The following is a 72,089-nucleotide window of genomic DNA, read 5'->3' as shown; positions in this document are numbered from 1 at the left end:
GATAAAAATGAAATGTTAGTCATTTCCCCAAAAAGAATTAAAGCAAAGTCAGTCAAGCATTGGGTAACAATGAATAATGCAAATATCAAGAAAATTCATGAAAGGGAAGACTTCTGAGGTGTGAAACAAGAATGATAATATGGAACTGAACCACATAAATAGAATATTTTGAGGCAGTCATTTCACAATGGACTAAAATTGCCTGTGATATGTTTTTCCTTTTTTTACAAAAATTTGGAGTGAAAAAGTTATCATTGCTATTATTCCTTCCTTAATCACACTAAAATTACATAGGGAATTCACATAGACTGAAATAGATAAGCATGAGAGAGCCTGATCTTAAAGGTTGATAGATCCACCATCATTTAGCTGTGTGGATATAAGCAGGTCATTTAACCCCCAGAGACTAGTTATATAGTCTGTAAATAAAAGTGAAATTAACTACCTTTCAAGGTTTTATTAAGGATAAATTGTTTTGCATATAGAAGATGCCAAAATACGATGCAAGCACAGAGTGTTATAATAATTTTAAGCTGCCATTCTCCTGTATTAAGATATCCATACCCAATCTAATTCTGTATGATGGTTTTTCTGTCCTTTTGTTTTGTTGTTTTTTTGAACATTTCAAGGCATTTTGTAATAGACCAGAATTTTCCATTTTGCTCTCAAACTGTTGCCAGTATCTTTAAGTTAACACCACCCATCTAGAAAGAAAGGAAAGTATTGTCACAGTAAACAAATTGACATTGCTTGCTTTTCAAGAAAATAGAAAGCTAAGAAGACATTTTAAGAGAATAAAAATATTCTCTATATCCTGAATATAGTAAAAATGTATGTGTTATAAAATAATCTGTGGTTAATTTTAAACAATCACCAAAGGCTGAAACTTTGAATTTCATTGACCAAATATAGTAATTATATCCATTTCAGTTATGAAGTTTTGACCAATTTTGAAAACTTTTCTAGCTTTTTTGTATGGGGAAGTTAGCGATGTGCATAGTACAAAAGAAGGGTAGTTCTAAACTTGTCTCTCACATCTCTCTGAGAATCTAAATATCAAACAACAAATGGAAAAATTAAATCACTCTAACACAAATTCATGAGGTGTCATGTAAGGATGTATAATTATATTAGGTCAAGTGATGAGAGGAGATGCTTTCCAATTAAATATAACCAAACTCAAAGAAAATAAATCTTAACTTGAGGAGGTTTTATTTCATTTTGTTTTAGAAATTAACTGAATCAAAAATGAGATAAAATTACTTATCCATTAATAGCAACAATAATGAATTCAAAATTCATTCTTAGTGAGAGCTTCAGGATTACTGACAGTAGTAGATAGTGCCAAAAAGGGACACCGGATCCGAACAAGAAGGTAATCCCAAACTTCTGCTCCAATTCTGTCCCAAGACAGTACACCTTTCAATGTAAAAAAGTAGTCTGAAGAAAAAATCAGTTACAATTTTTCCAAAATTTTAATAGATTATGCCACCAAAATCTATTAGTTCCTTCTCCGCCATTCAGTGTTGTTCATTCTCCCACTGACAAAGTTGGTCAATGATTCTAACAATCTTTTAAACAGAATTAAAGTGGATTTGAGACTTTTACCAATAATATATCAAGAGAAGTCTTGATCCATCTTGCATATGATAGCTGAACTATATATATTTTATTGTCATGGCAGTAAAAACTCAAAAAAAAGAAAGATGAATGAAAGAAAAGGTTTTATAAGTCTTATTTATGAATTAAATATTGGTTAAATTATAGAGATTGCCATAAAAAGATAGTAAGATGAAGAAAAATCTCTAAAAATAAAATATTTATTCATGTGTCTCTAATCCCATCACTGAAATACAGTTAAAAAATTTTGATGAAATAAACTAATTTGAAACAACTTTTTCAGGCTTTGGTCTACAGGTTTTGTATAAAGCACCTATTCTACATTAGTGAGAAATCAAGCAAAAGTCTGAGTTCCCTGACTGTTATTGGAGGCAAGATGAGTGCAATTATTTGTTTGGCAAAATATGTGTGGTTACTAATACATAAAAGCAAGAACAACTTCATTAGACTTGATTATGAATAATTCTGTAAAATTCTCAACCAATAAGCCTATAGTTCCTAAAATTAGATCCTTCTGTATATTACACCCTGATTTTAATAGAGCAAGAAAAAGAATTTTAAAAAACCTGTTTCAAAAGGCCTATGTTTATGCTTCATTTCTGATTTTACTAAAGTATTTATCCTTTACAGATTTGAAACAGGCACTGTGGAGAGGTAACAGAAGATATCAAAGAGCTTTTAGTCAAAATAGGAAAAAAAAGAAAAACAGATATAGACACCAGAAACATGTTGGTAACAAAGTCATTTTAGTAAACTGCAACATTTATGAGTGTGTGTTTGACCTGTCAAAGAATAGTCAATAAATCAGAGATGGACATGGAATTTATAATGATGACATGAGAACTTGATAAGAATCACTCTTACTAGTATTTTAACCAGACTCAAAAGATAAGAATCAAAATACTTTGACATAGACATTTCACAACTTTTAAATTCAGTGTTATGTTTGAGAACATTAAATCTTGTCATTTTGCACATGGAGATAACTCTGTGCTGGAATGTGACTTAACCATTAAAAGTACAGAAAATGGAAGCAGGCTGCCTGCATTCTAGGCTTGCTTTGCCATTTAAAAGTGTGAACTTAAGAAACTTAATCTCTCTTTGCTTCAATTTAGTAGCCATAATAATAATGGCTTACTTACTTCATAAGGTTTCTCTGAGGAGTACATAATTTTAGAGTTGGAAATTGTACAACTGTCCATAATAAACTTTGAAATAATGTTAGCTATTATCACTCTCTATATAGCAATATATGTAATATAATTATTTATATCTAAATCAAACTTTGCATTCTTTTTCTACCTTTATTTTATTGTTAAATATATCAGTCCATGTTATAGAAAACAAATATTCAGATTAACAAAGCATGATAAAGCAAACATCTGTGTAACTTTCCCTGTAAATTAAGTTAAATAATGTTGCCATCACTTCCAGAAATCCAGGTAGCAGTGCAGATTATAACAGCCCCTTCCTCTGGAGGTTACTGGGTTGCTATTTTTATTAAGATTTGCTTAACATGTTTTTCATTATATGCGTGTGTGTCAGTATGTTCATTCATAAGCAATATAAGTTGGTTTTTCCAATCTTCTAATATGTTATAAATGGAAAAACATAGCATGTGTTCTTACATGCCTACCTAATTTTTCACGTTATGGTTTTAAGATTAATCTCTGTAGCATTCATTTCTGTTGCTCTCTGTATTGTATTGTGTGAAATTACAAATTTGGTTATAATATCTACTTCTGTGGACATTTGAGTTGTTTCTAATTTGATGCTTCCATTAATATTTCTGCTATGAACATTTTGTACACACATCTTCTGATCCATGTAAGAGTTCTTAAAATTCAGTCTTATTTCTAAAACCTTACAGATTATTTTTCTAGTCCTAGGATGTATCATCAGGAGTGGAATTCCTTGTTCATGAAATATTGTCATTTTCCTTATATTTTGTCCAAACAATTTCCAAAGCAGTACCCACCAGCGGAGTATGAGCCCACCTGTTGCACTTTCTCCTCTGCAACACTTTTTATTGTCAGATTATTTTTGCTGATCAAGTTGAGTGGGTTTCAGTGTAATTTTAATTTTAATTTTCAGGGATATATTGGGCATTTGGATATTCACTTTGTGAGTGGATTTTTCTTATCAATTTAAAGTAAATCTTCATATTTTTACATGAATGTTCTTTATCCATTATAAAGTTGCAAATACTTACCACTAAGTGGCTTGTCTTTTTCTTTGCTTAATATTATCTTTTGATTACTGCAAGTTCTTAATTTTAAAATAGTTAAATTTGTTAATTTATTCTTCCCAGGTTGTGCTTTTTATGTCTTACTTACAAAGTCTTTCTCTATTTCAAAATCATGAAGATATTCTCTTCAGATATTATCTTCTAAAAGTTTCATTTTACTTCTTTTCACAACAAAAAAACAAATCCAACAACATTTTAATTATACACTTTGACCCAGTAGAATTTATCCCTGCTATGAAAGGTTGGTTCAAGATAAGAAAATCAATTAATGTAATCACCACATTAATAGAATGATGGAACAAAATTGCATGATCATCTCAGTTGATGCATAAAAGGCATTTGACAAAATGCAGCATCCCTGCTTGATAAAAACACTTAGAACACTAGGAACAGAAGGAAACTTCCTCAACATGTTAAAGGGAGTATATGAAAACACACAGCTAATATCATGCTTAATGGTGAAAGACTGAAACTTTCCCTCTAAGATCAGCATGAGACAAGGATGCCCACTTTCACCGCTGTTATTCAGCATTTTACTGGAAGTTTTAGTTAGAGAAATTAGGCAAGAATGAAAAGCATCCAAATTAAAAGGAAGAAGTAAATCTTCCCTTATTTGCAGATGGCATGATCCTATATACAGAAAATTCAGACAAATCCACAACAAAATCTTAATGCTAATAAATGAATTCAGCAATGTGGTGGGATACAAGATCAATACCCTAAAATCAGTAGTGCTTCTATACACAGGTAATGAACAATAGGAAGAAGAAATCAAGAAAAAAATTCCATTCACAATAGCAAATAAAAGAATCAAATATCTAAGAATAACTCTAACCAAGAATGTACACAGAAAACTACAAAACAATACTATAATAAATTAAGGAAGACCTAAATAAATGGAAGCATATTGTGTTCATGGACTGGAAGATATCAATCCTACCCAAAGCAATTTATAAATTCAGTGCAATCCCAATCAAAATTCTAACAACCTTCTTTGCAGAAATGGGAAAGTCAAGCATCAAATTTATGTAAAAGTGTAAGGAGTCCTGAACAATATGAACCATCTTGGAAAAGAAGAATTAAGTTGGAGGTCCCACACTTACCTATCTTAAGACTTATTACAAAGCCATGGTAATCAAAATGAATGGTACTGGCACAAAGACAGATTTAGAGACCGATGGAATACAATTAAGAGCCCAAAACTCAGCCCTCTTTTTTTATGGCCAACTGATTTTTGAAAAGGTGACAGAGACTGTTCAGTTGGGAAAGAATAGTTTCTTCAACAAACAGTGCTGGGAAAACTAGATCTCCATTTTCATAAAAAGAAGAACACTTCACACCATATACAAAAATCAACACAAAATTGATCAAAAACCTAGAGGGAGGAGCTAAGATGGTGGCATAGGGAGGAGTGGAAGACTGTTAGTCCCCTGGAACAATTTATAAATGACCAAAAAACTAGTAAATAACCTGGAATAACAGCAAGGAGACAAACATAACTGTCCACTCATCATCCACCAACCTGAATTGGGAGGAATGCCTGAGATCACAGCCTAAAATCTGTAAGTAAAACTGCAGATCCGTGCTGAGAGCTGAGAGCCGAGAGCCCCTCCCTCATGGAAGCCATGTGGTGCACTCTGTCAGCCCAGCTCCAAGTGGGATTTTAATGTTAACTGCTCAAAACAGACAGGGAATCCTCAACAAGCAGACAGAGGCTTTTGGTGACAACTGACTTTGGGAGAGTCGGGGAACGTATCTGTCTCAGGACAGGGAGCCCAGAGGATTGGGTGCTATCTCTGGCTGATGGATGAACCTGGGAGTTTTTCTGTCCCTTTCTCTCTCTGTGGAGAAAACCTCAGCTGTGCTCAGCCTGCAGCACTTTGCAGTAAAGACAGCCTCAGCCATTTTAAAATCAAAACACTTTGATCAGCAGAGTCACAGAAACAAAGACCTTATTGATATGCAGTTGACATCTCTGGAGGGGGCATAGCTTCCCAAGAGGAAAGGGAGAGGCCCAGCTCTACTGACCTTCTTTCAGTCTTTCTGGAACCAGACCCCAAAGCCTGGGGGAGGAGAGCCAAAGGCCACACACTGTTACACAGGCAGTGACAGACTGACAGGTGCATCTGCCGGGCAGAAAAGCACAGATGCCTCAATCCTCTAAGAAAAGCCATCAGGGAAACCAGATACTGAAATATTACCTCCTTCTGTGACCTGAGCCTGTTCTCATCTGGGAAAACTTGATTGGGGTGGCCTGGGAGGTCAGATGCCTAGACAACAGAAAACCACAACCTACACTAAGAAATATGAATCTATGACCCAGTCAAGGGAACAAACATACACTTCAGTTGAGATACAGGAATTTAAACAACTAATGTTAAATCAATACAAAAAGTTTAGAGAATATTGCACAAAAGAGACCGAGGCTGTAAAGAAAACACTGGGCATATATACGGCAGAAATTGAAAGTTCAAAAAAACAACCAGTAGAATATATGGAAATGAAAGGCACAACACAAGAGATGAAAGATGCAATGGAAACATACAACAGCAGATCTCAAGAGGCAGAAGAAAACACTCAAGAACTGGAGAACAAAACACCTGAAAGCCTACATGCAAAGGAGCAGATGGAGAAAAGAATAAAAAAATATGAGCAATGTCTCCGGGAACTTAAAGATGAAACAAAGTACAAGAATCTACGTGTCATTGATGTCCCAGAAGGAGAAGACAAGCGAAAAGGGGCAGAGGTAATAATAGAGGAAATAATCAATGAAAACCTCCCATCTCTTATGAAAGACATAAAATTACAGATCCAAGAAGCACAGCGTACTCCAAACAGAATAGATCTGAATAGGCCTATGCCAAGACACTTAATAATCAGATTATCAAATGTCAAAGATGAAAACAATCCTGACAGCAGCAAGAGAAAAGCAATCTATCACATACAAAGGAAGCTTAATAAGACTATGTGTGGATCTCTCAGCAGAAACCATGGAGGCAAGAAGTAAAGTGGTGTGATTTATTTAAGATACTGAAAGAGAAAAACCTCCATCCAAGAATTCTATATCCAGCAAAGCTGTCCTTCAAATATGAGGGAGAGCCTCAAAATATTTTCTGACAAACAGACAATGAGAGACTTTGTGAACAAGACACCCGCCCTACGGGAGATACTAAAGGGAGCACTGCAGAGTGATAGGAGAAGATGGGAGTGCATGGTTTGGAACACAATTTTGGGAGATGGTAGCACCAGCAATGTAAGTATGCCTGAACAAAGATAGCTATGTATATGGTTGAGAGAGGAAGGTTGGGAGCATGTGAGACACCAGAATAAAGGAGGAAAGATAAAGACTGGGACTGTGTAACTTGGTGAAATCTAGAGTGTTCAACAATTGTGATAAAATGTACAAATATGTTCTTTTACAAGGGAGAACAAGCAAATGTCAACCTTGCAAGGTGTTAAAAATGGGGAGGCATTGGGGGACGGATGCAATCAATGTAAACTAGAGACTGTAACAGAACCATTGTATTATGCTTCCTTTAATGTAGCAAAGGTGATATACCAAGGTAAATGTAGATGAGAGGGGGGGATAGGGAAGGCATGTTAGACACTTGACATTGGTGGTGTTGTCTGACTCTTTACCCTACTTTGATTTAAGGTTACTTTTCCTTTTGCTACTTCCTAGCTGTCATTTTTCTCTTCTTTCTTTTCCCTCACTACCTTCTTTGACTCTCCCTCCTGCCTTGTGGAAGAAATGTAGATGCCCTTATATAGATAGTGGTGAAGGTGGTGAACACATAAATATGTGACCATGCAGAGAACCATCAATTGTTTACTTAGGATGGAATGTATGATGTGTGAACAAAACCATCTTTAAAAAAAAGGGTTGATGTCAAAACCTCAGGGGCAATATACTGAGTGAAATAAGCCAGCCGCATAAGGACAAATATTGCAGGGTCTCATTGATAAGAACTAATTATAATATGTAAACTCACAGACATGAAATATAAGGTACCAAGATATAGGATGAGGCTTAAGAATGGGGAGTGGTTGCTTAGTATGAACAGAATGTTCAACTAGGATGAACTTAAACGTTTGGAAATGAACAGAGGTGTCAGTAGCAAGATGTGAGAATAACTAACAGTGCCATATAGCACATGAATGAGGTGGAAATGGGAAGCTCAGAGTCATATATGTCACCAGAAGGAAAGTTGGAGGTCAAAAGATGGGAATGTATAAAACTGAATCCTATGGTGGGCAATGTCCGTGATTAACTGTACAAATATTAGAAAACTCTTCCATGAACCAGAACAAATGTATGATAATACAACTAGAAGTTAATAATAGAGGGGCATATAGGGAAGAAATATATACCTATTGCAAACTATATACTACAGTTTGTAGTATGTCAGCATTCTTTCATAAACAGTGACAAATGTACTATACCAACACTATGAGTCAACAAATGAGGGGGGGTGGTTAGGGATATGGGAGGATTCGAGTTTCCTTTTTCTTTCTTTTTTTTTTCTTTTTGTTCCATCTTTCACTTTATTTCTTGTCTGGAGTAATGAAAAGTTTCTAAAAATTGAACAGAAATTAAGTGTGGTAATGGATGCACAGCTATATGAGGGTACCAGGGGCAACTGATTGTGCACTTTGGATCTTTGGATAATTGTATGGTATCTGAACAATCCCAATAAAAATTTTAAAAAAAGGATCAAAAACCTAAATAGAAGAGCAAGAACTATCAAATTCCTATAAAAAAAACATAGGGGAGTACCTTCTGGACATTGTTTTAGGCAGTGGTTCTTAGACTTTGTACCCAAAGCACAAGCAACATAAGAAAATAAACCTCATCTAAATTAAAAACCTTTATGCTTCAAAGGATTTTATCATGAAAGTAAAACATCAGCCTACACAATGGGAGAGAATATTTGGAAACCATATATCCAGTAAATGTTTATTATCCAGAATATATAAAGAAATCCTTCAACTTAACCACAGAAAGACAAACAACCCATTTAAAAATGGGCAAAAGATGTGACTAGACGTCTCCCCAAGAAAGCTTTACAAATGACCAGAAAGCTCTTTAAAGGATGCTCAACTTCATTAGCCATCAGGAAAATGCAAAACGCAAACACTATATGATACCAAATCTCACAGATTAGAATGGCTGCTAAAAAAAAAATGAAAAATAACATGTTTTAGAGGATGTGGAGAAATAAGAACGCTCATTCATTGCTTGTGGCAATGTAAAATGGTGCAGCTGCTGTGAAAGACAGATCCTCAGAAAGTTAAGTATGGAACTACCATATGGCCTGGCAATCCCACTAAAAGGTATATACTGAAAAGAATTGAAAGCAGGGACTAGAAGTGAGATTTGCAAATTGATGTTAATAGCAGCTTTATTCACTATTGCCAAAAGTGTCCATCAACCAATGATTGGATAGATAAAATGTGTTAAATACATAAAATGGAATATTATTCAGTCATAGAAAGGAATGAAATCCTGATACATGCAACAACATGGATGGACCTTGAAAACATCGTTTTGAGTGAAATAAGCCAGACATAAAAGGTTATATACTATATGATCTCACTGATTTGAAATAATTAGAATAAGCAAACTTATAATATCAGAATCTGTAATATAGGTTACTAGGGAACAGGTAAGGATAGAGAATGGGAAGTTACAACTTAAAATGTACAAGGTTCCAGAATGATTGAAATATTTTAGTAATAGATGGTGGTGATGGTAGCACAATTTTGTGAACATTATTAATGGTACCGAAATATATATCTGAATGTGATTTAAAGGGGAAATGTTAGATTGTATATGTGGTATATGCTCCATCTGAAATGTATAGGGAGGATCCTTTCTTGCCTCTTCCTGGCTCCTGGTGGTTGCCACAGTCCTTGGCATTCCCCAGCTTCTATAGTGCATCACTCAAGTCTCCACTTCCATTTTTACATGGCCATCTGCCCTCTGTGTGTGTCTTTCTTTCTGCAAACTCTTTCCTTATAAAGACCTAGTCATTGGATTTAGGGCCCACCCTAATCCAGTATAACCTCATTTTAACTTGATTACATCTGCAAAGACCCTAATTCCAAATAAGCTCCATTCACAGATACCAAGGATGAGGACTAAAATCTGTCTTTTGGGTTGACACAATTAAACCCACAATAGCCATGTGAATTCTTCAACCCCACCCCAAGCACACTCACCCAGAAACTCTGGGGGTGAGGCCACCCAATCTGTTTTTACACCCTTTCTATGTAAGGCTAATGCATGCTGAAATGTGAGAACCACAGCTGCATGGCTCTGGGCAGCTCTCTTTATTTTCTTTGTAGATAAAACTATACTATAATTCAGAGATTCCTGCTTCTTTGATATTTTTGACTTTGTTGTTGAACTTTAGGTAGCCTCCTGACTCACCTGGTTAGAGCTAAGCTGTCCAATGCAGTAGCCAACAGCCAGCCAAAAGTGGCTAATGAGCACTTGAAATGTGGGTAATCTGAATTGAAATATGCTGTGATAGAAAAAAACACCAAACTTTGAAAAATAAGTATGAAGAAATGTAAAGTATCTTGTTAATATTTTCATATTGATTACTTGTTCAATTGATAATATTTTGGGTATAGTAGTTTAAGTAAATAAATTATTAAGATTGATTTCAGCTCCTCTTATTTTTTTAAATGTGGCATCTAGAAAATTTAAAATAACTTATGCAGCTTGCCCTTGTTACATTTCCCCTGGACAGTGCAGGGTTAAAATTCCATATCAATACAGATAAATAAATAGTTCACATGTGGAAAGGCATTTGTTTTTCATCATCAAGGGAATATGGAGCAGATAAGTCTCAGTTCTTCCCCTCACAGCTTAACTTTTATACACTATTGTGACTAAAAGGTTGACCAGATGCTCACTTGCCAATGTTATGCATTTATGTCTACTATGAACTAAGCAAGTGGGTTGGTGAGGACCATCTGCTAATGGGAACATAGCCTCATTGTCTTAAAACTGGTAGCTGCACACCGTTGTAGGTGGAAGGGATTCTTTCAGTTTGAAGGATTCAGCATCTAGAGTCCTAACAATCAAAATGCTCTTTAAAAAAAAAGTTTTTTGTTATGAAAGCAAAATTGGAAAACATTAAAGCCTACATGAAAATCAGTGGCATACTGGAAAGCAGAAATCTGTGGCCTTGAGACTGTACCTGTGGATTACAGTGTGAGAAAATAAATCACACTAAAATTTGAATACTGATTTCCCCAGTGCAGAATAAGGGACTATACTGAATCCAGTTGTCAGTTTTTATTTTATTTTATACTTTAATCTTTTAAGGTAAAAGCCTTCATTATTACCCAGCCAGAATGGCCTTCTGTTAAATAATGGGATAGCCCTGCCACTCTGCCATTCAACTGGATTACCATAGGGTATGCAGTATTTCTATAAGTTATTGCTAATATAGAGAATGACAATAACTTTGTCTTGTTTCCAATTTTCTGAAAAAGTGGTGTGACTATTTCATCCTAAGTTATATAAACAATTTTGAAGTAGGGAATCTGAATTTAATTCATCTTTCCAACTTAGGTGATGAACTTTTCTTGAAGAATATTACTTTTTACTATGAAAATGAAAATGTTCAAGGTACCACCTTAATACATATTACAATAATTAAAATTTCACCCAGAAGTAAACATACTAAAGGATTAAATACTTCAAAAACATTTCCCCATACTTCCAGCATATAAAAAAGCAATTTCTTCCAATATTTGTTTATATATGTATATAATTTTTATTTAATTGAAATCACTTAAGTTTTAAATCATGAATTTATTTTCATTTAATATTATTCCATAAGAAGTTTTGAAAAAATATGAAATTTGGTTGGTTGACATTTCTGTATAATTTTAACAGTGAATTTTTCATTTAAATGCATGCATAATATTTCTTCATAACATTTGGTCTAAAGTAGTCATTCTGACAGTATTATCTATTTATGATCATTTAATTTCTCTTCCAGAGATAAAGCTCCTTTACAATCTGTTGTATGTAATTTGGTTTTCTTTTTCCAATTATTGCCTTAGAATATATTTTCTAGTGTTTCTTGACAGTAACACACATACACACACTACTAAAAGGACTGTTAATGAGTGAGCATTACTGAAGCTTCTTTGACCTCTAAGAACTGGTTCCTTCCAATAGAAGCATTGGAATTAAGTAGCTACACATATATTTAGCAATACTGTACAAATTTTCTGTCTTCTCAAAAACCATAGTTTTTATTCAGTTTTATTGATTGCAAACTTATATGTGGTATAACATTTTTTGTTACCTTAAAGCATAATTAATATTCAGCATCTGTTCTTGTTAGTTAAGATAGTTATAATTTTAATGCTTTGTTATCAAATATGAAAACAAAATACACTTTTAAAATCTGCAATCACATGGTCAACACTAGTGGCTATTTTCATTTAGGTGCAATGGGGCAGTCACTGAAAATTTCACTGTTTGACAAGTATCTTGGAGCTCTATGAATTTGGTTAAAATATATGTTTCTGTAAATATATGAAGAATTTTCAATATTTAGTGTTTTTAATTGTTACATAGGCCTACATTTGAATTTGAGCAATGTCATTATGAAGGAATATGAACATCTCTGGAAACCGTGTCAAACTTGGTCAGAGTTTGATGTTGGAAAGTCATTTCCTCTCCAAACAATAGAACTTAATTTTCTTACAAACAGTCCATCACCAGTAAAAGGTAATAAATACTTAAATTAATTTGGAGTTAAAGCATCATTCCCCTGAATATGTTTTGAAAACACTATTAACTCAATTCTGCAAGTATAAACCATTTCCTGGCACCATGCATTTTAATAACAAAAATAAAATATCTTTATTGTCATATCTTTGAGATAGTATGTGATGACTCTGATTTTGAAGATTTATATGTTTCATTTGTAATTATGTTTTTGCCAATTAAAGAAAAGCCAGATATATATGACTTCCATTTCCAGCAAGAAGGCAGTAGAGATAAACTGAAAAATCTCTTTATACAAAACATTTGAAATGCTGAATAAAAGATACAAAACAATTTTTGTATAATTATAGTTAAGCTAAAAAATGTCAGAAAAATCTTAGGGGAGCAAAAATGAAAGGGGTGTGTGTGCTAGAAACCATCGTGGAAAGTCAACCCTGAAGCCATCACTGGCCTTGGGAACATTTGCTGGACACAGTGATCCAGAGGCTTGCAGTAGAACTGAGGACCCTGCACAAAGCCATGATCTCAGGAGTGTACTGAAAATGGTAGAGGCCCCAGTACTGCTTTTCAGCAAAGGGATTCCACAAGGCTTCACCAGGTCTTGTCTCTGGGTAGAACAAATGAATCAATCTGAATATTTGTAACCATAGACCCACCTTCCCAAGAATCTGGGGATAAATTTACACTACTGATAGGCACAAGACAACAATTAGCCAGAAAATTAAAATAAAGTGATCAAAGAAATCTGGCAAATTCTCTATAGCAGAACAGACAACTTCTCTATAGATACTTTCCAGAGATAAGACACTACCAAATGTGAGCTCAAATGCAAAATTATAAAACACTAGAGGATGTCAGCCACTAAGAAAAACAGTAAGCCACAGAACTAGAAATCCAAGTACTTCAAATTTTAGAATTATCACAAGCAGGGTATATTATGCATGTGTTTAAAAATGTTTAAAGAAATACAATATGAAATTTGAACTTTGGGAAAAGAAGAACTATAAAAAATTAATCACAGTTTAAAATAACAAAATAGAACTTTAAAAGTGAAAAATATTGCAAACACATAGGTTCAAAAGTTGCTTGGAGAATTCATGAACTAGGAATAGATCAAAAGAATTATTTAGTTTTATCACTCAGGGTTCTCCAGAGAAACAGAATCACAAGGATATTTATCTGTGTGTATATGTGTAAATTGTATATATAAAGAGATTTATTTTAAGGAATTGACTTGCAACTGTATGATTGGCATGTCCAAATTCCATAGGGCTGGTCAGAGGCCAGAAATTCTGGTAACAGTTGATGTTGGAATCTTTGGTCTAAAACCATAGAGGAGAAAACTCAGAGAGAAGTAGAGTGTGTAGTCTTCAGGCAGAATTTCTTATTTCTGGAATTCTCAGTTCTTTTCATTTAATGTCTCCTACTGATTGGATGAGACTCACCCACATTATTGAGGGTAATGTCCTTCATTTAAAGTCAGCTAATGGTAGATGCTAAACCCATTTACAGAATACCTCCACAGTTTCATCTAGGCCAGTGTTTGACCAAATAACTGGACACCATAACTTAGTCAATTTGATATGTAAAATTAACCATTACTGTAGTTAAAAGCAAAGATGAAACATATGAAAGAGATATTAAGAAACTTGGAGGATAGTAAGAGAAAGCTCAACTTTAACCATTTAGAGGTTTAGAAGGAGAGAACGGACTTGTGTGGGTTCAGCAATACTTGAAAAGATAATAGCTGAGCACTTTCTTGGATTAATGAAAGACAAGAATTTGCACATTCAGGAAATATTATGAGTCACAAATGGGATAAATTAAACACATGCCCATATACACTCACAAATAGACAAGCTAGACATGACATATTGAAATTGCAGAATACCCCACAAAAAAAATCTTAAAAGAGCCAGAGTTAACTTCAATGGAACAAAAATTAGTCTAATAACAGAATTCCCAATAAAAAAGATAGAAATCAAAATACAGTGAAATTACATATGATTCCTAAAATAAATTTAAGAGTGAAGAAGTAATTGTGGACAATTTCAGAAAAAAAACAAAAATTTATTTATCCATCAACACATCACTGAAGATATTTCTATATGATTAATTTCAGGTAGCAGGAGATGATCCTGGAGGGATATAAGAAGGAAAGCTCATGGGAGCTTAGGATGCTTTGACATAGGATATTTTTCAGAATATGGGGGAAGAACATACACCACTTTCCCCTTTGTCAGGATAGGTTCCATCAGAAAAAGAGCCTGGAGTGCAAGCCCTTTATTGATCCCAAGGAGCCCCAGTAGGAGAGTGCGGGGGTAAGATTAGGAAGGGAAGAAAATGAATGCAGGATGTGTTAATGAGTTAGGTTAGCACTGTGGGCAAACAGAGGTAAATTTCAGGTTGAATCTCTGGGAATGATAGCTATGGTATTAGTCCTCTGAAACCTGCCCAATCTTTAGCTGAGGGCTGTCCTCGGCACTTCTAGCAGACTTCACATGTGTTGCAAAAAGAAAAAGTGCAAGACAGAGAGCTGAGAGCTGCAGGGGCTCATAGTGGGTAGGCATCACGGCAACCAGGAACATGAGCACCAAGGGGATAGCAGGCAGGGAGGTAGCAGCTTCTACTATATTTAACTAGAATACAAAACAGAAACCAAGTAAAAAGTTATTCATTAGCCCATTGTGCTGTTTGGATTGTTATATACATGTATCTTTATATAATAGGATATATATGATATATTTATTTTACATGTAATATTCAAAAATATCAACATAGACATGTATTTGGAATGCAGTGTATACACACACACATTTATGTACACACACACACATAAATGAAATCAAGGATTGCCCAAGAGAATATGTAGTGGAATCAAGTAATTTCATTAATAAATGCGTTTTTCCCTACTTTTTAAATTTCATTTTCATAAAAGTGTGTGTGTGTGTGTGTGTGTGTGTGTGTGTACATAGGAGATCTCTAAATGAGACTTCCATCTTTGAGAATCTTATCTCATATAGGGAATTACAAAAGGAATAAACACTTTAAATAGGGAACTTAGGTAACTTTATTTCTCCCTTTCCTTTTCTACCTCTCTACCCGGCTACCTGAATGCTTAAATGTCATCTATACCTTTATACTCTGCTGTGTGCCAAAATGCTTTAATGTGAGAACTAGTTTTATGGGAAGGGCTGAAATTGATCTATGTAAATAAGAATAATACAAAATGTTTTCTAATGTGAATTTTAGTAAATAATGTGTAATATTTCTATATGAAAGTTTTATGTTTGACTTTGTCTGAATTTTTTATTTGCTTACAGAAAGCTCCAAGGAAAATATGCCTAATTGGGCTTTATTGCAAGGTCATCTAGCATGGTTAATACATTTGTGGGAGATATTTTGAAAGAGTTGCCTTTTTGAAAGGGGTATAGAACCAGAAGTATGCCTCATTAGATACTTGTGGAATTTGTTAATCTTTAATCAAAGAATATTTAAAATCAATACATTAAATCAGTGTATTAAATGGAATATGTGTTTAACACAAAATAAATTTAATATTAAATTTATCAATGTCCTTTAGTCATTGCTAGATAAAAATCTCTGTGGTCTTAAGTTTAGAGCAAAATCATTCCAGCCACATATTTTTAATGAATATTTGTTGATGTTGATGTTACACTTAGAGAAACAGAGAGGATTCTGGATTCTTAAACCTCTAATCAGCTAACCTTTGGATTCTATCATTCACATTGTATCACAGAAAGAGAAAACTGAGCTATGAATTTTTAAAGTACTATAAAGTTGAAATCTTTGTGTTGTATCTGGAGGCATGCAATTTATAACATGCATGCATTTCCTTTTGTCTCACAGTGATGATCCCATTGTTACTTCACTGGTTAAACACAAGGAATTTGATGAACTTGTACACTGGCATTCTCACAAGCACTTAGTGATGGTTATGAAAGGACAAAGTGTCAGTTTGATGGTAAGCTTTGTGACTCTGATTAAATACACTTAAATCAATTTCACTTTCTGCTTTTTATTGTATACCAAAAACTTATTGTATTATCAGGAAGGAAGTTAATGAAAATTTCCCACTTTGTTTACTGATGTGTGCATATAGTTAGGTATGCAGGTGTCTTAGGAGGAAGTGCACAAATATGACATCTGTCTCCTCAAATGTCAAAACTGTTTAAAGGAAGGATGGTCATTTAAAAAATCTGAGTATTCTTTGAAGACAAGCGTATTGAAGAACCGTAGACTTTCAAGTAATTTCAGCTGCTTTCACTCGGTCCAATTGATGGCAGGTAACAAGTGCAAGCATTTGATCTGTGTTCATGCTCAGGGGGGTTGAAACTGCAACAAGAGGTCTTTGGAACCACTCAGAGTGGGTCACCAGAGATTGAAAAAGGGGTTTTGTCTCTCTTGTTAATTCCTTGTCTTCATCCCATCTTTTTCTACTCCCAAATTCACCCGACCCTTTGGGCTGACAATTTCAGATGAGTATAAAAGTGTGCACAGTAAGCATGCTTTTATGGCATACTTACCATTCTTGCTAATATAACTAGGTACCAATAGTGTGCAAGATGTGAGGTGACATTATGGATTAGCCATTAACAACTGTTAATGTGGCTTGGTTTGATATGTGTAGATTCAGGCAAAGAAAATTTTAATCAACTAGATTTTTTCCCTTTAAGTGAGTTTTCTTTTGGTATGAGTTAATCATACCTGGATTCCTGGGATTTCCTGTCTCTGGATTTTACAATAGTGAATAAGATTTTTGCTTTTCTCATGTGCTAATCTCCTGACTCTATGGCTATTTTCCCCAGCAGGGATTTTCCTACATGGGATTGCAAGAAGCCGGAATGTCCTATATGATACCTTCTCACCTCTGCCTCTACTTTCTTCTCAACACCATTTTCAGGGCACATGGCAGAGGTAAAGTCCAGAATCTGTCATTTTTTGGTAGCACCCATATATTTGCTTTTGGAGATGGACCATGAAAGACTTTTTTGTCACCTCCCTATTATAATAAGACCAGGAATTATTTTACATGCAATAGAGAGCTGAACAAATTATTCATCTTTAGCAAAGGTAATCAGTTTAAATTATTGCTTCAAAACTAAAAGGTTCATGTGTGGGTTGGATGGTGTGAAGAATCAGTAATAATGTTAGTGAAAAATGTGGGAATGTTACATTGAAGTCTTTCTTTTTCTTCAGAAAAATCTAAGGATCCTAGTATTCTTAAATCTGTGCAAAAGTTTCATGTTTTCCAATGATTTTACGGGAATTCACTAAAATCAGTCTCATCAAAACTCACTGTAATTCAGGCTATGGACTCAAAGAAGGGTTTCAGTGAACCCAAGAGCAAAAAGGCACATATAGTTTTATAGGTTTAGCAAATTCTATCAAGTGTTTTCACTGTGCTTTGCTGTTTCTTAAGCTGATGTTTATTTACCTTCAGTGTTTCTTTTAATGCTATGCTTTTTCCTTTTATATATGATTGCTTAATACTTTACTTACTTGTTAAGAAAGTTAAGCCTGCATGTAAAAGGTTATGTATGGGTCCTATGCATAATAAAAATGTTTATTTAAAAAAGATTAGAAAGCATTAAATGAATAAAGGCATGGATTTAGAAATGTTGAAATAAGGTTAAAATATAGATGTTTACTAATTAGTGACAAAGAAACTTTTTATACATAGGTGGATAAAATGGATATAAAATACTTTTCTCCTTTTTTTGGCTTGAATTATAAAGTTTGTCTACACTTTTCCAAATATTTAAGTAATTAATCAGTCTACCACCTTGGTATAAGTGGAAAGTAAGAACTCTCAATTTCTTACCATCTGATCTTCCTTCTTAGGATGTCCTTCTTCAACCCCTTTCCCAGTTGTCGATTGTACTGGGAGTAAATAAGGAAAGTTTAAATGTATTCTTGAAACAGTGATACTGATAACTTGTGATGTGAAAAAATGATCAGCTAATAGTCCTGATAGTATTAATATATAAGTAAAGAAATTTTTATGTTAAAACTATACTTTGTGATTTTATGTTTTTAGGGTAATGATTTTGCTATCTATTTAATAAAAATGTACCTCTCTTTAGGCTGCTATATATATTTCTGCTGGTCTCAAAATTGGTAAAGACATCTGCACTGTTTACACTAAAAGCTCTTCTTAAGGTCAAAGGTTTTAAATATTAGTGAACACCCATTTAACTAAACCAATCATGAACAGAGGCATTGGCTGCACATCTGCCTTGCCAAGTCAGCATAGTAAAGTTATGGGAAATGAAACTAAAGTAAAATTGATCAGAATAAACTAGTTAAGTGGTGATAACTGTAACTGACTTTATTATAGGAAACATTTACATATAATTTCATGACTAAGTGGTATAATGGTAACTGTTGAAATTCTTTTGCTATTAGAACAGTTTTAATTGGTGGACTAATAAATCAATCTGTTAAACATAGTAAAAGTAGTTCCAATGGGCACTTTAAGTCAATCGTTAATAAATTTCTAGTTTCCTAAACAAATCAGTTGGATTTATATTCTTCTGTTAGCACCTTTTCTTCATTCCCTTCCCTTTCCTCATTCATTCATCAAACATTATGGATGAACTGTTTTGTACTTGGGACATTCAGATGAACATGGTTTATTCTCAACTTGAGAATCTCAGTGTAGAGAGGAAGAATGGTAAGTAAATCATGACTACAGGACATGTTGGTGAGTACTTTAATAGAGAGATGCTTGGGTTATAACAGAAAAGCAGGCTAGGGAGAGTCAGGAGGGGTTTAGGAAAGAAGATCTTCAAAGGTGAAGAGAGGTGAGAGAGGAGACTGGGGAGGAATGGAAGAGGAAAGGCGGTTCCAAGAAAGCAACAGTTACCGGTGCATGGAGATGTGAAAGAACCTCCATCTAGTGTCTCATTGATTTTATAACATTTACTCCTTTATATATAATCTATGGCACTGGAAATCTAGAACACGATCTTAACAGAGCCTTTATACTTACTAAATTGAAATTTCCTAAGGTTTCAATTAACAGAGGCTTTGATTATAAGAAACAGATCTGGAAACCAAAATTGTGCCTATTCAAGAATAAAATGATAGTAACAGTCATCAGTACAACCTTAAAAATACTGTCTCATGAGGAGGTGGGGCAAGATGGCAGCATAGAGAGGAGTGGAAGCTAAGTAGTCCCACTGGAACAACTACAAAAAACCAGAAACAACTAGTAAATAATCCAGAATAACTGCAGGGGGACAAATGAGACCATCCACTCATCATACACCAACCTGAATTGGGAGGAATGCCTGGGAACAGCATAAAATCTGTAAGTAAAACCTGCAGATCCAAGTCATGAGACCCCCTCCCCCATAGCCCAAGCTGCAAAGCCTCATGGTGCCAGAGAGAAGCTCACTCCCAGCAAGCAAATATAGCTCAGCTGAGCTCCAACTGGGGTTTTAAGTAGCGAGTGTGAACTGCTTACTACAGGTACGCATCGCCAAAAAACAGACAGAGGCTTTGGGTGACGACTGACCTTGGAGAGCCGGAGGGTCGCCTTGGACTGGGTCTGAAGGGGACTATCTGTTTCTTTTTTGGCTCAGTGGAGAAAGCCCCAGTCATTTTCAGTTTCCAGGGCTGTGACTCTGGGAAGGGTGGAGACAGCACAAGCAGAGAGCGAAACCATTGAAATGCTAATGACCTCCACCTAGGGGCTTTGTCTTCTCTAGGAGGAAAGGGGTGGGGCCCTTTCCATTCAGAACCAGACCCCAGAGCCTGGGGGAACACGGCCACACCTCCTCACATCAGTCAAGAATTATAGGCTAACAGGCATCACCTGCTGGGCAGAAAAGCACAGTGACCTGAGGCATCACAGGGTGGAGCAATTTTCTAAGACATACTCTCAGGGAAACCAGATACTGAATATTTCTTCCCTCTGGGACCTGAGCCTGTTCTGGTCTGGGAAAACCTGATTTGGATAACCAAGGAAACCATGCCTAGACAACAGAAAATTACAACCTACACTAAGAAAAACAAAGTTATGGCCCAAAGGAACAAACGTACACTTCAACTGAGATACAGGAATTTAAACTAATGCTAAATCAAATCAAAAAGTTTAGAGAAGATATTGCAAAAGAGATAGAGGCTGTAAAGGAAACACTGGGCATATATATGGCAGAAATCAAAAGTTCAAAAAAACAACTAGTAGAATCTATGGAAATGAAAGGCACAGCACAAGAGATGAAAGACACAATGGAAACATACAACAGCAGATCTCAAGAGGCAGAAGAAAACACTCAGGAACTGGAGAACAAAACACCCGAAAGCCTACACGCAAAGGAGCAGATGGCGAAAAGAATGAAAAAATATGAGCAACGTCTCCGGGAACTCAAGGATGAAACAAAGTACAATAATGTATGTATCATTGGTGTCCCAGAAGGAGAAGAGAAGGGAAAGGGGGCAGAAGGAATAATGGAGGAAATAATGAAAATTTCCCATCTCTTATGAAAGACATAAAATTACAGATCCAAGAAGCGCAGCGTACTCCAAACAGAAGAGATATGAATAGGCCTATGCCAAGACACTTAATAATCAGATTATCAAATGTCAAAAACAACGAGAGAATCCTGAAAGCAGCAAGAGAAAAGCGATCCATTACATACAAAGGAAGCTTAATAAGACTATGTGTGGATCTCTCAGCAGAAACCATGGAGGCAAGAAGGAAGTGGTGTGATATATTTAAGATACTGAAAGAGAAAAACCGCCAACCAAGAATCCTATATCCAGCAAAGCTGTCCTTCAAATATGAGGGAGAGCTCAAAATATTTTCTGACAAACAGACAATGAAAGACTTTGTGATCAAGACACCTGCCCTACAGGAAATACTAAAGGGAGCACTACAGGGTAATAGAAGACAGGAGTGCGTGGTTTGGAACACAATTTTGGGAGATGGTAGCACAACAATGTAAGTACACTGAACAAAGATAACTATGAATATGGATGAGAGAGGAAGGTGGGGAGCATGTGAGACACCACAAGAAAGGAGGAAATTTAAAGACTGGGACTTTGTAACTTGGTGAAATCTAGAGTATTCAACAATTGTGATAAAATGTACAAATATGTTCTTTTACGAGGGAGAACAAGCAAATGTCAACCTTGCAAGGTGTTAAAAATGGGGAGGTATTGGGGGAGGGATGCAATCAGCATAAACTAGAGACTGTAACTAATAGAATCATTGTATTATGCTTCCTTTAATGTAACAAAGGTGATATACCAAGGTAAATGCAGATAAGAGGGGGGGATAGGGAAGGCATGTTAGACACTTGACATTGGTAGTATTGTCTGATTCTTTATTCTACTTTGATTTAAGGTTATTTTTCCTTCTGCTGCTTCCTAGCTGTCATTTTTTTTTCCTCTTTCTTTTGCCTCTCTACCTTCTTTGACTCTCCCTCCTGCCTTGTGGAAGAAATATAGATGCCCTTATATAGATAGTGGTGAAGGTAGTGAACACATAAATGTATGACCATGCAGAGAACCATCGATTATTTACTTGGAATGGAATCTATGGTGAGTGAACAAAACCATATTAAAATAAATGGGTTGATGACAAAACCTTGAGGGCAATATACTGAGTGAAATAAGCCAGACACATAAGGACAATTATGGCAGGGTCTCACTGATAGGAATTAATTATAATATGTAAACTCATGGACATGAAATATAAGGTACCAAGATATAGGACAAGGTTTAAGGATGGGGAGTGGTTGCTTAGTATGAGCAGAATGTTCAACTAGGATGAACTTAAATGTTCAGAAATGAACAGGGGTGTTGGTAGCAAGATGTGAGAATAACTAACAGTGCTGAATGGTGTGTGAATGAGGTAGAAAGGGGAAGCTCAGAGTCATATATGTCACCAGAAGGAAAGTTGGAGGTCAAAAGATGGGAATGTATAAAACTGAATCCTGTGGTGGGCAATGTCCATGATCAACTGTACAAATACTAGAAATCGCTTCCATGAACCAGAACAAATGTATGACAATACAATTAGAAGTTAATAATAGAGGGGCATATAGGGAAGAACTATATATGTATTACAAACTATATACTACAGTTAGTAGTATTTCAACATTTTTTCATAAACAGTAACAAATGTACTATATCAATACTAGGAGTCAACAATTGAGGGGGGTTGGTTAGGGATAGGGGAGGATTAGAGTTTCCTTTTCTTTTTTCATCTTTTACTTTATTTCTTGTCTGGAGTAATGAAAAGTTTCTAAAAATTGAACAAAAAATAAGTGTGATGGATGCACGGCTGTATGAGGGTACCCAGGGGCAAGTGATTGTACACTTTGGATCTTTGGATAATTGTACGGTATCTGAACAATCTCAATAAAAATGAAAAAAAAAAAATACTGTCTCATTAATGAAATGTCACTTGGCGTACTTCCATTATGTTTCATGATATGTTTCTTTCCATTTTGGGCAGGAGATCAAAGCTGAAATAATTGCTAGAGAGAATAAGAAGAGGTTATTGCCAAAGAAGGACAGAAAGAAGAACAAAAATGTAATGCTCTCTCATTTTCTATTGAACAGAAAAGGAAAGAGAATTTAAACTGTGGAATAAAGAAGTTGGAAGATTTTTTGAAACCATGTAAAAGTAATTCAGTGAAATTTCAAGTTGAAATGGTAGGGTTAGCTGTGTGCTTGAAAGCATGGAAAGAATATTGCCAAGATAAAGGTATGCAGTTCTGTTTTTCTTGCTTCAGTGAATTGGAAAATTAATAAAAATATAATGATGATAGCTGGCATTTATTAACTGGAAATTTGCATGGAAGGTTTGCATACATAATCTGATTTTATCTTTACAAAAACCTCTGTGCCAGTTTGAATGTATTATGTCCCCCAGAAAAAGCCATATTCTTTGATGCAATCTTGCGTGGGCAGACCTATCAGTGTTAATTAGATTGTAATTCTTTGAATGTTTCCATGGAGATGAGCCCCACCCAATGGTGAGTGATGACTCTGATTGGATAATTTCCATGGAGATGTTGGCCTGCTCATTCAGGGTAGGTCTGAATTAAGTTACTGGAGCACTACATAAGATCAGACGGAAGGAGTGAGCTTGCTACAGCCAAGAGTGACACTGAAGAAAGCCCAGGAGCTGCAGATGAGAGACAGTTTGAAGATGGCCATTGAAAGCAGACTCTTGTTCTGGAGAAGCTGAGAGGACAAATATCCCAAGTGCAACTAAGAGTGACATTTTTGAGGAACTGCAGCCTAGAGAGGAACATCCTGGGAGAAAGCCATTTTGAAACCAGAACTTTGGAGCAGATGCCAGCCATGTGCCTTCCCAGCTGACAGAGGTTTACTGGACACCATTAGCCATCCTCCAGTGAAGATGCCCAATTGCTGATGTGTTATCTTGGACACTTTATGGCCTTAAGACTGTAACTGTATAACCAAATAAACCCCCTTTTATAAAAGCCAATCAATTTCTGGTGTTTTGCATTCCAGCACATTAGCAAACTAGAACACCCTCCAAGACAAGTATTTTGTTTTTGTTTTACCAATGAATAATGAAATCTCAGAGAGGGTCCTAGCATAAAATATTTTGTGTATTCAAAAGCAAAATCAGTGATAATGTTCTAAAAAGAACTATTTACAAAATTTGAGCATCACTAAAGGGACAAACAAAGATGGTGAGGCACTAAGGTAGAGTCTGTCACTCACCCTTGGGAGATCCAAACCATAATTTTTCCCCCTGTGTAAAACTAGGATCATGCCTACCTAGCACATAGGATTCTTCTGAAGGTTGCTGTGGCTTTCCATTTGCTGTGCTTTATCAATCCCTATAGCAGGTAGTAGAAAAGAAGACACAGCAAGAGAAAGATAAGGGGGAAATAGGGCTGGGTAGAGATGGGTAAATTGATAACAGTTGAAATGATCAGGTGTCAGAACACACTCAAACTGGCAAGTCTTCTAAATAAACCTCATTGGTCTCTTAGTCTGGAGCATCTCCACACTCAAATCCATTTTATACATCATCACCAAGTTCTTAGTTTTCATTTTTTATCCCAACTCTCATTGTATCCTGAATTCTGCCCTCAGTATAGCATGACAGTGAGAGGAATAAGCTTTAGCTTATGTATTTTGCCCCATCCAGGATGTTAGGATTTGCAGTTGGCTGCCTCTAAGAGAGATCAGAATTGACAGTGGCCAAAGAAGATAGATGTTTATTTCACTCACATTTAGAAGTAGTCCAGAGGCAACCAGTCCTGGGCTGCTAGGGCAGCTCCACAGGGCCATTAGTGACCAGTTTCTTCTATCTTTATACCCCATTATCCTTGGTGATTGGCTTCCATTCTTCAAACTGCCTCATGTTCCTGGATGGCTCCATTCTAGCAAATATTAGGAGAAAGGGAAGAAGACAAATTTTTTTTCATTCCAGTTTTATGTTTCCCTTTAAGGAGCTTTCCTAGAAATTTCATCACCTTTTACTTGGATATCATTAACCAGAACCTAGTCACAGGTCTACATCTAACTGTAAGGTATATTTGAAAATGTAGATTTTTTTAACCTGGACACATTGCAGATTGTGATGCTATAGGGATATGTAAGGAACATTGGGTGATATATATTGAATAGAGAGCTAGCAGTATTTTCTACAGATATTCTCCTTGTCTTTCATCTTCCTAAATTCTACCTGTCTTCCAAGTCCATTACATGGGACATCTTTCCATAAAGTCTTCCTAAAATATTCCATTTAGCATAAATTTCTATTGCTGCTAATGCTTTGTTTGGGGAGGTCAAGGGCTATGCATTGTCTCTATATGGACAGCAGGCAACTGGAGTGGAAGAGCTCAGCATTATGTTTCTTTTGTACCCACTTATAGCATTCAGTAGGAGTTCAGTAATGTTTGTTAACCATATAAAACATGGGGTTGTTAGAAGAAATGGGGCACCAAAACAGCCCCATCCTACTGAGTATGGAAGCATTGGCAGTGGCAGTGGAGTGAAGAGGATACACATGGTACAACTAAACATATGGTAATGGAGAGATTAGCAAAGTCTGTATTTGGAGGTTCAAATTGACTGACTGGGAGGGTTGAAGTGATTACTGCAAATAGTTATTCATAGTCAAGAGTAGGATTCAAAAAATGTTAAGGTTTTGACCAGATATTGGAAGTCATATACATATTTTATTTGAACATAGGAGAGAAGTAATATGAAAATAATAGGTGGAGGGAAGATTGTTTCCTAGAAACTTATACAAACCTGAGCTTTAATGATCTTATTTCTATCATAAACTATGAATGTTTTCTTTTTTATCTAAATACTTGCTCTGCTACTTCCCATTATCCATGGAGGTGATGAAGTGAGGATAGTTGCATTTTAAAGTTATAATAGTCATTAAGTTCAGTCCTCTCTCCTCTAAATAAATCTTCATTAATATCAAGTAAGATCATGAGTTTAAATAGTCTATCAATTAATTGATAGACTGAGTAATCTTAGGGAATGAAACACTTGTTAGTTCTGATCATCTTTATAAAGCAACTTTATTATTTACTCTCTACAAAGGCAAAACCTCAAAGGATCTAAGTATAGCCTTTCAAATGATGAAATGGATTCACTCCTTATTGGAAAAATATCCAGAACTTTTGCAAGAAGCAGATGATCAACTTATAGCCAGATGTCTTAAGTATTTAGGATTTGATGAATTCACAAGTTCTTTATATCCAAACCAGGTAATGTGTTTAAAATAGCTCCATTTTAATATACTAGAATAATTTTTGCATATACATAGTGTTTTGTAAATAGTCATCAATGCTAGAATTTTTTTACTGAAAATATTTGCTTTGTTCATAGTCATTATTAGTAATCAAGCTAACCAAACTTGAAGTAATCAAGAATTAGGAAGTTTGTATAAATGTTTACCTGGAAAAATAGATTAAATGCCAGATAATCTCTGGAGACGCTTAAAACAAACCATATACTTAATTCTAGCAAAATATCTCAAAACTAAAGTGTGATTATTCAACAGTCTTTAAATATATCTGGTTGAGGCTATAAATACAATGATGTGTTTAAAAATTTTGATGTCTGCTAATTTATTTATAGTAAAGGTAATTTCAGTGGCAAAGAAATTCTTCAATAAAAATGACAGTTTAAAATGTGTTAAAAATGTTTTTCTTATAGGAGGTAGTCAGTAAAATATAATTATTTAAATATTATGCTTAAAATCTCTTTCAAAATAAATAATAAAGATTGTAGGAGAAGACATAAAGGGGAAGAAAATGAATAAATATTCAACTGGCATTGGTCCAGTTCAGTTTCAACTACAATTCATGGACCATCATTTGATATGAGATGAGAGAAAAAGTCCAGATCCCTGAGTCCTGGATTTTATTCCTGACACTTGACAGGTAATGATGTGAAGTGAAACTAACATTCTGGTATTTTCTTCTTAAATTTGATCTCAAGAGTTTTTCATAATTGTGCCTCCACCTATTATATTTTGCATGAACTTCTTAGTATTGCATCATGACATGGTCATTTAAAATCATTCTGTCATTGAAAATGTGAAATGTAGACTTTTTCCATTTAAAGAAATTGAAATTTTTATATATAGACCATTTTCTTGGAGATTTCTTTATGGATTCACATATATGTTTTTAACTCCTTGCAATGTTGACATTAATTTTTTCTACCACATGTAAAAATGTATTTGTGTCTTTTATTATAATCATTCAGCATCCTAGGTTTCCCTGAGTTACACAGTCCCAGTCTTTATCGTTCATCTTTTGTTCTGGTGTCCCACATGAAGCCAGCCTTCCTCTTTCAACCATATTCACAGTCATCTTTGTTCTGTGTACTTACATTGCTGTGCTACTATCTCCCAAAATTGTTTTCCAAACCTCTCACTCCTGTCTTTTCCTTTCTGTTTGCAGTGCTTCCTTTAGTATTTCCTGTAGAGCAGGTATCTTGTTCACAAACTCTGTCATTGTCTGTTTGTCAGAGAATATTTTAAGCTTTCCCTCATATCTGGAGGATAGTTTTGCTGGATACAGGATTCTTAGTTGGTGGTTTTTCTCTTTTGGTATCTTCAATATGTCACCCCACTTCCTTCTTTCCTCCATGGTTTCTATTGAGAAATCCACACATAGTCTTATCAAGCTTCCTTTGTATGTGGTAGATTGCTTGTCTTTTGCTGCTTTCAGGATTCTCTCTTTATCTTTGATGTTTTATAATCTGATTATTTAAATATTATACTTAAAATCTCTTTCAAATGTCTTGGCATAGGTCTATTTAGATCTATTCTGTTTGGAGTATGCTGCGCTTCTTGGTTCCGTAATTTTATGTCTGTCATAAGATATGGGAAATTTTCATTGATTATTTCCTCTATTATTGTTTCTGCCCCTTTTCCCTTCTCTTCTCCTTCTGGGACACCAGTGACACATAAATTCTTGCTTTTCATTTTGTCTTTAAGTTCCTGGAGACATTGCTCATATTTTTCCATTTTCTCTATCTGTTCTTTTGTGTATAGGCTTTTAGATGCCTTGTTCTCCAGTTCCTGAGTGTTTTCTTCCACCTCTTGAGATCTGCTGTTGTATGTTTCCATTGTGTCTTTCATCTCTTGTGTTTTGCCTTTCATTTCCATAGATTCCACCAGTTGGTTTTTTGAACTTTCAATTTCTACCTTATGTACATCCTGTGTTTTCATTATATAGTTCAGCTCTTTCACCATATCTACCCTAAACTTTTTGAATTGACTTACTATTAGTTGTTTCAATTCCTGCACCACAGTTGAAGTGCAAATTTGTTCCCCTGACCATCCATAACCTCATTTTTCTTGGTGTAGGTTGTAGTTTTCTGTTGTCTAGGCATGGTTTCCTTGATTACCCCAGTCAGGCCTCTGAAGACCAGAATGGGCTAAGGTCCTAAAAGGAAGGAATATTCAGTATCTGGTTTCTCTGAGGGTGTGTCTTAGAAAATTGGTACACTCTCTGATGCCTCTGGTCACTGTGCTTTTCTGCCCAGCAGGTGGCGCCTGTTAGCCTGTAATTCTTGACTGGTGTAAGGAGGTGTGGCTCTTTTTCCCCAAGTTCTGAATGAAAGGCAGGTAGTAAAGCTGGGCCCCACCCCTTTCCTCTTAGAGAAGATAGACCCCCTAAACAGAGGTCATTAGCATTTCAATGATCTCTCTCTGCCTGTGCTATACCATTGTCTGGGTCACAGAACTTGGGAACTGAAAATGACTGAGGCTTTCTCCACTGAGTTGAAAAAGGAACAGAGAGTCCCCTGCAGAGGCAGCCTGAGGCAACTTCCTGGCTCTCCATGGTCAGTCATCACCCAAAGCCTCTGTCTGCTTATTGGAGATTCATTCCTAGTAGTGAGCAGTTCACACTTGCTAATTAAAACCCCAGTTGGAGCTCAACTGAGCTATATTTGCTTGCTGGAGAAAGCTTCTCTCTGTCACCACGAGGATTTGTAGCTCAGACTGTGGGGGAGGGGTCTCCCAATTTGGATCTGCACTTTTTACTTAGAGATTTTATGCTATGATCTTGGGCATTCCTCCCAGTTCAGGTTGGTGTATGATGAGTGGATGGTCATGTTTGTCCCCCCGCAGTTATTCCAGATTATTTACTAGTTGTTTCTGTTTTTTTTTAATTGTTCCAGGGGGACTACTTAGCTTCCACTCCTGTCTATGCCACCATCTTAGATCCTCCCACGTATATGTTTTTGATATGACATCCAGACATATCATTAGGGAGAGCCTCCAGGTTTTGTGTGTGACAATAGGAATTCATGTGCAAATAATAAATGTTTGCAGAGAAATTTGAGTAAACAGTAGGACAATTGTTTAAACGTTTCACACATCACGTCACTGTAGTAGCTATTCTACCAATGTATGTAAAATCAATATTGACTGATAAAAAATTTGAAAAATAGTGTCTTCCTATACATATTGAACTGTATAAAATTGCTCATAAATTGAATATAAAATGTGGTTTTGTAGATTTAGTCTAATTGAATTTCCCATGCAGAGTCTGACTTTGTCTTTCTTATGTTGATGATGGTGGAATATCTTTAAGGATTCATGCCTCCTTTTCTAGAGCTGGAGGATCATTTCCTCAATTCAGTGTAGGGCACAAGACAGCGTAGTAGTCCCCATGACTGCCATGCTCACTGTCATTCTTATGAGGCCCACTTTGCTGTGTCATGGCCAGGTGTGGACCTGGATTGAACAGGGAGCATATGGTGGGGTCTTTTTCCATATTCTGCCCATCAGACAGGCTTTTGGTTCTTTGACTAGTCATTTTTTTTTGTTGTTGTGATAAAAGCTTAGGCTGATGGAATGAGAGCCCATGAAGCTTTCACATGCCCTCCAAGATAAGTACTTGGCATTTTCTTTATAGAAAATAGGAAATAAATAGTAAAAATATGAGTCTTGTATGTTTTCTATCCTGTCTTTTTTACCATCAGATAAATACATATTAGCTACTTCTTAGAACTTAATTTCTAACAGCCATTCTGCACTTACAAAATGAAAAGTAATTAGAAAAAAAATGCCTTTGCAATAAAAAAGATAGAATTTTCTTTAGTCTCACTCTCTGTTTTTCTCACTCTCTATGTTTTAGGGAGAAAACTCATCTTCAAGATACTTAATAGAATAAAATAATCTCTTCTGGGAGAATGACACAAGTTCTCCTCATTTTCCTATAAATCTGTGTTTTTGTAGCACCCAGTCATTCCATTTGAGGTTCAGATAACCATATTGAAAGTATTTTAATCTACTTCGGTAATACAGTGCTCAATTTCTTGACACAAATTGTCCTCTGAACCTTCAGTGAGAGTTCTTTGATGTTGTGGATAATAATGAATCAGCAGTGATTATTGCCCCAACATCTTCAGGAAAAAAACCTATGCTTCCTACTTGCATGGAGAAAGTCTTGAAGGAGAGTGATGAAGGGGTAATCATGTATGTTGCATCAACAAAGGTAGAGCCTAAGTGACTATATGACTATAATTTTCTCTTTTCCCAAAACTCCTATTTTCAAATATTTCACATGGCCACCTAGGGGATCTATTTTACTTTATTTTTTAACCTGCATGTTCTCCTTCCAGTTTCAGAAGCCATGACAATACTTTCCGCAGCACTGCAGTGTGGAAAAAGTCTGGCCATCCAATGTTGCCATTAGGTATTCTGTTTGGATTGAGAGAAGCAGCCACACTTTTGCTGGGCTATTTTGCAAGTCCCCAGAAGATCTAACCTTTCCTGAGCAGAGTTTATGGGATGTATCTGAAGTGCTGCTGGGTATTAGCAACTGGCCTCTCTCTCAAAAGAGCTCATTTTGCCATATTTCTTTTATGTCTAGCACTGCTTGATTTTGAACTTGAAAACAGAAAAAAACAGTCTTTGTCATTTAGGAGACAGTTTGATTTACAGGAAGTTTGCATATTCTCATTATCAACCCTTTGAATTTAATTTGGTTATTGTTAAGAAAGACCAATTCAGTTTTTGTTTCCATTTTACTGTAGTTTGAGGATTTTCAATAAGCATTACATGTTAGTCCAGAACACTTCAGTGTATCTAGTGTAGATGAGTATAAGAAAAGGATTATTTATTTCCTACATTAGTAAAAGAACATTTTTTTAGACAGATTATGTTCTCTAAGATTTCACCTATCTATATTCTATTCTATGACTAGTGAAACTCTTTCTTTGTCAATCAGGCCTTTGTTAATCAAGTGGCAGCAACTGTCCAGAACCATTTTACCAAACACAGGCCAAATGGTGCATCTCTATGTGGTGTTTTTATAAGAGATTATCATCTTGATGCTTTAAACTGTTAGGTTGGGTATATTAATTTATTTGTTGTCAAGTTATGGAAAAGCTCTTTTATATATATATATATATATATATATTTTTTTTTTTTTTTTTGCTAGGAACTCTACATCTTCATAAGGCATTAGGAAATAATTTCCTTGAATTTATGAAAGACAAAATGGCTTTGGTGGAAATCATTATCATTACATCCCAAAGAGTGAGAAATATAACTCATCTTTCCCTAAGGACACTTACATTTTGAATTCCATTTCAATTAAATCATATTTTTTTATAAATGGATGCAGAATGATTTGAAAAACCCAATGTTATAAAAATTAACAAAAATTCCAATGAGTTTACTTTTTCTTGATAAATGTATATAAGGTTATGCATTGTAGTTTCAAAAATGATGTATAATTGATATACTTGGTGTTAGGTAAATCATAGAAAATATATATTTTCCTTCTTAGTGAACTCATAGACAATTAACACTAAACAAAAAGTGAAAACATGATTACAGAACATTGCATTGTAGATTTGGAGATGTGCTACACAAATTGCCCATTGAGGATGGACTTTCTAACTGGCTGAGGGAAATGAGGTCAAGACAGACCCCAGCTATCAACTCCCCCACATCTGCCTCCATAGTCCACATTGTGGACTGAGATAGGCAGGAATATAAATGCCTAGCTATTTCAGCTTGATGTGGGACACTCTGGCAGGCAATATGCTCTCCAAAAATCTGAGCTGTGTAGGCCAAGGCTTTGCCAGGCCTGATTTGCAGTTTGATTTCTCCCCCACCCAATCCTGTTTTCTCCCCCTTCTTTCCATAGTTATTAATCCTTAATAAGCATCTTGCATTCTAAACTCCATCACAGGGTCTGATTTTCAAGAACCAAATCTGTGATATGAACTATTTTTGTGTTTATTACTCTGAATGCTTGGTCCTGAATAAAGGAATTTAAACTTCAAATCTGATATTTTACTTTTATTGACCTGCAAAAATGGAAATGTAATGTGGGGCAACTATTACATCAGAATTTTAAAGAAACTAAGTCTCAGAAGCAATATCGTATGCTAATCATCAATAGTTACATTCAATGACTCATAAACCTACCTGTTATTGTCTTGTAACTATGCCTGCACATAGTAAGTGCTCAACAATGTTAGCTCACACAATTTTATTATTTTTAGGCCCGTATCACAGTGTCTGCCTGCTTTGAAATTCTTCTGCTTGCTCCAAAAACAGTGCCATGCACACCAGGCCATCAACCCAGAGAAACAACACCAAACTTAACCCATCAAATATGACATATCTGATCACCAAAAATGGTTGCAAAGGATCAGATATGTCATATTTGGTGGATAAATTTGGTGTTGTTTCTCTGGGTTGATGGCCAGGTGTTCATGGCACTATTATGAAGGTCTTGGGTGCATCAGGACACCAGTGTCCTTGGTTGGGGTTCAATTTAGAGAGACACTTCCTCCTGTAGAGTTTTCTCAGTGTGTCACAATAAGGTTTTGGCTTCATTTTCCTGATGTGAGTATTTTTGAGCAGCCTGAGGAGCTCTTTATGGGAGAAATACCTTTCATTGGTGACTACTGTTTTATTAGGAACAGAGTTCATCCAACATGAAATAAGTTCCCGTGGACAGACATTTCAAAATCCAGTCTTTGATATTTAAGGCAAAGAATTTTAGGCTCCAACAATAATGGCACTTATATAAGGTATTTCATCAGTCATGAAACCAACAGAAAACAGAACATTCGAAATACAATAATTCAAGAAAGCTATCCTCCAAAAGTATGTGTGTGTGAGGGAAACTATAAGTATTAGTGCCCTAATCTAGAGTTATTATCTTTCCCTTACGACTAAAGGAAAAGGCAAGGAAGCAGTTCCTGGGACCCAAAGGGAGCTTCCTGTGGAGCTGCCCACATGGTGAGGTGCAGTTTCCTTGGTTGAGGGACAAAGATAGTTCAAGGTACCCTTGCAGGAAGGGAGCCAAGGGAATAAAGATCTCAGCCTCATTCTCCTTCCTTTCTGTGTCCCAGGATGCTCCATTGGCCAAATCCAATGGAACCAGAACACTTCAGAGCCCTTCTGAGGTCATCCTTATGGGTCAGTTTCCCTGGGCAAAGAGAGCAGGATGGAAAACACTGAAGATTTATAGGGAAAAATATAAAATATTTAGGAAATTTTATTAAATTATTAATCATATTTATTCAAAGAGACAAAACATTACAATAATATTCTTTTGCTCCAAGGAATTTTTATTTTAAAGGGGAAATAGGAGACAAACCTACCTTTAACTTACTTTTTCCTTGTTGTAGCTACCAAACAGGGTATACTTTGATTAGTTTGATCCTGAGTTGTATTTATTTTTGCTTAATATGTGTATATTTTATCTCAAAGACCTTGAATATTCCTGTTTGAAAACAAACAAACAAAAAAAAACAAAAGTATTTGTCCTTGCAATCTAGAACCTTGAGTTGTAGGCTAGTGTCAAATCTCTGAAGTGATACGACATTGGCTACCTCAGTTTTCTCAATTTTATGTAAGGGTAAAACTGAAAGGTTTTGAAGTTTAATGACTAATCTGGCAGAGTCATGGAATAGTGCTTGTTAGTACAAAGCAAAGTGGTATGTTATCTGGTCAGGACAAAGCAAAATGGAGACTGGAAATAGTCTGGTTTCCTTTCTATTTTTTTTAAGTCATGGGCTCTGATAGTCCTTTTCAGTTTGCCAGGTATGCTAATTTAATCTGCTTAGTGAAGTCCACATCTGAGAATCTTTTCCAAATTTAGTTCAGTTTGCTCTAATTGGTTAAAAGGTATTCATTCATTTACTAACATACATTTATGGGCTACTTTCTCAGTGCCAGGCAGAGTGGCAGTGTTGGGAATCCCAGGTGTAAGGCCACAGGGTAACTGAGAAAGAGGAGTTAAAGGAGTAGCCCACAGATGACTATGCCAGTCCACATTGGCACAAACTGTGAAGAGGGAGAGTAGGCTGTCAGGATTGCAATAATGGCAAGGCAAGATTAGGGAGCACAACTGTGGAATGGGTGATTGGAAAGTGTTTCTTAGGGAGTGACATTAAGCTGGACTGTACAGGTTAAGTCAGATTAGCCTGAGTCAGAGAGAGGGTGAGCCCATTTAAGCAGAGGTAACAATATATTTGAAAGCTCTTGGTTAAGGGTTATGATTTTCTGTTGCCTCAGTTTGCTGATATTCAATTTTGACATTCTGTATTACAGTAACTGGAAAATTATGTCTGAAGATTTCAGACATATGAATCTTATTATTTAACATTTAATTTTCAACTGAGAGATTTTTTTGTCTACAAGATGTCCAATGTCTTGATGGAAACATTGGAGCATAAATCTTGGAGCAGCTCCTTGCCATGATCTGATGTCAGTTTTCAGCTCTTTCAGCTACTATAAGTAACCCTGAACATCTCATTGAGTAGGTATTAGGATCCATTTTGGACAGAATGTTTGTCTATTTTAAGTCCTTGAGTTTTATTCTTTCTATATGTATTCTGCAGAGTTTCATAAGTTTTGGGTGAATTTGTTAACTCTTTTCTGCATCTTTAAAAAACAGAGCCTTACTAGAGGTGCAGAGCAAAGACACCCTCCTCTGTAAGGAAAAATTGAGAACTCCCCTGACCAGATCCACACTTTGAATAGGAAATTTGTCCCTATACCTCAAAAAAAAAAAAAATGTTCACCAGAAGTGATAGGTTTATGTTGTTTTTTCTTTCTCTCTCAACAAGAAGTAAAAGTAAAACATCATAAATGCATATCCATGGGCCCTGAGATATTTTTTATTTTGCCCCATTTTGAAGAATATGATTAGAAAAAGAGCAAAGACTTATTAGTTGAAATCCCAGAGCTTTTTGTCATCAGACTTGATTTTTTTTAATTCAGTTTTATTGAAATATATTCACATACCATACAATCATCCATGGTATACAATCAACTGTTCACAGTATGATCATATAGTTATGCATTCATCACCACAATCTATTTCTGAACAGTTTCCTTACATCAGAAAGAATCAGAATAAGAATAAAAAGTAAAAGTAAAAAAGAACACCCAAACCATCTCCCATCCCATCCTATTTGTCATTTAGTTTTTGTCCCCATTTTTCTACTCATCCATCATACACTAGATAAAGGGAGTGTGATCCACAAGCTTTTCACAATCACACTGTCACCCCTTGTAATCTACATTATTATTCAGTCATCTTCAGGAGTCCAGACTACTGGGTTGAAGTTTGGTAGTTTCAGGTATTTACTTCTAGCTATTCCAATACATTAAAACCTGAGAAGTGTTATCTATGTAGTGCATAAGAATGTCCACCAGAGTGACCTCTCGACTCCATTTGAAATATCTCAGCCACTGAAATTATTTTGCCTCGTTTTGCATCCCCCTTTTGGTCCAGAAAATATTCTCAATCCCGTGATGCTGGGTCCAGATTCATCCCCGGGAGTCATATCCTGCATTGCCAGGGAGATTTACACCCCTGGGAGTTGGGTCCCACATAGGGAGAGGGCAGTGAGTTCACCTGCTGAGGTGGCTTAGTTAGAGAGAGAGAGGGCCACATCTGAGCAACAAAGCGGTACTCAGGGGGAGACTCTTAGGTACAATTATATGCAAGTTTAGCCTCTCCTTTGCAGTAACAAGCTTCATAGGGACAAGTCCCACGATAAAGGGCTTGGCACATCAAACCGCCAGTCCCAATGTTTGTGACAACATCAACACCAATCAGGGGTTGATTACTTGATTTTTACCTAGTAATAATAACAATTGTGCAAAGTCTCCTGTAATGCTTCTTAAATGCCAGGTACTATTCTAAGTGCCTTGCATATATTAATTTATTTATATTTCCAACAAACCTACTGATTTGGGTACTGTAATTTTTTCCATTTGATAATGTGGGTAATAATGTGACTCAACCAAGAGCCATAGTGAGAAGGTAAGGAGGCTGGGATTCAATCTCAGTTGGTCTGGCTTCAGACTCTATTCCCTTAAGTACAATTTATTGGACACACAACATTTTCTTTATTTAATTTCATGGTAAGTACTTTCATGTTCTGCCTAAATAATATTCAATTTTTTACATATATTTTTGATAGTTGGCTACAGTCAATAAAATGGTACTGGAAACAAGCAGATAATATGATGGAAAAAAGTAATGTTTCTGGGGCTGCTACAGTGCTAACAAGATGGTGGCTGGTGGGGCTGTTGCTGCGGCGCCCAAGTGCCGGCTTCTGCCCTATGCGCTACACAAGTGGAGCTCCTTCTCCTCCACTTACCTTCCTGAGATCCCATCCAGGAAACTGTATTACATTTAGTTGTCATGTCTCTTCAGGCTTGTTGTGAAAGTTTTTCAGGCTTTACTTGTTTTTGATGACCTTAACAGTTTTGAGGAATACTGAGCCAGGAACATTTTAGTGGATAAACCAAATGACCAATCCTCAAGGTGGTCTTCAGACAGCAACTATCCTCCTCAGTACTTGATTCTGAAGCTTGAAAGGCCTGCTATAGTCTAGAATATCATATTTGGGAAATATGAGAAAACTCATGTCTGCAATTTGAAGAAATTTAAAGTCTTTGGTTGAATGAATGAAGAAAATATGACAGAGCTATTGTCCAGTGGCTTAAAGAATGATTATAATAAAGAAAACATTTACTTTGAAGCATAAAATTGATGAACACATGTTTCCTTATTGATTCATTAAAATAATTCCACTATTATCCTGGGGACCCAGCTTTAATTTTAGCATCTGGTATTTTGAGCTGAGTGGCATTGATGATCCTGATGTAGTACAACCCTATCTCAACTGGTACAGCAAGTACCATGAACAGGAAGCCATTTGCCTTTGCCTAAAACACTTCCGACAACACAACTACACAGAAACCTTTGAATCACTGCAAAAGAAAACCAGGATTGCCCTGGAACATCCCATGTTAACAGATCTTCATGACAAACTGGTATTGAAGAGTGATTTTGATGCTTGTGAAGAATTGATTGAAAAAGCTGTAAATGATGGCTTATTCAATCAGTATATCAGTCAACAGGAATATAAGCCACGATGGAGTCAAATCATTCCCAAAAGCACCAAAGGTGATGGAGAAGATAACCGACCAGGAATGAGAGGGGGCCATCAGATGGTTATTGATGTTCAAACAGAGACCGTTTGTTTGGTGGCTGGGATGGAACACAAGATCTTGCCGACTTCTGGGCATACAGAGTGAAGGAGAACCAATGGACATGTATCTCTAGAGACACTGAGAAAGAGAATGGTCCTAGTGCCAGATCATGTCATCAAATGTGCATTGACATTCAACAAAGACAGATCTACACTTTGGGGCGGTATTTGGATTCCTCTGTGAGGAACAGCAAATCCCTGAAAAGTGACTTCTATTGTTATGACATTGACACAAACACATGGCTGTTACTAAGTGAGGATACTGCAGCGGATGGAGGACTGAAATTGGTGTTTGATCATCAGATGTGTATGGACTCAGAAAAACACATGATCTACACCTTTGGTGGTAGAATTTTGACATGTAATGGCAGCGTAGATGACAGCAGAGCCAGTGAACCACAATTCAGTAGATTATTTGCTTTCAGCTGTCAATGTCAGTCCTGGAAACTTCTTCGGGAAGACTCCTGTAATGCTGGGCCTGAGGACATCCAGTCTCAGATAGGACACTGCATGCTATTCCATTCAAAAAATCATTGTTTATATGTATTTGGTGTCCAGCGATCGAAGACCTATTTGAATGACTTCTTCAGTTATTATGCGGACTCTGATCATGTAGACATGATTATCAGATGGCACCAAGAAAGACTCTGGGATGGTTCCAATGACTGGATTCACACAGAGAGCAACCATTGATCCAGAACTGAATGAAATACATATTTTATCTGGACTCAGCAAAGACAAGGAAAAGAGGGAAGATAATGTCAGAAATTCATTCTGGATTTATGACATTGTGAGGAATAGTTGGACTTGTGTCTATAAGAATGATCAGGCTGCAAAGGATAATCCAAGTAAAAGTCTCTAGGAGGAAGAACCATGTCCAAGATTTGCCCATCAGCTTGTATATGATGATTATTTATTTGGTGGGAATCCAGGAAAATCCTGCTCTCCAAAGATGAGATTAGATGACTTCTGGTCACTGAAGTTATGTAGACCTTCAAAAGATTACTTACTGAGGCATTGCAAATACCTCATAAGAAAACACAGGTTTGAGGAAAAGACCCAAATGGATCCCCTTAGTGCTCTGAAATATTTACAAAATGATCTTTATATAACTGTGGATCATTCAGACCCAGAAGAAACAAAAGAGTTTCAGCTCCTAGCTTCAGCTCTGTTCAAATCAGGTTCAGATTTTACAGCTCTAGGCTTTTCAGATGTGGATCACACCTATGCTCAAAGAACTCAGCTCTTTGACACCTTAGTAAATTTCTTTCCTGACAGCATGACCCCTCCTAAAGGCAACCTGGTAGATCTCATCACACTGTAACTGAAGAGTCACTGGACACAGAAATGGAGAACATGAATCTGCTTTCAGTATTTTGGATTTCAACTTTACTGACTGAAAATTAGGTTGCAGTGATGGAGGACTGCACCAGAATTTTGAAGGGATCTTTATCATCAGAAGTTATAACCCTCTTCCTTCACACCTGACCTCAACCCCATTCTCCTCCCATTCCTAAATTAGGCTAATAAAGTAAAATTGATATACTTTCCATTTAAAAAAAAAAGTAATGTTTCTGAAAGGAATGTTGGCTCTCATGCCAAAATTCACGAAGACTACCTGTAAATGAAGTGATCATATAAAATCAGACTTGGTATGTTTGATATATTCATATGAATTTTTGTCGTTTACTTGAAATTTATTCCTGATCTTACATATCCATTGATTTGAAAATATTTGCTCTTCATTTTTAGTTCTCTATGGAGAGAGATACAATGATCTAGAGAAGCAGATATATTCAGTGACTCAGGATGACATTTATTTTGATCATTCCACCCATGTGCTGCTCTAACAACAGATAATGTAAGTAATGCTATAGACATATATTTTCTGAGTAATATAAATTATTAGTATATATTATAACTGAGAAACTGCCTAATCGATACTTACCAGAACCTCAGAATAGCTACTCTACAACAATGGTTTTAACCTTAGTTTTGAGAATACCAAGGTTGTTCTGCATAGTTTTTCATTTGGCTCCTCAATGGTGTTTGGATACAGAAAGCTTAAAAACTACTAAAATGTTTAACCTGAATTTTTGTGTTAATTTTCATTTCCCTGAACATTATTTTTGCACATTTTTCTCCTTCTGTGTGTTTTTGTTCATCTCTCTGACACTAACTCTTCCCTCAGTGCAGCTACAATTTTATGTGGACGACCCATAGTGCATGTGAGAATCTGATCAAGATGAATTAGTTTAAACTATGAAAAGACACTTCTCACTATTTTAACAATTACAACATGAGTGGAGGCTGTAAAAAGATCTCAAGGCATTGGCATGTGAATGGGGGAAGATCTAATTTTTCATGCATATATCTCCTCTTCTTTTATCCTATTCCCATGAATGGATTATTCAAGATATCTTTGCCTGTAAACACAATAAAGGCTTTAGCCAATAATTTGTCCTTCTTCTAAGATCTGGTGAGTTAAATATATCCTGAATTCTGCTGTCAAATTAATCCTCCCATAATACATAATTCTGACCTTGTCAAGTCTTCAATGTCTCTCTTTTTGTCTTAGTTTGCCAGGGCTCTTATAATAAATATCACAACCTGATTGACTTAAACAACAGGTATTTAGTGACTCAGAGTTTAAGAGGCTAGAAGTCCAATATTAAAGTATTGCAAGATCTGGCTTTCTCTGAAGCCTGTAGTGTTCTGGTAGCAGCTTGCCAGCAAGCCTTTTTCACATGGCAATCTCACTCCTCTCTCCTCCATTACCATCTACTATTATCATGTCCAATTTCCTCTGTGTATAAGGCCTCCAGTCATATTGGACTAAGTCTCCTCTGATTCAGTTTAGACTTAACATCTTCAAAGATACTACTGACAGTTCACATCCATAGGACTGGGGATTAGGACTTGAACATGTCTTTATGGAGGGCATGATTCAATCCCAAACACCACTGGAAATGTATAAATGCACAGCTCCTTAGTGTGGCATCCCAGGTCTTCTGTGATCTGATATTAATCCCCTATACATTCACACCCTCTTGATGGATATTTCCTGGAAGCTCTCATGCTTTATATTGTTCCTGGAATATTTCAATACAGATTCCAGATATCAACTGTCCAGATCCTGTTCATTTTCATGAGTCTTCTTTTTTGTTTCCTTTATTAGAGAAGTTGTAGGTTTACAGAACAATCATGTGTTAAATACAGGATTCCCAGAAACCACCCTATTATTACTACCTTGCATTGGTGTGGAACATGTTACTATAGTTGAAAGCACATTTTAATGTGTATTGTTAACTATAGATCATGGTTTATCTTAGGCTTCACCGTTTGTATAGTGCAGTTCCATTTTTAAAATTTTTATTCTGTTAACATATATACAACCTGACCTTTCCTCTTTTAACCACATTCAGATATACCTTTTGCTTCTGTTAATTACATTTGAAATGTTGGGCTACTATCATCACCATTCTTTACCAAAACATTTCCTTTATTTTAAATAGGAACCCTGTAAATTTTAAGCTATAACTTCCTATTCATTATATCTACCTCATCCCCTGGTAATTTGTTCCAATTATTCCAAATCAATGAGATCATCAATATTTGTCCTTTGATCTCTGGCTTATTTCACACAACATGATGTCTTTAAGGTCCATCTTTGTTGTCACAGATACCAGAAATTCAATCCTTTTTACAGTAGAATAATATTCCACTATATGTTTACACCATGTTTTGTTTATCCATTCATCAGGTGATGGACACTTGGTGTATTAGTTAGGGTTCTCCTTGGAAACAGAATCAATGAGAGATGTCTCTGATTATCAGATTGTAAAAGTGACTCACGCAACTGCGGGAGCGCATGAGTCCAAATTCTGCAGAGCCATCAACAAGCTGTCAACTCCAAGGAAGACGTCCGACGAACTCCTCGGGAAACGAACCAACAACTTTGACGAACTCCTCAGGAAGTGAACCAGCAACTTCGACGAGCTCCCCAGAAAATGCTTCACTGAGCAGCCGAAGAAGAAGTGAAGGTTCTCTAACCGTCTGGCTTATAAGCCTCCAACTGATCACCGGGACCAAATCCAGCCAATTTCATTCTCTCATTGTGGAAGGCACGCCCCTTGATGAGTCATCAGTCAGCCGCAGTCAATTGACTGATGATCCTACAAACCGGCTGATCGCTCGGACCAAATCCAGCCAATTGCATTCTCTCAATGTGGAAGCATGCCCCTTGCTGAGTCATCAGTCAGCTGCAGTCAATTGACTGATGATCCGACAAACCAGCCTGTTGGTTTATTAACCAGCCTCAAATATCCTCACAGCAATCGTCAGGCCAGTGCCCGCTTGACCAGACAGCTAGGCCACCTAGCCAAGTTGACACATGAACCCAACCATCACACTTGGGTTGCATCCATCTTTTTGGCAATTGTGAACAATGCTGCTATGAACATCAAATATGTGTCGGTGTGCAAATATGTGATGGAATCCCTGCTTTCAGCACTGTTTCCAGTATAAACCTAGAAGTGGTATTGACAAGTCAAATGGTAATTCTAAATCTAACTTTCTGAGGAAATGCCAAACAGTCTTTCTCAGCAGCTGGGTGATTTTAAATTGCCACAGCAATGAATGAGTGCTCCTCTTTCTCCACATCCTCTCCAACACTTGCATTTTCTGTTTTTATTTTATAGCAGCTATTCTAATGGGTATGAAATGGTATCTCATTGGGATTTGATTTGCATTTCCCTGATGGTTAATGATGTTGAGCATCTTCTCATGTGCTTTCTGGCCACTAGGTTACTTTCTTTGGAAAGACATCTATTCAAGACTTTTGCTCATTTCTAAAACTTCATTGCTTGACTTTTTGTGGTTAATTAGAAGAATTTCTTTATACATTCTGGATTTTAGACCTTACTCAGATATGTGGTTTCCAAATATTTTCTTCCGTTGTGTAGGTTGTCATTTTATTTTCATGATAAAGTCCTTTGATGCTCAAAACTGTTTAATTTTGATGAGGTCCCATTAATCCAGTTTTTTTTGCTTATGCTTTGGGTGCAAAAGAAACCATTGCCTAATACAAGGTCCCTCGGATGATTTCGTAGGTTTTCCTCCAGGGCTTTGATAGTTCTGTCTCTTCTGTTTAGGTCTTTAATCCATTTTGTGTTGATTTTTGTATAAGGCATGAGGCAGGGGTCCTCCTTCTCCACCACCACCTTCTCCTCCTCCTCCTCCTCCTTTTTCTTCTTCCTTGTCTTCTTCATTGTCTTCTTTGTCTTCTTCATTTTCTTTGTCTTCTTCTTCATCATCTCCTTTGTCATCGTTGTTGTCATATTCTTCTTCTTCTTTTCCTCAAAATGAGATGAAGTTTTCCCAGCACCACTTATTGAAGAGACTATTATTTCCCAATATAGTGGTCTTTGCCCCTTGTCAAAAATCAGTGGGTCATAAATGAGAAGGTTGATTTATGAACTTTCAATTTGATGCCATTGGTATATTTGTCTGCACTTGTGCCAGTAGCATGCTGTTTTGATTACTGTGGCTTTGTAATAAGTTTTAAAATCAGGAAGTGTGAGTCCTCCAACTTCATTCCTTTTCCAGATAGCATTGGCTATATAGTGCAACTTACCCACCCATATAAATTTGATGATTAGCAATGCTTTTTCTGCAAGGATGGTTGTTGGAATTTGTACTGGAATTGTGTTTAATCTACATGTTGCTTTGAGTTGGATTGACATCTTAACAGTATTTAATCTTCCAATCTATGAACATGGTCCATCCTTCCATTTATTCAGGTTTTCTTTGATTTCTTTTAGTAGTATTTTGCAGTTTTGTGTATACAAATCCTTTACATCCTTGATTAGATTTATTTCAAAATATTTGATCCTTTTAGCTGGTATTATAATGGAATCATTTCTTGATTTCTTATTACAATTGTTCATTGCTTGTATATTGAAATAATAATGAATATTGGGTATTGGTCTCGTACACCACCACTTTAATGAATTCATTTAATTAGCTCTAAGAACTTTTCTCTACGTAGGATCATGCCACCTGAAAATGTGGTTAGTTTTATTTCTTCCTTACAAGTTTGGTGGCATTTATTTCTTTTTCAGGCCTATGTGCTCTGACTAGAGCTTCCAATACAGTGTTGAATAACAGTGGTGACACTGGGCATCCTTGCCTTGTTCCTGATCTTAAATACTTTCAGTATTTAAAATACTTTCAGTATTTTGCCATTGAGTGTGATGTTAGCTGTCAGTTCCAGTAGAATTGGAGTTAAGTCTTCTTAGAATGTTTGGCAAAGTTCCCATCTGAAGCCATCTGGTCCTGGGCTTTTCTTTGTTAGGTGGCTTTTGATTAATTTCTTTACTAGTAATTGGTTTAAGATCTCTGTTTCTTCTTGAGTCAGTGTAAGTTGTCTGTGTTTTTCTGGGAATTTGTTCATTTCATTTATGTTATCTAATTTGTTGGTATACAGTTGTTCATAGTAAACACAGTTTTTATTTTAGCAGGATTGGTAGTAATTTCTCCTTTTTTATGTCTGACTTTAGTTATCTGGGTCCTCTTTTTTCTTTTCAGTCTAGCTAAAGATTACTCAGTTTTACTGATCTTTTCATAGCACCAACTTTTGATTTTTTTATTTGCTCTTTGTTGTTTTTGTTGTTATTCTCTATCTCATTTATCTTTGCTCTAAGTTTTGTTATTTCCTTCTTTGTCTTGCTTGGGTTTAGTTTGCATTTTGTTTTCTACTTCTTCCTGTTTTGAGGTTAGGTCTCTGATCTGAAGTCTTTCTTTTTTTCATGTAAGCATTTAGAGCTGTAAATTTGCCTCCCAGCATTGGCCTTGTTGCCTCCCATAAGTTTTGGTATACATTTTTTTCATTTTCATTTGCTTCAAGATATCTCCTAATTCCCTTTGTGATTTCCTCCTTAACCATTTGTTTGTCTAAGAGTACATTAGTTAATTTCCACATATTTGTTAATTTTCCATTTCTCCCTCTGTTACTGATTTCTGGCTTTTTCAGTTGTGTTCAGAGAATATAACTTTCATGATTTCAATAATTTTTAAAATTTTGAGTCTTGTTTTATGACCTAATATACAGTCTATCTTGGAGAATGATCCATGTACACTCAAGAAGAATGTGTAGTCTGTTGATGTTGGGTGAAGTGTACTACCTATGTCTATTAGGTCTAGTTGGTTTAGAGTGTTGTTCAAGTACTGTATTTCCTCATTGATCCTCTAACTTGATGTTATATCCATTTTTGAAATGGTGTATTAATGTCTCATACTATTAATGTAGAACCATCAATTTCTCCCTTCAAATCTGTCATTATTTGCTTCATATATTTGGGGTTCTGCTGTTAGGTGCCTATATAACTGTTAGGTCTTGTTGAATTGACCAGTTTATCAGTGTATAATTGTGGAAATTCTGTAGATAAAATATTATAACCTAAAATGTCTTGCTTTGCTATGCTATGTTCTTGCATGTAGTCCATTCCACTCCCAAGTCCAGACTTATCTGTTGTATACTTGCCTGTTGATCTTTGTGTCTTAATGGTCAAAACGCCCTGCCTCCCTAAACAGCCTTGAGTGCCAGCATGTCTCCCTACCCTGAAAATCTCAATAAAAACTGAAATGAGAACTGCTTGGGAGGATACTCTCCCTTGAGTTTTTCTCACTCTCACCTCTCTTGAATTTTGTCTCGAGTAATTCATTGCATCACCATGGTTACTGCTGGACAGAAAACCACAATTTGGGCCCCATGTGAGGCATTGTGTAATGAAACACGATTGTGGGGTTTAATGCAAAATTCATTAGTGAGGGATAAGCAAAGGGGCAAAAAGGAAGAGGCAAAAGACAGGCTGTCATTAGCTAATATCCACAGACTGCCATTAATTAAGGGGCTGCTAAGTGGCAAATGAACTCCACCTAGCCAACTGGTGACATTGTTAGAAACAGGGAAGGGGGAGTCTGCCCAGGTTACTGGGCAGAACAGAGGGGAGTCTAAAATTTGCACCCAATACAAGTGAGCAGAGACACACTGGGATAGAAAGGAGAACAAGGAAAGGAAGATGAAGGTTACTGCACTCTGGCAATGGATAGTAGACACCATTTCCAGAAAGTATTTCCAGAGTCATGGGGATGCCAGTTTGTCAGATCACTGCCTTAGCTTTTTTTTTATATTTTATTTTCAAATAAATTCAAACTTACAGGAACAGTTGCAAAAACAATACAAAACCCAAACACAGAACTCCAGCATACCCCAACCCCCTCCCCCAATACCCCGATCCACCAACTTTAACATCCTGTCACACCACCATTTCTTTCTTTCTCTCCCTCCCTCCCTATTATCCATCATCTATTGTTCTGTCTTCCGAACCTATGAGAGCAAGTTGCACACATCCTTGAACAAACAGTATAATTCACATATACAATTCTTATGAACAAGAAAATTCTTTTATGCAATCCCATTAAGTGCAGCTAAGAAGTTCAAGAAATTCAACATTGATACAAAGCTTATATTCTATGTTTCCTTTTTTTCTTATGTCCCCACTGTGTCCTTTTGAGTCTCCTCTCCTCCATCCTCAGATCCCATCCAGGATCATCCTTGGCATTTAATTGTCATTGCCTATTTAGACTGTCATTTTCTTTTCTTTTTCAATTGTGGAAACATATATATGGCTTAAATCTTCCCATTCCAACCCCTCCCTAGCATTCCAATAGTGGTATTAATCACATTTCAAATGTTGCAATCCTATCACCTTCCCACCATCCATTACTAGAAATTTCCGTTCACCCCAAACAGCAACCCTACACTCATTTCTTAACTCCCCATTTCCCCTTCCCCAACTTCTCATAACCCATACTCTACTTTTCATCTCTATGGTCATATTCTCTGATAATTTCTTTGTTTACTGTGGGGCTCAAATTTAACCTCTTAAATCTGTAACAATCTTGTTTTTCTTTGATACCAACTCAACTTCAATAGGACACAGTATACTGTGTTCCTCTACTCCTCCATTTCCCCACCTTTATATAGTTCTTGTCAAAAATTACGTATTTTACATTAAGTCCAAAGCCACTGATTTGTCATTAGAGTTTATGTATTTTATATCTTGTAGGAAGTAAATAGTGCAGTTACAAATAAAAAGTATTGACTTCTATTTGTAATCCATTGTGGTCAGAGAATGTGCTTTGAATATATTTTGTTTTTTTTTTTTTTAAATTTATTGAGGCTTGTTTTATGTCCCAGCATATGATCTATTCTGGAGAAAGATCTGTGGTCACTGTAGAAAAATGTGTGTCCTGGTGATTTGGGATGTAATATTCTATATATGTCTGTTAAAATTCTCTATATCTGTCTCTCCTTTCTTTGTTTCTCTGTTGTTAGGACTACCTTTAGTATCTGAAGTAGGGCAGGTCTTTTATTAGCAAAATCTCTCAGCATTTGTTTGTCTGTGAAAAATTTAAGCTCTCCCTCAAATTTGAAGGAGAGTTTTGCTGGATAAAGTGTTCTTGGTTGGAAATTTTTCTCTCTCAGAATTTTAAATATGTCATGCCACTGCCTTCTCACCTCCACGGTGGCCACTGAGTAGTCACTACTTAGTCTTATGTTGTTTCCTTTGTATGTGGTGAATTGCTTTTCTCTTGTGCTTTCAGAACTTGCTCCTTCTCTTCAGTATTTGAGAGTCTGATCAGAATATGTCTTGGAGTGGGTTTATTTGGATTTATTCTATTTGGAGTTCACTGGGCATTTATGCTTTGTGTATTTATATTGTGTAGAAGGTTTGGGAAGTTTTCCCCAAGAATTTCTTTGAATACTCTTTCTAGACCTTTACCCTTCTCTTCCCCTTCTGGGACACCAATGAGTCTTAAGTTTGAACATTTTATTTTATCTATCGTATCCCTGAGATTCATTTTGATTTTTTCAATTTTTTCCGCATTCTTTCTTTTGTTCTTTCATTTTCTGTTCTGTGTTCATCGAGGATGCTGAATCATTGTTCAACTTCCTCTAATCTTGTATTATGAGTATCCAAAGCCTTTTTAATTTGGCCAAAAGTTTCTTTTATTTCCATAAGATCTTCTATTTTTTTATTTACTCTTGCAATTTCTTCTTTATGCTCTTCTAGAGTCTTCTTTATGTCCTTTATATCCTGTGCCATGCTCTTCTTCATGTCCTTTATGTCCTGTGCCATGCTCTCATTGTGTGATTTTATGTCTTTGATTAATTGCACCAAGTGCTGTGTCTCTTCTGATCTTTCGACTTCGGTGGTTGGGATTGGGTTCTCCATATCATCTGGTTTTATCATATGCTTTAAGATTTTCTGTTGTTTTTGGCCTCTAGGCATTTGCTTTACTTGATAGGGTTCTTTCTGGATATAAAAGAATACCAATGTCCAGACTTTCTGTAACTAGCCAGCAGATGGCGTCTGCAAGTCACCTAGCCCCTCAAGTCAGTTCTCCCTGACTCTTTCTTTGTGGTGTGTGGGGATCTGATTCTTGTGGGGTTCAATTGGTGCACTAAATTTGGGTGTGTTGTTGGTGCTGTCCACCCTTGAATGTGGGGCATTTGTCTGGGTGGTTAGGGAGGCAGGGCAGCTTTAATAATCAAACCTCTGTGGTGCTCCCAGAGATATAAAGCTGTTAGAAGAGTCAAAGCCCTCACTTCAGTCTTGCCACAGATCATCTTTGCCACCGACCCACAAGTCCCCAGCATTGGTGTAGGGTCCCTGGGCTCCCCAACCAGGCCCACTATCCCTACTGTGCTCTTCCAGGACCTCTGCTGAGGGAAGGCTGCACCACATCACAAGAGTGTGCTGGCCTCCAGGGAAGCCCTGGGTCACCAGGCCATGCAGGGGTGCCCCCAGCCCACTTTAAATATGGTTGAATGGGGCATGTTAATTTCCCCCTTTTCGCACAGCTCTGCCTTCCCAGCTGCCGGACAATTAGATGCGGGTACACTAAAGGCATCCACAGCCAATAATGTGGTGTGTGTGTGGTGCTGAAGGAAAGACTCCCTGTCTCACTGGGTTTCTTGGCATGGCTCTGGACTGTGGGTCTGGCCCTGGATGGGAGCATACCCAGGCCACCAGGGAGATGTCTGCAAGGGGTGCAGTTTCTTTGTCTTTTTGGCTCCCTTCTGTCCCACTGTCCTTGAGACAATCAGCAGCAGATATGGGGAGGCCTATCCTCCATGCCAGACACTGAGGCATTGGCTACAGCCCACTCCTGCTGTGCTTCACTGCATGTTTCTCACTGCCGTATCTGCAGCCACTCCCAGCTTTTTTTTTAAAGAACTAGTCCATCTCCAAATGCCAACCCATGGTTTCCCCACACCACAGCATGACCACAGAACTTTCAGCTGGCTTACTCACTCATTTCAGAATTGCAGACTCCTGGTTTCACCAAATGCACACTCCCTGTGGATTTAGCAGACCTTGTCCGGCTGCTGCATCACTGGAACTGGTGTTCTGAGTCACTTTCTAGCTTTTATCTAGTATTTTTCACAGAGGTGGTTTTTTTGCCCTGTCTCACCTAGCCACCATCTTAGCTTCCCCATCTTAGCTTTTTGAGTGGTTTTCTTTAGGACTCCCCACATTAGGCTCCATCCACACCATGCCATGGTTTGATGCATTTCATGGGGGGGACCCACTGGGGACCTGCTGAGGTGGAAACACAAGCATATCCCTGTCCACTGCCTTTATCAGCTGGTGGTAGAGGAGCTGACAGTTTGGGAGGTGGAGGACTACTAGTAGAGGCATCAGTAGTGCTTTCCCTGGGTATTTTAGTTTCAACAATATGAAGAGGGGCCAGGGAAGTGCAGACAAGAGCCCATGTAGTAAAGGTTTTAGAGGAGACTTTCTGCCCCTTTTCAAAATCCCACTTCAAATTACACCCAATGTGCTCCCAAACATCATGGTCTAATGTACCTCCATCAGAAAACCAAGGGTTATGCTGAACAACATCATTTAACAAAGAATGCAGAGTGTCCTCAGAGACAGAAGCTCCACTTGCCTGCAGCAGCCATTGTGAGGTTAACACATACTGGTGCTGGGGAACAGTGAGAGACTGACCCATAATGTTGAGCAGATGAAATTACTGAACCACCATGAAACAAAGTTGCTTGTACTTACTGCGCAGTGTCCAAATGTCATGGTCAGGATTGAGGTGCCTCACACGGGGCACCAATTGTGAAAGAAGGAAGCCAAATCTCTATGTTCATTGAAGAAGAAGTTTTATTCTATTACCAGCAGCAAGTTTATATAGCATACACAGTTTTCTTCTATGTAACTATTTACAGGTTCTCAGGGGAACTGCATTTTTTCTCTAGTCCCAAGGCCATGACAACAAGTATATTTTTACTCTTTGGGCACAATCTCTTCAGGACTGGGTGGGAAGCTGTGGCACAGAGAGAAACCAGCATCATTCCTTATCTTAATTGCCTGCCTTCAGGCACACACTACCTTGGCCTTCTTTTAGCCTTTTCAGAGGAGACCTTCCTAAATAACTTGCTAAGCCAGGGAAGCCTCCATGTATCTACATATGACTTTCTTTGTCCATCAGGACATTTTTTTTTTACTTAAAGTCTATTTTCTCTGAAGTTGGGATAGCTACTGTCTTCTCTTTTATATCCACCCTTTCACTTTCAACCTACTTGCATCTTTGAATTTAAGGTTAGTCTCCTGTTGAGAGGACCTAGTTGGGTCATGATTTTGTATCTGTAATGCCAATCCATTAAAATTTAATGTCACTATTGAAAATGCTAGAATTTCTTCTGTCATTTTACTATTTAGCATTTAACATTTTTGTCCCTCATTTTTTCCATTAATGCCTACTTTTATACTTATTTGATTTTTTTGTATGCAATATTGAAAGCCTTCTGTTTTCATTTGGATGTATTTTTCATAGATTGTCCTTGTGGTTACACTGGGGTTAAATTTAAGATCTTAATATATAACTATCTTATTTTGTTTGATATCAACTTGATTTCCATAGCATACACATATAGTTTTCCTATACACCTCCTCCCCCCACATGCTTTTTTTATTTGTTACCAATTATATCATTGTACATTTTATGTCCAAAACCATAGATTGAACATTACATTTTATGCGTTTGCACTTTAGCACTTATAGGAAGTAGGAAGTGGAGTTATATACCAAAAATACACCATCATCTTGACATTTATTACTACCTAAATTGTTACCTTTAACAGAAGTCTTCATTTGTTTATGCCTCTTTGTACCACTTTCTAGTGTCCTTTCACTCCAGTCTGAAGAACTCTATCGGCATTGCTTGTAGACAAGGTCTAGTGTTGATGAATTCCCTCAGCTGTTTTTTCTTTTGTTTGTTTTTAAATCTTGGAATTTTTTTGAATTTTTTATTTTTCTAATTTTTAATTCAGTTTTATTGAGATGTATCCACATACCATACAGTTATCCATGGTGTACAATCAACTGTGCACAGTACCGTCACATAGTTGTGCATTCATCACCCCAATCCATTTTTTGAACATTTTCCTTATAACAGAATCAGAATAAGAATAAAAAATAAAACTAAAAAACAACATCCAAATCATCCCCCCCATCCCACCCTATTTTTCATTTAGTTTTTCTCCCCATTTTTCTACTCATCCATCCATACACTGGATAAAGGGAGTGCAATCCACAAGGTTTTCACAATCACACTGTCACCCCTTTTATACAGTCATCTTCAAGAATCAGGCTACTGGGTTGGAGTTCAATAGTTTCAGGTATTTACTTCTACCTGGAATGGTTTTAATCTCACCCTTATTTTTGAAAGAAATTCTCACCAGATATGAAATTTTTTGTTGGCAGTTGTTTTTCTTCAACACTTTAAGTATTTCAACCCACTGTCTTGTTGCTTCCATGGTTTCTCATGAGAAATTGACACTCAATTTAGTTGGCATGCCCTTGTACATAGCATGTCATTATTCTTTTGCAGTTTTGAGAAGTTTTTCCTCTTCCTTTGCATTTGATAGTGTGATCAGTATAAGATGCCATGTAATTTTATTCACATGTATGGTGTTTGGTGTCCTATGGGCTTCTTGGATGTTCATATTCATATCTTTTGCTAAGTTTGGGAAGTTCTATATCATTTTTTTCTTTGATTATTCCTTCTCACACTTTGTCTCTTTCTTTTCCTTCTGGGACTCCCATAAAGTGTATATTGGTTGTGCTTGATGCTGTTCCAGAGGTGTCTGGGTTTATTTTCTCTTGTTATAATTCTTTTTCTTTCTGCTCCTCAGGCTGACTCATTTCAATTGTCTTGTCTTTGAGTTCACTGACTCTTTCTTCTGCCAGCTCCAATATTCTGTTGAAACTCCCCTGGTTATTTTCATTCCAGTTATTGTGGTCTTCAACTTCAGTAGTGCTGTGTGATTCATTTTAAAATTTCTATCTCTTTATTATATTCTCAAATTGTCTGTATATTCCTTTATCTCCTTGAGAATTTTTAAATGCAATTTTATTGAGATATATTCACATAATATAGAATCATTCAAAGTGTAAAATAAATTGTTCACAATATCATCATATTGTTCATTCATCACCACAATCTTTGAACATTTTCATTACTCCAAAAAAATTAAAATTAAAATAAAAAGAATATCCAAACCATCCCATTTCCCTCCTTCCCCGCATTGTTCATTTACTTTCTTAATACAGTTTTATTGAGATATATTCACATACCCTACCAAAATCCACAGTGTACAGTCAATTATTCACAGCTGCATCATACATTTGCATGTTCATCACCAGAATCAATTTTGAATCTTTTCCTTATCACCAAAATAAAAACAAAAGCAAAAAAGAACACCTAGATCTTTCCATTTCCTCCATTCCACCCTATTCTTCATCTAATTTTTGACCCCATTTTCCCACTCAACTGTCCATACACTGGATAACAGGAATGTGAGCCACAAGGCTTTCACAATCACACAGTCACACTATGCAAGCTACAAAGTTATATAATTGTCTTCAAGAATCAAGGTCATGGAGTTGCAGTTCCACAGCTGTGGGAATTTCCCTCTAGCCATTCCAACACACTAAAATCTAAAAGATGATAACTATATAGTGCATAAAAATACCCTCCAGAGTGGCCTTTTGACTCCGTATGCAATCTCCCAGCCACTGGAACCTTATTTTGTTTCATCTCTCTTCCCCTTTTTGGTCAAGAAGATCCTCTCAATCCCACAGTGCTGGGTCCAGGCTCAAACCCAGTAGTCATTTCCCATGTTGCCAGGGGGATTTATACCCCTGGATGTTATGTCCAACATAGGGAGGAGGGCAGTGATCTCACCCACCAAGTGGGCCTAGAGAAGGAGGGGGCCACATCTGAGCAACAAAGAGGCTCTCGGGGGGGGGGGGTGGTGGGAGTCCCAGGCACAACCATAAATAGGCTTAGCCTTTCCCCTGCAACAACCAGGCACACAAGGAAAAGCCCCCAGATCAGGGGTTTAGCCCACTAAATTGGGAGTCTCCAGTGTTTGCAGTAAAATCAGCAATAACCCAAGTGGAGAAGTCCAACATTTCCTCATTTCTCCCCAGTTCTTCAGGGGGCTTTGCAAATACACTTTTACTCTCTGCCCTTATTACTCTGGGATACTGGGATTTCACTCCAACCTGTACAAACTCATAAATCCCACTTCCCTTTCACACTCCATACACATATGGTGTTAAAATAAAGAGATCACAGATCATACAGGTTAACTTATCTAGTGTGCTACAGAAAATGTAGATTCTGCACCAAATAAACATCTCCCCCCTTGCACTCACACAAAAGTTGTACTTTTAAAACCTAGTCATATTGTCCCTTACCCTTGGGCCTTATTTGCCTTAGTCCTAACTGCATCTGCTTTGTTCATAACTCTAATTGAAATCTGAACTCTATTTCAGTTATTTCAACAGTTGCTGTATGAGGTAATACTGACATTCATAGCTGCCAAGCTCTAGCTTCAAGTCTCAGATGTCACACAGATACCCAAAGTTCCAGAGACCAACTAGGTCATACACAAGGAGCTCAGCATCTCAGGATTTAGAGGTAACCATTACAACTCAGGAATAGATGTGGCTTCTGTAAGAGCTTACAATCTAGGGACCATTACAATAAGCATTCCCCTGATAAGCTGTGCCCTAAGATTGAGTTCTCAGAGTTTACACATTATCATCAGTATATTTTAGTGAGGCATTATAATATTTGTCCTCTTGTACCTGGTGTGCTTCACTCAAAATGTTGTACTTAAGATCCATTCACCTAGTTGGATGTCTCACAGCTTCATTCCTTCTTGTAACCGCTCAGTATACTATTGTATGCATACACCACAGTTCACCATTCTGTTCATCAGTCAATGTACCCTTAGATGACCTCTGTCCATTGCAAATTGTGAATATTGCCACCATGAACACCAGCATGCAAATGTCCATTCATGCCCCTAATCTCAGATCTTCCAAGTATATACCCCATAGAGGGGTTGTAGGCCCTGGTATCACCCACATATCTAGCTTCTTTTGGAACCAACACACTGTCCTTCAGATAGGGTACACCATTCTACTTCCCCACTAACAGTGAATACATACATCTCTCTCTCAAAGTTCTCTCCAGCACTTGTGTCCCTCTGTTTATTTTTTTCTCTGCAATTTTATAGTGATATATTCAAATACCATACAGTTATCCACAGTGTACAATCTGTTGTTTACAGTATCATCATATCGCTGTGCATTGATCACCATAATTAACACTTCATTTATTCATTACTCAAAAAATTTGAAACAAAAGAAAAAGGATAAAAGGAAAAGGAAAAGCAAGAAAATACAGCAACAAAGAAGGAGGAGGTGGAAAAAGTAAAAAAGACAAAAGGAAAATGAAAAAAAGAAAACAAATGGCAACTAAAAAGCCACAAAATAAAAGGTAAAATTAAAATAAAATACAATAAAAACATCAGACAACAACACTAATGCCAAGAATCCCATACCCCTCCCTTATGTCTCCCTCTTATATGCATTTAGATCTGGTGTATTGCCTCTGTTGTAACTAAAGAAAGCATATGCTAAGTTACTGTTAACTATAGATTCTAGTTTGCATTGATTGTATTTTTCCACCAATACTACCCCTTTTTAACACCTTGCAAAGTTGGCATTCATTTGTTCTCCCTTCTACAAAAACATATTTGTACATTTTATCCCAATCATTGATGGCTCTAGGTTTCACTACACACAGTCCCAGTCTTTATCTTCTGTCTTTCCTTCTGGTGTCCTACATGCCCTGAACCTTTCTCTTTCAACCATACTCACAGTCATCTTTTTTCAATGTACTCACATTATTGTGCTACCATCTCCCAATATTGTGCTCCAAACCTCTTTCTCCTGTCTTTTCCTATCTGTCTGTAGTGCTCCCTTTAGTATTTCCTGTAGAGCAGGAATCTTGTGCACAAACTATCTCATTGTATGTTTGTCTGAGAATATTTTAAATTCCCCTTCATATATGAAGGACAGTTTTGCCAGATTTAAAATTCTTGGTTGGCAGTTTTACTCTTTGAGTATCTTAAGTATATCATACTACTGCCTTCTTGCCTCCATGGTTTCTACTGAGAAATCTGCACATAGCCTTATTGATCTTCCCTTGCATGTGATAGACTGCTTTTCTCTTGCTGCTTCCAGAATTCTCTCTTTGTCTTTGACATTTGATAATCTGATTATTAAGTGTCTTGACCTCAGTCTATTTGGATCCATTCTGTTTGGAATTTGCTGTGCTTCTTGGATCTGTAATTTTATGTCTTTCATAAGAGATGGGAAATTTTCAGTGACTGTTTCTTCCATTATTGCCTCTGCCCCTTTTCCTCTCTCTTCCCCTTCCAGGACACCTATGACATGTACATGCATGTGCATAATGTTGTCACTCATTTTCCTGAGACATCACTCACATTTCTCCCTTCTTTTCCCCATATGTTCTTTTGTGTGTAGGGTTTCAGATGTCCTGTTCTCCAGTTCATGAATCTTTTCTTCTGCCTCTTCAAATCTGCTGTTGTATGTCTCCACTGTATTCTTCTCTCTTGTGCCTTTCATTCCAATAAATTCTGCCAATTGTTTTTTCTAACTTTTGATTTCTTCTAAATGTTTGTCCAATGTCTTCTTTGTATCCTTCATCCCTTTTGCTATATCTTCCCTCAGCTCATTGATATGATTTTTGGATTTATTTTTGAACTGATTTAGGAGATTTGTTTGATTAATAATTAATTTTTTCAGTTCCTGTATCCCAGCTGAAGTGTAAATTTGTTCCTTTGACTGGGCCATATCTTCATTTTTCCTAGTGTGTTTTTTCCATTTTCTGTTGTCTAGGCATCTGGTTTCCTTGATTGCCTAATCATATATTCCCATACCAGAGGGGCTCATGTCTCAGGAGGTGGCTGTATTCAGTATTAGATCTCTTTGAGGGTGAATCCTAGAAGATGGACAAACTTTCCCATGAGGCCTCTAGACTATGCTTTTCCTATCCTGCCCAGCAGGTGGCACTTGTCAGCCTGCAGCTCTACACTGGTATAAAGAGGTGTGGTCCCTTTAATTCACACTGGACCCTGACCTTACAAGGGAAGAGGGTGTCAGAAGCCAGCCTAAGTTGTTTCTGGTTTGTTTGTTTCCCCCCAGGCCCTGTGGTCTGAAATCTCTGAGAGAGGGTAGTCACTTGAGGTGGTCCCACCCCTTTACTTAGGGAAGATACACCCCCTAGGGAGTTGTCTTCTCTGCTTGAATTCCTCCTTTGTCTTTCTGGCTCTGTTAAATCCACCCTTTCCTGCATTAACATTGAATTGAAAATGCCTGAGGCTTTCTCTAATGGGCTGCTTAGAATGAGAGAAAAAATGTAAAAAAAGCAAAAACTTCTTTTCAGAGCCAGTCTCCAGCCCCTCAGTTTTGCCGTTTACTGGAGTTGGTACCCAGTTCTCTGTGCCCCTTTTCTTGTGCTACAGCCATCTTCCAGTATTCTGAGCTCAGCCATCTCCAAAAGTCTCTGTTTTTATTTATTCATTTATTTTCTCCCATCAGCTCTGCCTCCTCACTGCTGAAAGGAACATGCTTCACTTCCTGCTCTGTATGTGCTTGTAGCTTGTGTTCAGTAGTGAAAATTTGTTAATTAAATCTGCAGTTGGAGCTTGCATGAGTAACTTTCCCTGTAACCTGTTTCTTTTTTCCATATGGCAGTGTTTCAGCTAGGCCTGCCATGCCCAATTTGGGAGTGGTGCCAGCTCTGGATTTGCAGAGCTTTACTTCCAATTCTATGCTACAATCTCAGCAGTTCCACCCATTCTAGGCTGGTGTATGATTTGTGTCCATTCACAGATGTCTCCTAACAGTTGTTCCAGATAATTTAGTAGTTGTTCCTGGTTATTTACAGTTGCTCTAGAGGACTAACTAAATTCCATACCTCTCTACCCTTGAGCATTTTTAAGATCATTTTTTTAATTTTTTGTTCAGTATGTCTACATTCTAATCTTCTTCATTGTTGTTTCCTGGATTTTTATCCTCTTCTTTGAATGGGTCATCATTTCCTGTTTCTTTGTCTTATACTCCTTGGTCAGCCACTGCACATTTTAATATTTTAAAATGTTACCTCTGTGATTTTTTCTGAGATGTCTGTTTCCTGAAATAACAACAACCAACTGTTGATAAGTCAGAAATTTTCTTGTGCTTTAGCCCCACTATCAGAAAGGTCTGCCCATGGTGGAGGAAGCACATAGGGTTCTCCTTGTCTTTTCTTGGCCTGTTTTGTCCTGGGCTTGTGCTTGTTAGTTGTTTTGGAGTCCCCTGTTTACAAGAGTTTTAATGTGCCCTCTATTTCCCAGGACACCATCCTCCCTCTCCTGGGTGTATAAAGCAGGTAAGCCTTTGCCTCAGACTGTCTGCCTCTACAGTTTCTTATATTCCTTTCATTGTCCTAAACTGCTTTTGCCTGGAGGACAAATCTAGGAGGGGCTTATCACAGACAGGATTTTCCCAAGAGTTTTCCCAAGATGTTCCCAGTCAAAACCTGTTTCCTGCATCCCTGAGGAAGAGCAGTGCTGGGTTGAAACAGTCTCTTCCCTCAGAGCCTGGTCCCCAGTGATCTGATATCACTAATGAGAAACCATGATCAGTGATTGGCCAATTCCATCACTGGTCTTGAGGAAGATGACTTTTATGTCCCTTTCTGTCACAAATGAGCTGGCCAGGGACTGGACTTCATGGTGGCCAGCCATAGGCATGGCAGATGGGCACAGTAGACACCAAGTGGAAACAGCACTTTACTGGTTTTTGCTGTAATTTCCCAGCTCTTCCTCCTTGTCTTCTCCAGATGCTGTAATGTTCTACTGGCTTCCAGAGTTTCAGAATAGTTGTTTCAGATAGTTCCTGCCTGTTTAACAGTTGTTCTGCTGGAAAGACTGAATCCTGGACTTCCCTAGTTTGTCATCTTCCCACAATCCTCTCCTTGACTCTTCTAATATGGAAAACTATTTACAGAATCCTTCTGTGACTTTCTTAAATGGAAATAGTCTTCTATACCGAACACCTTGTCTTTTTTTACTTGTGTGACAGCAATCACGGCAAATTTGCTTTATAGATGTTTATGTGCATCTAAAAATCTCCTATGTATATAAAAGTCTCAATAAATCTGTATTTGATAATGATGGACAAGCTAAATTGAGTGTTTACTTTGTGCCAATCACTGTTTTAGGAACTTTACATGCTTTATCTCTTTTAACTATCTCAATAATCTTGTAATAGAAATAGTATTAATATCCCCATTTTAGAGATAAAGAAGGTGTGGCATAGAGAAATTAAATAACTAGCTCAATGTTTTGCCATTATTAAATAAATGCTTAAGAGCCTAAGCAGAGGGTTGCCATATGTTTCTGCAACACTGTTATTAGGAACACTCTTGGAAAAACTGAAAGCAGGGACTTGAAAATATATTTGAACACTGGTATTTATGGTGGCATTATTCACAATTGCCAATTGGTGGAGATGGTCCAAGGGTACATTAACTGATGAACAGAAAGGGGAAATCTTATGGATACATACAATGGAATGTTGTTCAGCTGAAGAAAGAAATTAAGTCATGAGGAATTCAACTAGGTGAATGAAACTTGAGGATATTATGTTGAGTGAAATAAGCCAGAAATGAAAGGACAAATATAGCATGACCTCACTAATATAAACTTACTATCATGAGATAACTCAGAATTGAATTCAAGAACATAGGTGATCAGGAGATAGAAAGTGATCAGAGATTGAGTAACTGATGACTAATAAGTACATAATTTTCAATAAGGCTCATTGTTAAAGTTAGTAGATTGTAAGGAACTACAGCAGTCACATTTATTTCTGCATTTTAACTGCTATTTCTAAATTCTGAGCAACTGTGCTCTTTGTGTATAAACTGGTAATTTACTGGAACTTTAAGTATCTGTGTGATACCTGAGACTAGGAGTTTGAGTTCTACAGCCCTGAAAGTCTACATTACTCCATTCAGCAACTGTTAAACATGCTGAAAAAGAGATCACAATTCAATTAGAGATATTAGTGAAATAGATTTGGTTAGGAATAAGGTAAATCAGAATACCGGGTAAAGGATGATATTGTCTCTATTTTAAAACTTCAACTTCTGTGTGAGGCTAAATGGTGGTATGTTCATTTTGTCCAAAGTTTAAATTTTCTGTAGCATACTAATTTAATCTGTATGATCAGTGTATGAAAATAGCCTAATTACATCAGGGAATGTGTTCTTGATATTCTGTAGGTTTATGTAATACCCAGATAACATTTCAAAGTATTTTGCACTGAAAATAAAAATTATTTTTAAAGTCCTTCAGGAACTAGAGAAAAATAAACGTGGATCTATTCCTGATATTCTCCAAAGCACTAGGGACTCCCAGTTTCATAAGCCAAGCCCTCAGTCTTGAGGCTTGCCCTTATGAAATGCATTTCTGCAATGGTGTAGCTAAGCCTACTTATAATAATGCCTAAGTGTCTCCCCAGAGAACATCTTTTGTTGCTCAGATGTGGCCTCTCTCCCTAAGCCAAACTCAGCAAATAAATTCACTATCCTCCCTCCTATAAGGGACATGACTTCCAGGGTTTAATTCTCCCTGGCAATGTGGAAAATGACTACCAGGGATGAACCTGGTCTTAGAATTGATGGATTGAGAATGTCTTCTTAAATAAAGCAGGGGAAGAAATGAAACAAATTAAAGTTTAATGGCTAAGAGATTTCAAACTGAGTCAAGAGGTCGTTCTTGAGTTTACTCTTATGCAAGTTTAAGCCAGATATTTCCAACTGCCATAGTATGCAAAGCCCCAACCAGCAGTAGCCCTGAAAACCCTAAAGAATACCCTGGGCTATATCTAAGACTCTATAAAACTTTTATTTAGTAAGTTTATTTTTTCAGAAACTTAAGACCTCCTTATTGTTCCTATATCAGGTAAACCCTGAAATTCAGAGGTACCAGTCACTCCAAGAATATCAACCAGCTTCATTCCTCGACCCCATTAGGTAAGCAACCTTTTCAAGAATGAAGTTGTTAAAATGGTCATTGCCCAAATATCCCTGATGATTGAGAGAAGGATGAAATGAGAGGGAGGAGGTGTAACTGAAAAATTAGGATTTAGCAAACGATCATGACTACTGAATCAGTATATGGATATTTCTGGTGTATTGGAATAGCCAGAAGGAAATACCTGAAATTGTTTTGCTTTGTGTCCCAAACACACACTCTTCTCACCAAATAGCCCTACAAAAGAGTTCAGAAGCCACTACAATAACCAAGAAATTGAGGAACACGTTGGTGAGGGGTGCAGCCATCACCTTGGAAGCTCTTAAGTGATTCTCCTCTGTATGATAAAACTAAGGTATGAGAGGCTGAAATTGAAATGGGTGACTACTGACTTTCATTGGGATAATGGCATCCTCAAATGGGAACTAGTGTATGGTATGGTATTCAAGGTTAATGTAACAGTTAGCAGGGCCAGCATGTTAATCCACATGTATCATACCAATGAAAATTGCAAACTGATCATCATATTCCCATGAATAAAAAATTTTAGACTGCGTATTAAGACTTCATCTGATCTGTATAATAGGAAATATGTTTAGTTCTGGTGAAAGAAAATTCACTGCCCTGAATCACAAAAATGAAGAATCACAATTTATTATTTGATTCAAAACCTGAGACAGTGTAGTGACCCAGGCCCTCCAATGTTGAACCAGCTAGCCTTGAGGATGAGCTGTAAAATTGTCACAAAGTTATTCTATACTCTTTACTCTTTCTCTCCTTCTCTTTCCTTCTCCTCCCTTACCCTCTTTCTCTTTCTCAACAATCTGCCTTTTGTTGTCTCCACCTCCTCACCCTCCTCCTCCTACTCTTCCTCCTTCTTTTCTCTCCATCTCTTCCCTTCTTCCTTTCTTTCATTTTTATCTTTCTCTCCTAATGAAGAGCCAGTTAAGCATTTATCAGTATACTAATGCTCAGAGGTATCTGTGTCCTTTATATGCACATTTGTGAACTGGGAAAAATTAAATAACCAGATCAATTTTTGAAGGTTAAGTCAGTAGCTAAGAAAAAAATACAATCCCAAAGTTCTGCTCTGGCTTTATTGTCAAAGTGGAGGCTTCTAGTTTCAAGTCTTGAATGAATAATTTTCCTTAATTTGTCTCACAAAATACAGTGGTACAACAAATATATGGTAATTATTTCCTAACTTCTGTGATGACATCCTTAAATATTTTTATAAAGTAATAAAGTATCCTTGAAGCAACCACAAAGTTTACTGATACTATCAAAGACTGAGGCCCATGTGTTATGATTTTTATGATATTCCCACTTATCTTACATTTTGCACTGTGTATAAGAATATTAGATGTTGAACATGGCATATTACACTTATACTGATAGTTATGCCATTTCCTATTGTGTTCTGGAGTAAATAAGAAGAAACTTTGGCAACTGATATACATCCTTTGACATGACAAAATATTTTTCTCTAAAAGCAGATGATGCAAGAGACAGGTGTTTTAATCTGGCAGGGACAGCAGTACACCTTCCATATCCAGATTCCTAAAATTCTATAAAAACCTAATTTTCTGTAGGTATCAATGTTAATGCAATATATTGTGTTTATACAATGAACCCAGAGAATACAAGGAGAAAAAATAAATACAAAAGAAACAGCTCCTTATAATATATAAGGTTAAAAATATTGAACACTTGAAATAAATAAATTGCATATTAACTCTGAGTTAACAAAAGCATCATGAGTTATGCTCCTGGATTTGGATCCCTATTTCTCATAAGGTTCTGTCAATTTTGAGGCAAAAATATCCAGCTATGGAGAGAATGCTTATTAGAAGAAAAGCTTTCTTAGTGCCTGCTTTATGTCCTTGTTTCTAAGACTGTATATAAAAGGGTTCAGCATAGGTGTGATCACTGTGTACATCACTGAGGCTATTGCACTAGCCCTGGAGTTTTGGGTAGTATCAGAACTAATATATACCCCAATACTTGTACCATAGAACAAGGAAATGACTGAGAGGTGAGAGCCACAAGTAGAAAAGGCTTTATACTTGCCTCTAGCTGAGGAAATTCTCAATATAGAGGTTACAACCTTAGAGTAAGAGATAAGGATCCCAATGATGGGAATAATACCCAGAAGTCCAGATACAAAATGCATCAGTAGGTCATTGATGGATGTGTCAGAACAAGCAAGTTGGACTACCTGATTATTTTCACAGAAAAAGTGGGGGATTTTCAACTCTGTACAAAATGACAATTGCAAAACCATTAAGACAAGTAATAGAGAAACAAGAACACTCAATGACCACGATGCAAGAATCAGTATGCCACAGAACTTTGGGTTCATGATGACTGCGTAATGTAGTGGATGACAGATGGCTACAAACCAATCATATGCCATTATGGTCAGCAGGAAATTATCTAATCTTCCAAAAACCATGTAAAAATACATCTGTATGAGGCAGATATCATACGTTAAGACTTTACTCTGTCTGAATGTTCAGCAGCATCTTTGGGACAGTAGTGGAAGTGAAACATATATCTGAAAAAGAAAGATTTGAGAGGAATAAATACATGTGTGTGTGAAGGTGTGAGTCAGTTATAATGGCCATGATAATGAGAAGGTTCCCAATGAAGGTGACCAAGTACATAGAGAGGAATTGCCCAAAGAAGAGAAGCTGGAGCTCTGCTTCTTCTGAAAGTCCCAGAAGGATAAATTGTGAAATATGTGATTTATTCCCTGGTTCCATGAAGCTGATGAAACTTCTGGAAAAAAAGACCAGAACATTGCAAATTTAATGCAAGAAGTGATCAACAAATACAAGAATTTATATGGATCATATTTTTGATGTTCAATTAATTCCTATACATTTTCTATAGATTTGGTATCATTTACCTGAATAAATCAAGAATACCAAATGCTCCATCTGCTCCATCTTTTATTTGTTGCTGTCTCTAATTATCTATTCTGTTCTGTAAACCTAAATATTTCACAAAGAAAGATTTTACTTCACTATTCTATGACTCTTTCTTTTGTTCATTCAAGAAATATTTTGACCAATTATATTTTGCTAAATACTTTTGAGACCCTGGGAAATGGAAATATAGTTCATTTTAAAATCCTTGTCTTTGACAAGTTTTCCTCTAAGACATATATGTGTTGTGGAGGCAGTAAAAATCAATAAATTAAAAATATTTTGGATAATATTAAGTAAACTATTTCAGGGTAAGACAGACATAGAGTGTATGGTTAAATCTTTTGCTCTAGTTTGCTAATGCTGCCAGAATGCAAAACACCAGAAATGGATTGGCCTTTATAAAAGGGGGTATATTTGCTTATACAATTACAGTCTTAAGGCCATAAAGTGTCCAGTGTAACATATCAACAATCAGGTACCTTCATTGGAGGATGGCCAATGATGTCTAGAAAACCTCTGTTAGCTAGGAAGGCATGTGGCTTGCATCTGTTCCAGAATTCTGTTTTCAAAATGGCTTTCTCCCAGGATATTCCTCTCTAGGCTTCAGCTTCTCTCCAAAATATCACTCTCAGTTGCTCTTGGGGTGTTTGTCCTCTCTTAGCTTCTCTGGAGCAAAAGTTGGCTTTCAAAGGCCATCTCCAAAATTTCTCTGTAAACTGCAGTTCCTCTCCCAGATCCTGTGCATTCTTCAAAGTGTCCCTCTTGGCTGTAGCAAGCTTGCTCCTTCTGTCTGAGTTTATATAGTGCTCCAGTAAACTAATCAAGGTCCATACTGAATGGGTGGGGCCACACCTCCATGGAAATTAACCAGAGTTATCATCTACATTTGGGTGGGTCACATCTCCATGGAAGCACTCAAAGAATTACAATCTAATCAACACTAATACACCTGCCCACACAAGATTACATCAAAGATAATGGTGTTTTGGGGGACATAATACATTCAAACTGGCACATCTTTCATATGTATTGACCTCTAATGGGGCCTTTGATAAAAAAAATCTAAAAGATTTACACAAGTGAGCCAGGCAGACATCTGTGAACATTATGGCAGAGAAAGAGCAGTTTATGAGTCCTGAGTAAAAGGATTCCTATCACCATCAAGGAACATCAAGGAGAACAGTGTGAATGGAGTGTGTAACACAAAATGGTTAGAGGTTTGCAATTAGATCAAATATGTTACTGAAGTTCAGAACATCCTGTTGATGAGGATGAAAGGATCCAGAAACTCAGTTACTGTTCTTAATATGTATATATTTTATTATATATTATCATACAGTTTTATACATAATATATAATGTATGTGAATGGTATGTAATTTACCCCTCTATAATTATAATTTCTTTCCCTCAGCTTCTGTTGTCAATTGTAGAAGACAGCTTCAGCTGGGATATATGCTCAGTCTCTACAGATAGTATCCCTTACTCCCTCTACTGACACATGCCCAAAGCTAATTGGTTTAAAGCATTTAGGAGGAGGGAGAGAGGGATGATTAGGTAAGCAAAAGGGATATTTTAGTACAATGAAACCATTCTTTGTTAAACTCTAATTGTGGAAACATTATGTATTTGCCAAGACTAACTGAAATTTACAAGATAAAGAAATTATATACAAGTTAAAAACAGTTTTGTTACATTGAGAGAATACCAGCATGGAATGTAGAATGTGACCACAAAAGTCTGTTTTACAAATGTATAAAATATTCTCACCAAAGACCGTGTGGGGAAAAGTAATAATGGCAATGAATGGTGTCTCTAAAACAAAATGAAAATAAACTCTACATAGGTTGATTATATTGCTAACACTGTATCCTGAAGGAGAAGGGACTGAGAATCCCAATATTTCTAAATATGTACGTTAGATTTGTGCTATTGAGAAAATGGACGGTGGATTGTTTGAACCAGGCTCCTCACTTTGGGAGTGGAAGTTTGCATAAGAGCAAGAGTGGGAGGCTGAAATCATCAATGTGGTAATAGATTAAAGTTGGAGACAGAAGTATGAACACTAATTCAGCTAATTATAGGTAAAGATGGAAACACACAGATATATTTATAGATATATGTACATATACATTTTGGGATATTTCCTTGCTGTATTAACTGAAAGGGCATGGAGGCTCCAGGAGCAAAGAACACACATTTTCCTATAAAATAACAAGGAATCCTTCAATAAATGACTAATTTTAAAAGTGGGGCAGGAAATACACAGGATGAGCCTACAGTTTCTTTTACAACCAGGGGAAAAAGCACAATGCATGGGTCAAAGGGAAACAGACAAATGAAAGAACTGCCAAAGCCCAAGTGTAAAACAAATTGAGTAACAAAATATTTTAAGTTGTATTGTCCCAAAGGATAATATGATTGTTCATGATCTTGTTCTGAAAGACATGATTGAATAGATAAAGAAGAGGCAAATATCCAATGCATAATTCCTATAATTTACCTACATAATATGCTCTTAAGGAGGTAGAGCAAAGCATGACACTCCTGAGGGATAGGATGCATATAGTTATTTCCTTTCAAACAGTACAATATGGAACAGATGACAAAGGAGTAAATTTACAGTGAAGAAACCTATTAAACACTATTTCAGCCAGATAACTAAGGTCAACATTGAAAATTATGTCATATTAATAGTATTTACCATGAGTATCATGTGCTGAAAATGACAATTTACCTCTCTTGGTCTTCTTTGAGAAACACATAACCCTTGTATAATTATGAGACAAATCTCAGACAAATCCAAGTTTAAGGACATTTTAAAAATTTATGATCAGTAATCCTTAAAACTATCAAAGTAATCAAAAAGGAGATAATAAGAAAAATACCATGTACAAAAGGAGCCCAAGAAGCAATATAATGTAGTATTCTAGATGGGATTTTTTACACATTTGGGGAAGGGGGCTTGGATTTCATGAAAACTCTCTGTATTCTCTTCACAGTTGTCTGTATACATAACACTTTTCTTAAAATATTATATTAAAAATTAAAATTATTGTAGTGCAAAAGCTTTGGAAATAGCAATCTCTGAGCTAGACTTTAGACTCCACATCATGCTTTGGACAAGCAAGATCACTTTTCTAAGGTCACATTCTTCATCCATTAAATTAGAGTAATGAAACCAATTTCATAGTGCTATTAAAACATTTAAATGAAATTAGGAAAAAATATTTCCAGCATTTTGCCTATTCTTGATTGGTGCAACTTTGGGTACATCATGACTCAACTCTTCTCTATCAATTCTGCAAGTCTTCTCCAATTCCTTTGTGCTGCTCACAATAACTATTTATCTCTCTATGAATTTGAAAGCAGAAATATAGGCAGTTCTACACATTGACTGGGGTGACCTGTTCACTGGATTAGCCTGATCATGGGCATTCCCTGCCATAAAACCTGCACTTTATCTCCACTAATTTCAAAAGTAAATATAAATTCTGTTTGCTAAATATAGTTCTCTGAAATCTGAACTCCTGCCTCCCTGCTCAGGCTTATGTATAATTTTCTTACCCTGCACATAGTTAGCCAGTTATTTAAAATTATTTGTAATTTCCTGAGCACAAATTACAGTTCAATTTATCCCACATTTTGTTTCCTGCTGTATATTTTTGAGTCATCTCATTCTTCTCAACCTGGAAGAGCTGCAACTCAAAACAAAGGACAATTATTCTAGGTTCAGTTAGATTTTCTGAGAAAACTTCACTTATCTCTGAGGAACAGTCAACTACATTAGGATCCATTTTACAAAGATAACAGTTATTACTGGGTGTTTAAAATATGTATTTCAATGTTTAGATTGTGAGCTCCTTAAGAGGGGGAAGCATTGTGATAATTATTTTTTCCAGAATATGTTTTATTGCCTAACATACAGTAATGGTTGAATAAATATTTATTGAATTATTTGAAGGGCAAGTTGTTGAGTGATATTAAGCAAATGTTTAATGTCAAGGGAAAAAGAAACAGAAAGCAGTGAAATAAGGGAAAACACTATTGAAATAGGGAAACCATATGATTAAGAGTCAACACCTGAGGAAAGACATTGGAGAATGAAGATAATTTAGCATGTTTAGAGTCTGCCTCCAGAATCAGGAAATTTCATTTAGTAGGACTTTGTATTATTAAGATTTCTTTAACTTGTTTTCCCTATTAAAGGTCTAAAGTTACTAATAATAAAAGGATTCCTATGCACCATACCAGATCCCTTCAGAATCTGGGAAGGTTCTGTGGCTCACCCAGATATTTTCAGGGAAGCATCTGTGGTTACCTGTGCAGCTTCTTCCTTGAATGATGGATAAAGATGAAAGCTCTGCCTTAGGAAGGACAGGAAGGTGAAACCATGCATGAAGCCTTTAGAAGATGCAATTTTATTTTTCCTCAGTTGAAATTATTAATGAACATGTGAGATGATGTAGGGGAAATATTTAGTTTCTGACTTCACAGGATTAATTCCAATGAGTTTCATTAGTGCATTATTCTTCTGTATCTCTATTCCTGAGAGATTTAGTTACCTGAAACTAGGAGAGAAAAAACAATGCAAATGGCAGCCAATTTTGCCCCTTGGAACACTGTTTTGTTACTAAAACATGCAGTGTTTATCTTTATCTATTATAAAAGTAACGATTGGGAAGGAAATAGCAAAAAAATGTGGACACATTGGAAAGACACGTATATCAGAATCTGGGAAATGTATTCCAAAGGATTTCAGGGATTAACAATGTTGGGTAAATTCCTAGGGGTCTAGATGTCTGTGACACATGGAGCTACCTATTTCAATAAGAAGCAGAAGAAGCTGCTTTGGCTTTGCTTATCTGTAAAAGAGAGATGTAATTCCTATTTTGTCTCTGCATTTTGGAGGCAAGTTATACCTAATTTCTGCAAGCAGCATTATTCACAATAGCCAAAAGATGTAAGCAACCGAATTGTCCATCAACACATAAATAGATATACAAAATGTGGAACTTATATACAATAAAATCTTATTCAGCCATAAAAATGAAGTTCTGATTCATGCTACTCATGGAAAAGCCTTAAAGGTATCATGCTGAGTTAAATTAAACAAATGAAAAAGGCAAATATTGTATAGTCTTATATAGTCTCACTCATACTAAATACCTAGAGAGAACAAATTTCATAAATAAAGATAGCAGAATATAGGTTACCAAGGTGAGGAAGGAGAGAAAGAGATTTAGTGCTTAATGTGTGCAGAGTTTTTCTTTGAGGTGATGAATATTATGGTGCAATGTATATTAGTCATGATATCACAATGCTGTGATTATAATTAATACTACTGAAGAGTCCACTTGGAAGTGGTTAAAATGGGAAAATTTGGGTTGTAAATATGTTACTATACACACACACACACACACACACACACACACATGTACACACAACCCTAGGCAGCAAACTTAACAATTCATCACCTTGACTATTTGGTGGAAAAATAAAATCAAAGTTAAATCCTATCCCTTCCTCTGAGTCCTCCAAGTATACTCACAAATATTAGCAAAAAGAATGAAACAAAGCACAGATACAAAATCAGAGTAGACACTAAGAAAACAATGTATGAGAAAAAGCCAACAGGAAATCAGGTAGTGGGAAAAAAAGCCTTTAAAAATTCATATTGGAATTGTTCAGAAACAGATCACAAAACATTTTTTAATAAGTTTGAGAACATTAAGAGTTTAAAATATTTAAAAGAGTTAATAGTTTAACAAAATAATCAAATGGAAAATTTAGTGTTGAAAAATACCATGAGCATTTTCTTTAATTCCATAATGAAGAAAAGAGATAATGTGCTGCACTGGAAACAAAGGTCCTCCAGAAACAGTGCTCCTTGATAGGTCAAATTCATTTTGGCAGACTTTCCCAACTGCTGTCACTTTCTCTGTGCTCCTGGAGTTACCATCAGTAAAAACATTTCCATTGCAATTTGTTTCCACAGTACTTACAGATATAATTTCATTCAAGGGATTTCTTCATTCCACTAGCTCTGTTACCTGCCTGTGTGAAAGATAAATACAACATGTCTGCATTCTGGGAACTCACTGTGATGGAAGCAGTTATGTAGTCACAATTTGGATGGCGTATCTTGGAACTACATGGGTGCTTCCGATTTTGAGATTTGTGATCTGGAAGTGATGGAAAAATGGGAATGTTGCCATTGGTTTGAATGCCACCAGGAGATGAATTCCCAGACATTCTCATCCAACATTTAGCTATTCTATCACTTTCTTTTCTTGGAAATTTAACTCAGAGGTAGGTGTAAAATATTCCTCCTAGGTTTGACATATGCAAACTTTGACACTGGTTATGTTATTTGCATAATACACGTAAGTATTCTTTTACTGCTTTGTACTGTGTCTTTGTTTATATGAGGTTCCTTGGACCTGAGGATGGGTATAATGACTTTGGACAATTAAATTACTAATGGAAAGTGTTCATCAATTCCAAAATGTTGCATGGAATTATCCCAGGAAATGACAATTGAATATTACCTATGTAATAAAATTGAACCAGAGTTCACACAAAATGAATTTGCTCCCCTTCCATATAGTATACTGTTCTGGTTTGCCAATTCTGCTGTTAGGCAAAATATCATAAATGAATTTGATTTTGTAAAGTGGTTATACATTTACAGTTCAAAGGCCATAGGAGTGCCCAAACCAAGGTATCAACAAGAGGGTAACTTCACTGAGGAAATGCCAATGGTGTCTGGAACACCTCAGTCGTATGGGAAGGCATATGGCTCGCATTTGCTGGTCCTTTGTTCCTGAGTTCTGATGTCAAAGTGGCTTTGTCCTATGCTGCCATGTGCATTACAATGTGACAGAAAAGCCAACAACCAAGGATCACCAGGAGCTAGACTCAGAATGCCACTGCCTTCTGGAAGAAAGCATCACCTTGATGATGCTTTGATTTTCGACTTCTCACTTTCTCCAAAATTTCTCTGGGGTTCTGTTCTTGCTACTCTCCCTCAACTCCTGTGCATCCTTGCTTCTTTCTCCCAAGGTATTTCTTTCTAATCATCTGGGGATCCTCTGTTACCTTCTCCAGGGCAAACTCTCAGCTTCATCTGTTAGCATATCCACATGCCCTTATGTCTGCCATTCTGAAAATCTACAAGCCTTAGCATCTATGCCAGCTCTTAGCTTCTCTTAAGTACTTCAGTGAACTAATCAACACCTACCCTGAATGGGTGTGGCCATACTTCCATGGAAATAATTTATTCATTGTTCTCACCCAGAGTTGAATGGGTCATCTCACCATGGAAACATTCAATCATACATTCCACTCAACAAGACTGGTATAAGGGATAATGGCTCTTCTGTGGTCCATAACAGTTTCAAACTAGCACATTCCAAACTCCAGATGCCACAAAGATGCTCCTTCCAAATGCAAACCCACATTAATTTCATCACAATACTGATAAGTACAAAATCTTATCAACACCTGTCCTATGGCAAAATTCTCCTCTGGCTGTGGATCTGTGAAACTCAGAACTTATTATCTGCTTTGAACATACAAAGGAGAGACATTCATAGGATAAGCATTCTCATTGTCAGGGAGAAATTTGGAAGAAGACAGTGATCACTGGACTGAAAGTTTCAAAAACCTGCAGTGCAAATTTCATTTGAGTTCAAAGTCTGAGAGTCATTTGAAGAATGGTATTATATCCTTGGGGCTTGAGAAAGCAGGAGGAAAACCCTTTCTAACGGACTTGGTGGCAGTCCTTTTCTCCAAATGCTGAGGTGATTGCTCCAACACTTCCACACATTTGATCCACTGCTTGGATCCACCCTCCTCAAATAATGGTGCAGCACCCAGACCTTCCTCAAACTCCAGGGTCAGATTCTTCCCTCTCCAAATATTGTGGAGGTTGTCAGGCTTTCCCCAATCTTCAGGGAATGTGCTGCATTGTCTCTAATGTCTGGGATGGCAGCACTATTCATGAGCATAAGAGCAGAAGGCTCACCCTCTGCCTCCAGGGCAAACTCACCCTTTCCACATGGATGGATTGCTCTGTCTGCTTGCCTAAGATTGCATGGCTTCAGACATTGGCTTCTAGAGTTCAGCATTCTCTGAGAAAATTTTTCCTTTAAACTCTCCATTTTCTGTCCTTTTTTGGTCTAGACTGGCAAGGTTTCTGTCTATACATATCTCACTAAAATTTGTTGCCATGGTATGCAGCATACAGGAGTCAAATCTATCAAACAATAAGATTTTCCTAAAATCCTTTCTAGATAACTCCATCACAAATCCTGGCTTGTACTGAAATGGCTGGCTGGTTCCAGGATTATTTATATCCTCACATGAAGCTGTAGTCTCTAGGGTCTCATTTTCTGGAAGCCCAGAATTTTCTAGGCCATCAATTTCTGGTTTCTTTGTACCCAATTTTTCAGTTCTCAGCTTATCTCTTTCCTCTCACATTTTACTTTAAGCTGCAAGGAGAAGCCAGGCTGCATTTTCCACTTTTAGTTAGGAAATCTTTTCAGCTAAGTATCCCTGTTCTTCGTTTTTCAAATTATGACTTCCATCTGACCCCAGGAAACAACTTTGTGAAATTCTCTGCCACTTAAAAACAAGGATGACCTTTCTTCCAGTTTGCAATAACACATTCAACATTTATATCTAAGGCCACATTGGAAATATCTAAAATACATATTTTTACCAACAGTCTCTTCAAAGCAACCTTGGTCTTTTCTACAAGTTCCTCACAATTCTTCCAGAAACTTCCCCTTATCCATTTTAAAAAGCCATTCCAATATGTTTGGTATTTGCAAATTCAGTAGCATCCCACTTCTGGTACCAAAATCTGTTGCAGTTTGCCAATGCTGCCTTTATGCAAAATACAAGAAATGAATTTGCTTTT

General features: G+C 36.7%; 2 pseudogenes; one reads left to right on the top strand and one right to left on the bottom strand.

The window, feature by feature from the left end:
• The first annotated feature begins 36,692 nt into the window (after window positions 1-36,692).
• On the top strand, window positions 36,693-39,003 carry LOC119516670 (annotated as a pseudogene).
• A 23,074-nt stretch (window positions 39,004-62,077) lies between these two features.
• Window positions 62,078-62,996, bottom strand: LOC119516508 (annotated as a pseudogene).
• Between the last annotated feature and the right edge of the window lie 9,093 nt (window positions 62,997-72,089).

The sequence above is a fragment of the Choloepus didactylus genome, chromosome 20 (assembly GCF_015220235.1).
Source record: "Choloepus didactylus isolate mChoDid1 chromosome 20, mChoDid1.pri, whole genome shotgun sequence".
NCBI classification, from domain to species: Eukaryota; Metazoa; Chordata; class Mammalia; order Pilosa; family Megalonychidae; genus Choloepus; species Choloepus didactylus.
This window is presented reverse-complemented; position numbering and strand designations above follow the sequence as displayed.